At 44.4% G+C, this 70,318-nt stretch overlaps 5 protein-coding genes and 1 long non-coding RNA gene across 9 annotated transcripts; 4 read left to right on the forward strand and 2 right to left on the reverse strand.

The window, feature by feature from the left end:
• Positions 1-28,617: 28,617 nt before the first annotated feature.
• On the forward strand, positions 28,618-33,950 carry LOC125509856 (uncharacterized). Of its 4 annotated transcripts, XR_015602397.1 has the most exons (5): positions 28,622-28,857; positions 30,584-30,890; positions 31,250-31,419; positions 33,065-33,358; positions 33,454-33,950. It is a non-coding gene; the product is annotated as an uncharacterized LOC125509856 (long non-coding RNA). The 4 variants fall into 4 exon arrangements; XR_015602394.1 differs by having other exon boundaries at positions 28,618-28,857; positions 30,584-31,456; XR_015602393.1 differs by having other exon boundaries at positions 28,619-28,857; positions 30,584-31,419.
• A 310-nt stretch (positions 33,951-34,260) lies between these two features.
• LOC125509855 (small ribosomal subunit protein bS16m/bS16c) lies at positions 34,261-36,168 on the forward strand. Its single transcript, XM_048674886.2, has 3 exons — positions 34,261-34,489; positions 34,692-34,737; positions 35,639-36,168. The coding sequence occupies exons 1-3, from the start codon at positions 34,357-34,359 to the stop codon at positions 35,877-35,879; spliced, it is 420 nt and encodes a 139-aa protein (XP_048530843.2). The 5' UTR covers positions 34,261-34,356; the 3' UTR covers positions 35,880-36,168.
• A 1,179-nt stretch (positions 36,169-37,347) lies between these two features.
• Positions 37,348-38,899, forward strand: LOC125509853 (pathogenesis-related thaumatin-like protein 3.5). Its single transcript, XM_048674884.2, has 3 exons — positions 37,348-38,049; positions 38,151-38,406; positions 38,499-38,899. Exons 1-3 carry the CDS (start codon positions 37,551-37,553, stop codon positions 38,809-38,811), a joined length of 1,068 nt encoding a protein of 355 aa, XP_048530841.2. The 5' UTR covers positions 37,348-37,550; the 3' UTR covers positions 38,812-38,899.
• Positions 38,900-43,020: 4,121 nt separating this feature from the next.
• Positions 43,021-47,413, forward strand: LOC125509854 (transcription factor IIIB). The gene is made up of 3 exons (XM_048674885.2): positions 43,021-43,390; positions 46,079-46,189; positions 46,579-47,413. The coding sequence occupies exons 1-3, from the start codon at positions 43,274-43,276 to the stop codon at positions 46,816-46,818; spliced, it is 468 nt and encodes a 155-aa protein (XP_048530842.1). The 5' UTR covers positions 43,021-43,273; the 3' UTR covers positions 46,819-47,413.
• Positions 47,414-48,654: 1,241 nt separating this feature from the next.
• On the reverse strand, positions 48,655-50,905 carry LOC125509857 (putative sarcosine oxidase). Its single transcript, XM_048674887.2, has 2 exons — positions 50,284-50,905; positions 48,655-49,531 (listed from the first exon to the last, which is right to left on the reverse strand). The coding sequence occupies exons 1-2, from the start codon at positions 50,825-50,827 to the stop codon at positions 48,837-48,839; spliced, it is 1,239 nt and encodes a 412-aa protein (XP_048530844.1). The 5' UTR covers positions 50,828-50,905; the 3' UTR covers positions 48,655-48,836.
• Positions 50,906-58,848: 7,943 nt separating this feature from the next.
• LOC125509858 (putative sarcosine oxidase) lies at positions 58,849-60,701 on the reverse strand. The gene is made up of 2 exons (XM_048674888.2): positions 60,044-60,701; positions 58,849-59,705 (listed from the first exon to the last, which is right to left on the reverse strand). Exons 1-2 carry the CDS (start codon positions 60,585-60,587, stop codon positions 59,017-59,019), a joined length of 1,233 nt encoding a protein of 410 aa, XP_048530845.1. The 5' UTR covers positions 60,588-60,701; the 3' UTR covers positions 58,849-59,016.
• Between the last annotated feature and the right edge of the window lie 9,617 nt (positions 60,702-70,318).

Here is a 70,318-nt window from a genome sequence, read left to right on the forward strand (position 1 = left end):
CCGGTTCGGTTGCTAAGTGTTAGTAACTCAAAATAAAAGCTACGGAATAAACGGAGACTAGCTAAAGGTGAGCTGACGATATGTGTTGGAAATGTTTCCAATGTGGATATGATCAAATATCGTACGCTCCCTCTACCATCGAGATTGGTGTTTGCGTTGAGCATAGACATGATTGAATTATGTCTGTCGCAATACGGTTATTCATTTAAGGAGAATAATGGTTACTCTGTTTATTTGAATAATACCTTCAATGGTCTTACACCTAAAATGAATTGTTTGTTGAATCTCGATCGTAGTGATACACATGTTCATGCCAAAAGATAGTAATGATAGTACCACCTACTTGTGGCACTGCCACGTAAGTCATATCGGTATAAAACGCATGAAGAAGCTCCATGTTGATGGATCTTTGGGCTCACTCGTTTTTGAAAAGTTTGAGACATGCGAACCATGTCTATTGGTGTATATGCATGAAGAAACTCCATGCAAATGGATCGTTTGGACTCACTTGGTTTTGAATCACTTGAGACATGCAAATCATACCACATGGGCAAGATGACTGAAAGCCTCGTTTTCAGTAAAATGGAACTAGAAAGCAACTTGTTGGAAGTAATACATTTTGATGTGTGCAGTCCAATGAGTGCTGAGGCGTGTAGTGGATATCGTTACGTTCTTACTTCACAGATGATGTGAGTAGATGTTGAGTATATTTACTTGATGAATCACGAGTCTGAATTATTGAAAGGTTCAAGTAATTTCAGGGTGAAGTTGAAAGATCGTCGTGACAAGAGGACAAAATATCTATGATATGATCATAGAGATGAATATCTGAATTACGAGTTTGGCACAGAATTAAGACATTGTGGAAATTGTTTCACAACTAATACAGCCTGGAACACCATAGTGTGATGGTGTGTCCGAACATCATAACTGCACCCTATTGGATATGATGCATACCATGATGTCTCTTATCGAATTACCACTATAGTTTATGGGTTAGGCATTAGAGACAACCACATTCACTTTAAATAGGGCACCACGTAATTCCAATGAGATGACATCGTATGAACTATGGTTTAAAGAAACCTAAGCTGTCATTTCTTAAAAGTTTGGGGCTGCGACGCTTATGTGAAAAAGGTTTCAGGCTGATAAGCTCGAACCCAAAGCGGATAAATGCATCTTCATAGTACACCCAAAACAGTTGGGTATACCTCCTGTCTCAGATCCGAAAGCAATAAGGGATTGTTTCTAGAATCGGGTCCTTTCTCGAGGAAAAGTTTCTCTCGAAAGAATTGAGTGGGAGGATGGTGGAGACTTGATAAGGTTATTGAACCGTCTCTTCAACTAGTGTGTGGCAGGGCACAAGAAGTTGTTCTTGTGGCACCTACACCAATTGAAGTGGAAGCTTATGATAGTGATCATGAAACTTCAGATCAAGTCACTACCAAACCTCGTGGGATGACAAGGATGCATACTACTTCAGAGTGGTACGTAATCCTGTCTTGGAAGTCATGTTGCTAGACAACAATGAACCTACGAGCTATGGAGAAGCGATGGTGGGCCCGGATTACGACGAATGGCTCGAGGCCATATAATCCGAGAGAGGATCCATATATGAAAACAAAGTGTAGACTTTGGAAGAACTACTTGATGGTCGTAAGGCTGTTAGGTACATATGGATTTTAAAAGGAAGACGGACAATGATGGTAAGTATCACCATTAAGAAAGCTCGACTTGTCGTTAAGATGTTTTCCGACAAGTTCAAGGAGTTGACTACGATGAGACTTTCTCACCCGTAGCGATTCTAAGAGTCTGTTGGAATTATGTTAGCGATTACTGCATTATTTATGAAATCTTGCAGATAGGATGTCAAAACATTGTTTCCTCGACGATTTTCTTGAGGAAAGGTTGTATGTGATACAACCGGAAGGTTTTGTCAATCCTGAAAGATGCTAATAAGTATGCAAAGCTCCAGCAATCCTTTTGAGGACTGGAGTAAGCATCTCGGAGTTGGAATGTATGCTTTGATGAGATGATCAAAGATTTTGGGTGTATACAAAGTTTATGAGAAACTTGTATTTCCAAAGAAGTGAGTGGGAGCACTATAGAATTTCTGATGAGTATATGTTGTTGACATATTGTTGATCAGAAATGATGTAGAATTTCTGGAAAGCATATAGGGTTATTTGAAAAGTATTTTTCAATGGAAAACCTGGATTAAGCTACTTGAGCATTGAGCATCAAGATCTATAAGGATAGATCAAAACGCTTAATGGTACTTTCAAATGAGCACATACCTTGACATGATCTTGAAGGTGTTCAAGATGGATCAGTCAAAGAAGGAGTTCTTGCCTGAGTTATAAGGTACGAAGTTAAGACTTAAAGCTCGACCACGGAAGAATAGAGGACGAAGGTCGTCCCCTATGGTTAAGACGTAGGCTCTACAGTATGCTATGCTGTGTACCGCACCTGAAGTGTGCCTTGCCATGAGTCAGTCAAGGGGTACAAGAGTGATCCAAGAATGGATCACAGGACAGCGGTCAAAGTTATCCTTAGTAACTAGTGGACTAAGGAATTTTCTCGATTATGGAGGTGGTAAAAGAGTTCGTCGTAAAGGGTTACGTCGATGCAAGCTTAACACCTATCCGGATAGCTCTAAGTAGAGATACCGGATACGTATAATGGAGCAACAATTTAGAATAGCTCCAAGTAGAACAGTTATTTGGAATAGCTCCAAATAGAACGTGGTAGCTACATCTAGGAGATGACATAGAGATTTGTAAAGCACACACGGATCTGAAAGTTTCAGACCCGTTGACTAAAACCTCTCTCACAAGCAACATGATCAAACCCAGAACTCATTGAGTGTTAATCACATAGTGATGTGAACTAGATTATTGACTCTAGTAAACTCTTTGGATGTTGGTCACATGGCGATGTGACCTATGAGTGTTAATCACATGGCGATGTGAACTAGATTATTGACTCTAGTGCAAGTGGGAGACTATTGGAAATATGCCCTAGAGGCAATAATAAATTGATTATTATTATATATTTCCTTGTTCATGATAATCGTTTATTATCCATGCTATAATTGTATTGATAGGAAACTCAGATACATGTGTGGATACATAGACCACACCATGTCCCTAGTAAGCCTCTAGTTGACTAGCTCGTTGATCAATAGATGGTTACGGTTTCCTAACCATGGACATTGGATGTCGTTGATAACGGGATCACATCATTAGGAGAATGATGTGATGGACAAGACCCAATCCTAAGCATAGCACTAGATCGTGTAGTTCGTATGCTAAAGCTTTTCTAATGTCAAGTATCATTTCCTTAGACCATGAGATTGTGCAACTCCCGGATACCGTTGGAGTGCTTTGGGTGTGCCAAACGTCACAACGTAACTGGGTGACTATAAAGGTGCACTACGGGTATCTCCGAAAGTGTCTGTTGGGTTGGCACGAATCGAGACTGGGATTTGTCACTCCGTGTGACGGAGAGGTATCTCCGGGCCCACTCGGTAGGACATCATCATAATGTGCACAATGTGATCAAGGAGTTGATCACGGGATGATGTGTTACGGAACGAGTAAAGAGACTTGCCGGTAACGAGATTGAACAAGGTATCGGGATACCGACGATCGAATCTCGGGCAAGTATCGTACCGATGGACAAAGGGAATTGTATACGGGATTGATTAAGTCCTTGACATCGTGGTTCATCCGATGAGATCATCGTGGAACATGTGGGAGCCAACATGGGTATCCAGATCCCGCTGTTGGTTATTGACCAAAGAGTCATCTCGGTCATGTCTGCATGTCTCCCGAACCCGTAGGGTCTACACACTTAAGGTTCGGTGACGCTAGGGTTATAGAGATATTAGTATGCGGTAACCCGAATGTTGTTCGGAGTCCCGGATGAGATCCCGGACGTCACGAGGAGTTCCGGAATGGTCCGAAGGTAAAGAATTATATATAGGAAGTGCTATTTCGGCCATCGGGACAAGTTTCGGGGTCACCGGTATTGTACCGGGACCACCGGAAGGGTCCCGAGGGTCCACCGGGTGGGGCCACCTGCCCCGGGGGGGCACATGGGCTGTAGGGGTGTGCGCCTTGGCCTATATGGGCCAAGGGCACCAGCCCCAAGAGGCCCATGCGCCAAGAGATAAGGAAAGGAAGAGTCCTAAAAGGGGGAGGCACCTCCTAGGTGCCTTGGGGAGGAGGGACTCCTCCCTAGCCGCACCCTTCCTTGGAGGAAGGGCCAAGGCTGCGCCCCCTCTCCCTTGGCCCTATATATAGTGGGGGAAAGGGAGGGCAGCCAAACCAATCCCTGGCGCCTCCCTCTCCCTCCCGTGACACATCTCCCTCCTCCCGCAGCGCTTGGCGAAGCCCTGTTGGAATCCCGCTACTTCCACCACCACGCCGTCGTGCTGCTGGATCTCCATCAACCTCTCCTCCCCCCTTGCTGGATCAAGAAGGAGGAGACGTCGCTGCTCCGTACGTGTGTTGAACGCGGAGGTGCCGTCCGTTCGGCGCTAGGATCATCGGTGATTTGGATCACGACGAGTACGACTCGATCAACCCCGTTCTCTTGAACGCTTCCGCGCGCGATCTACAAGGGTATGTAGATCCACTCCTCCCTCGTTGCTGGTTTCCCCATAGATAGATCTTGGTGATACGTAGGAAAATTTTGAATTTCTGCTACGTTCCCCAACAGTTGTAGGATATTGTCATGGAACAATCAAAAATTATAGATACGACGGAGACGTATCAGCATCGCCAAGCTTAATTCCTGCTCGTCCTTGAGTAGGTAAATGATAAAAAAGATAATTTTTGATGTGGAATGCTACCTAGCATAATCTTGATCATATGTCTAATCATGGCATGAATATTAAGACACGAGTGATTCAAAGAAATAGTCTATCATTTGACATAAAAACAATAATACTTCAAGCCTACTAATAAAATAATCATGTCTTTTCAAAATAACATGGCCAAAGAAAGTTATCCCTACAAAATCATATAGTCTGGCTATGCTCATCTTCACCACACAAAATATTCACATCATGCACAACCCCGATGACAAGCCAAGCAATTGTTTCATACTTTTGACGTTCTCAAACCTTTTCAATTTTCACGCAATACATGAGCGTGAGCCATGGACATAGCACTATAGGTGGAATAGAATATGATGATGGAGAAGACAAAAAGGAGAAGATAGTCTCACATCAACTAGGCGTATCAACGGGCTCTGGAGATGCCCATCAATAGATATCAATGTGAGTGAGTATGGATTGCCATGCAACGGATGCACTAGAGCTATAAGTGTATGAAAGCTCCAACTGAAACTAACTAGGTGTGCATCCAACTTGCTTGCTCATGAAGACCTCGGGCATTTGAGGAAGCCCATCATCGGAATATACAAGCCAAGTTCTATAATGAAAATTCCCACTAGTATATGAAAGTGATAACTCAAGAGACTCTCTATATGAAGAACATGGTGCTACTTTGAAGCACAAGTGTGGAAAAAGGATAGTAGCACTGCCCCTTCTCTCTTTTTCTCTCATTTTTTTTATTTTTTTGGTGGGCTTCTTTGGCCTCTTTTATTTTTGTAAAGTCCGGAGTCTCATCCCGACTTATGGGGGAATCATAGTCTCCATCATCCTTTCCTCACTGGGGCAATGCTCTAATAATGATGATCATCACACTTTTATTTACTTACAACTCAATATTACAACTCAATGTCTAGAACAAAGTATGACTCTATATGAATGCCTCCGGCGGTGTACCGGGATGTGCAATGATCTACCGTAGCAATGACATCAAAAAATGGACAAGCCATGAAAACATCATGCTAGCTATCTTACGATCATGCAAAGCAATACGACAATGAATGCTCAAGTCATGTATATGATGATGATGGAAGTTGCATGGCAATATATCTCGGAATGGCTATGGAAATGCCATGATAGGTAGGTATGGTGGCTGTTTTGAGGAAGGTATATGGTGGGTTTATGGTACCGGCGAAAGTTGCGCGGTACTAGAGAGGCTAGCAATGGTGGAAGGGTGAGAGTGCATATAATCCATGGACTCAACATTAGTCATAAAGAACTCACATACTTATTGCAAAAGTCTATTAGTTATCGAAACAAAGTACTACGTGCATGCTCCTAGGGGGGTAGATTGGTAGGAAAAGACCGTCGCTCGTCCCCGACCGCCACTCATAAGGAAGACAATCAATAAATAAATCATGCTCCGACTTCATCCCATAACGGTTCACCATACGTGCATGCTACGTGAATCACAAACTTCAACACAAGTATTTCTACAATCCACAACTACCCATTATCATGACTCTAATATCCCCATCTTTATATCGCAAAACTATTGCAAGGAATCAAACATATCATATTCAGCGATCTACAAGTTTATGTAGGATTTTATGACTAACCATGTGAATGACCAGTTCCTGTCATCTCTCTAAATAGATATAAGTGAAGCAAGAGAGTTCACTTCTTTCTACAAAAGATATGCCCACGCTCTAACAAATATAAGTGAAGCAAAAGAGCATTCTACAAATGGCGGTTGTCTATGTAAAGAGAAACAGGCAATCCAAACGTCAAATGATATAAGTGAAGCACATGAAGCATTCTATAAAGCCATACTCAAAAGATATAAGTGAAGTGCATAGAGCATTTTATAAATCAAGCAAGGGCTATCTCATACCAGCATGGTGCGTAAAATAAAAAAAAATGAAAACTAAATGCAAAAGACGCTCCAAGATTGCACATATCGCATGAACGAAACGAACCCGAAAACATACCGATACTTGTTGAAGAAAGAGGGGATACCTTCCCAGTGTTGGGTTTCGTACTAATTTCAAAAAATTTCCTACGCACACGCAAGATCATGGTGATGCACAGCAACGAGAGGGGAGAGTGTTGTCTACGTACCCATGCAGACCGACTGCGGAAGCGTTCACACAACGTAGAGGAAGTAGTCGTACGTCTTCCCGATCCGACCGATCCAAGCACCGTTACTCCGGCACCTCCGAGTTCTTAGCACACGTACAGCTCGATGACGATCCCCGGGCTCCGATCCAGCAAAGCGTCGGGGAGGAGTTCCGTCAGCACGACGGCGTGGTGACGATCTTGATGTTCTACCGTCACAGGGCTTCGCCTAAGCACCGCTACAATATGATCAAGGTGGAATATGGTGGCAGGGGGCACCGCACACGGCTAAGGAACGATCTCAAGGATCAACTTGTGTGTTCTAGGGTGCCCCCCTACCCCCGTATATAAAGGATCCAAGGGGGAGGGGGCGGCCGGCCAAGAGGAGGGCGCAGGAGGAGTCCTACTCCTACCGGGAGTAGGACTCCCCCTCCCCCAATCCTAGTTGGAATAGTATTCCTTGAGGGGGGAAAGAGAGAGAGGGGGCCGGCCACCTCTCCTTGTCCTAATAGGACTAGGGGAGGGAGGAGGCGCGCAGCCCACCTTGGGCTGCCCCTTTCTCCTTTCCACTAAAGCCCACTAAGGCCCATATAGCTCCTGGGGGGGTTTCGGTAACCTCCCGGTACTCCGGTAAAATCCCGATTTCACCCGGAACACTTCCGATATCCAAACATAGGCTTCCAATATATCAATCTTTATGTCTCGAACATTTCGAGACTCCTCGTCATGTCCGTGATCACATCCGGGACTCCGAACTAACTTCGGTACATCAAAATGCATAAACTCATAATAACTATCATCGTAACGTTAAGCGTGCGGACCCTACGGTTCGAGAACAATGTAGACATGACCGAGACACGTATCCGGTCAATAACCAATAGCGGGACCTGGATGCCCATATTGGCTCCTACATATTCTACGAAGATCTTTATCGGTCAGACCGCATAACAACATACGTTGTTCCCTTTGTCATCGGTATGTTACTTGCCCGAGATTCGATCGTCGGTATCCAATACCTAGTTCAATCTCGTTACCGGCAAGTCTCTTTACTCGTTCTGTAATACATCATCCCGCAACTAACTCATTAGTTTCAATGCTTGCAAGGCTTATGTGATGTGCATTACCGAGAGGGCCCAGAGATACCTCTCCGACAATCGGAGTGACAAATCCTAATCTCGAAATACGCCAACCCAACATCTACCATTGGAGACACCTGTAGAGCTCCTTTATAATCACCCAGTTACGTTGTGACGTTTGGTAGCACACAAAGTGTTCCTCCGGCAAACGGGAGTTGCATAATCTCATAGTCATAGGAACATGTATAAGTCATGAAGAAAGCAATAGCAACATACTAAACGATCGGGTGCTAAGCTAATGGAATGGGTCATGTCAATCAGATCATTCACCTAATGATCTGATCCCGTTAATCAAATAACAACTCTTTTGTTCATGGTTAGGAAACATAACCATCTTTGATTAACGAGCTAGTCAAGTAGAGGCATACTAGTGACACTCTGTTTGTCTATGTATTCACACATGTATTATGTTTCCGGTTAATACAATTCTAGCATGAATAATAAACATTTATCATGATATAAGGAAATAAATAATAACTTTATTATTGCCTCTAGGGCATATTTCCTTCAGTCTCCCACTTGCACTAGAGTCAATAATCTAGTTCACATCGCTATGTGATTAACACCAATAGTTCACATCTTTATGTGATTGGTTCACATCTCCATGTGATTAATACCCAAAGGGTTTACTAGATTCAATAATCTAGTTCACATCACTATGTGATTAACACCCAAAGAGTGATCATGTTTTGCTTGTGAGAGAAATTTAGTCAATGGGTCTGCCACATTCAGATTCGCATGTATTTTGCAAATTTCTATGTCTACAATGCTCTGCACGGAGCTACTCTAGCTAATTGCTCCCACTTTCAATATGTATCCAGATTGAGACTTAGAATCATCTGGATCAGTGTCAAAAACTTGCATCGACGTAACCTTTTACGACGAACCTTTTTGTTACGTCCATAATCGAGAAATATATCCTTATTTCACTAAGGATAATTTTGACCGCTGTCCAGTGATCTACTCCTAGATCACTATTGTACTCCCTTGCCAAATCAGTGCAGGGTATACAATAGATCTGGTATACAGCATGACATACTTTATAGAACCTATGGCCAAGGCACAGGGAATGACTTTCATTCTCTTTCTATCTTCTGCTGTGGTCGTGCTTTGAGTCTTACTCAACTTCACACCTTGTAATACAAGCAAGAACTCTTTCTTTGACTGCTCCATTTTGAACTACTTCAAAATCTTGTCAAGGTATGTACTCATTGAAAAAAACTTATAAAGCGTATTGATCTATCTCTATAGATCTTGGAGCTCAATATGTAAGCAGCTTCACCGAAGTCTTTCTTTGAAAAAACTCCTTTCAAATACTCCTTTATGCTTTACAGAATAATTCTACATTATTTCCGATCAACAATATGTCATTCACATATACTTATCAGAAATGTTGTAGTGCTCCCACTCACTTTCTTGTAAATACAGGCTTCACCGCAAGTCTGTATAAAACTATATGCTTTGATCAACTCATCAAAGTGTATATTCCAACTCTGAGATGCTTGCACCAGTCCACAGATGGATCACTGGAGTTTGCACATTTTGTTAGCACCTTTCAGATTGACAAAACCTTCTGGTTGCATCATATACAACTCTTCTTTAATAAATCCATTAAGGAATGCAGTTTTGTTTATCCATTTGCCAGATTTCATAAAATGCGGCAATTACTAACATGATTCGGACAGACTCAAGCATAGATACGAGTGAGAAACTCTCATCGTAGTCAACACCTTGAACTTGTCGAAAACCTTTTTGCGACAATTCTAGCTTTGTAGATAGTAACACTACTATCATCGTCCGTCTTCCTCTTGAAGATCCATTTATTCTCAATTGCTCGCCGATCATCGGACAGGTCAACCAAAGTCCATACTTTGTTCTCATACATGGATCATATCTCAGGTTTCATGGCCTCGAGCCATTTATCGGAATCTGGGCTCATCATCGCTTCCTCATAGTTCGTAGGTTCGTCATGGTCAAGTAACATGACCTCCAGAATAGGATTACCGTACCACTCTGGTGTGGATCTCACTCTGGTTTACCTACGAGATTCGGTAGTAACTTGATCTGAAGTTACATGATCATCATCATTAGCTTCCTCACTAATTGGTGTAGTAGTCACAAGAACAGATTTCTGTGATGAACTACTTTCCAATAAGGGAGAAGGTACAATTACCTTATCAAGTTTTCTACTTTCCTCCCACTCACTTCTTTCGAGAGAAACTCCTTCTCTAGAAAGGATCCATTCCCAGCAACGAATAGCTTGCCTTCGGATCTGTGATAGAAGGTGTACCCAATATTTTTCTTTTTGGGTATCCTATGAAGACGCACTTCTCCGATTTGGGTTTGAGCTTATCAAGTTGAAACTTTTTCATATAAGCATTGCAACCCAAACTTTAAGAAACGACAACTTTGGTTTCTTGCCAAACCACAGTTCAGATTATGTCGTCTCAACGGACTTAGATGGTGCCCTTTTTAACGTGAATGCAGCTGTCTTTAATGCATAATCCCAAAATGATATTGGTAAATCGGTAAGAAACATCATAGATTGTACTATATCCAATAAAGTACGGTTATGACGTTCGGACACACCATTATCTTGTGGTGTTCCAGGTGGCGTGAGTAGTGAAACTATTTCACATTGTTTTTAACTGAAGACCAAACTCGTAACTCAAATACTCTTCTCTACGTTCAGATCGTAGAAACTTTATTTTCTTGTTACGATGATTTTTCACTTCACTCTGAAATTCTTTGAACTTTTCAAATGTTTCAGAATTATGTTTCATCAAGTAGATATACTCATATCTGCTCAAATCATCTGTGAAGATCAGAAAATAATGATACTTGTCGCGAGCCTCAATATTCATCGGACCACATACATCAGTATGTATGATTTCCAACAAATCTGTTGCTCGCTCCATTGTTCCGAAGAACAGAGTCTTAGTCATCTTGCCCATGAGGCATGGTTCGCAAGCATCAACTGATTCATAATCAAGTGATTCCAAAAGCCCATCAGCATGGAGTTTCTTCATGCGCTTTACACCAATATGACCTAAACGGCAGTGCTACAAATAAGTTGCACTATCATTATTAACTTTGCATCTTTTGGTTTCAATATTATGATTATGTGTATCACTACGATCGAGATCCAACGAACTATTTTCATTGGGTGTGTAACCATATAAGGTTTTATTCATATAAACAGAACAACAATTTATTCTTTTACTTAAATGAATAACCGTATTACAATAAACATGATCAAATCATATTCATGCTCAACGCAAACACCAAATAACACTTATTTAGGTTCAACACTAATCCCGAAAGTATAGGGAGTGTCCGATGATGATCATATCAATCTCGGAACCACTTCCAACACACATCATCACTTCACCCTTAACTAGTCTCTGTTCACTCTGCAACTCCCGTTTCGAGTTACTAATCTTAGCAACTGAACTAGTACCAAATACTGAGGGGTTGCTATGAACACTAGTAAAGTACACATCAATAAGATGTATATCAAATATACATATGTTCACTTTGCCATCCTTCTTATCCGCCAATCACTTGGGGTAGTTCCGCTTCTAGTGACCAGTCCCTTTGCAGTAGAAGCACTTAGTCTCAGGCTTAGGACCAGACTTGGGCTTCTTCACTTGAGCAGCAACTTTCTTGCCGTTCTTCTTGAAGTTCCCCTCCTTCCCTTTGCCCTTTTCTTGAAACTAGTGGTCTTGTCAACCATCAACACTTGATGTTTTTCTTGAATTATACCTTCGTTGATTTCAGCATCATGAAGAGCTTGGGAGTTGTTTCTGTTATCCCTTGCATATTATAGTTCATCACGAAGTTCTACTAACTTGGTGATGGTGACTAGAGAATTCTGTCAATCACTATCTTATCTGGAAGATAAACTCCCATTTGATTCAAGCGATTGTAGTACCCAGACAATCTGAGCACATGCTCACTAGTTGAGCGATTCTCCTCCATCTTTTAGCTATAGAACTTGTTGGAGACTTCATATCTCTCAACTCGGGTATTTGCTTGAAATATTAACTTCAACTCCTGGAACATCTCATATGGTCCATGACGTTCAAAACGTCTTTGAAGTCCCGATTCTAAGCCATTAAGCATGGTGCACTAAACTATCAAGTAGTCATCATATTGAGCTAGCCAAACGTTCGTAACGTCTGTATCTGCTCCTGCAATAGGTTCGTCACCTAGCGGTGCATCAAGGACACAATTCTTCTGTGCAGCAATGAGGATAAACCTCAGATCACGGATCCAATCCGCATCATTGCTACTAACATCTTTCAACACAATTTTCTCTAGGAACATATCAAACTAAACATATGAAAGCAACAACGCGAGCTATTGATCTACAACATAGATATGCTAATACTACCAGGACTAAGTTCATGATAAATTAAAGTTCAATTAATCATATTACTTAAGAACTCCCACTTAGATAGACATCCCTCTAATCCTCTAAGTGATCACGTGATCCAAATCAACTAAACCATGTCCGATCATCGCGTGAGATGGTGTAGTTTCATTGGTGAACATCACTATGTTGATCATATCTACTATATGATTCACGCTCGACCTTTCGGTCTCCGTGTTCCGAGGCCATATCTGCATATGCTAGGCTCGTCAAGTATAACCTGAGTATTCCGCGTGTGCAACTGTTTGGCACCCGTTGTATTTGAACGTAGAACCTATCACACCCGATCATCACGTGGTGTCTCAACACGAAGAACTTTGGCAACGGTGCATACTCAGGGAGAACACTTCTTGATAATTTAGTGAGAGATCATCTTATAATGCTACCGTCAATCAAAGCAAGATAAGATGCATAAAAGATAAACATCACATGCAATCAATATAAGTGATATGATATGGCCATTATCATCTTGTGCTTGTGATCTCCATCTCCGAAGCACCGTCGTGATCACCATCGTCACCGGCGCGACACCTTGATCTCCATCGTAGCATCGTTGTCGTCTCGCCAATCTTATGCTTCCACGACTATCGCTACCGCTTAGTGATAAAGTAAAGCATTACATCGCGATTGCATTGCATACAATAAAGCGACAACCATATGGCTCCTGCCAGTTGCCGATAACTCGGTTACAAAACATGATCATCTCATACAATAAAATTCAGCATCATGCCTTGACCATATCACATCACAACATGCCCTGCAAAAACAAGTTAGACGTCCTCTACTTTGTTGTTGCAAGTTTTACGTGGCTGCTACGGGCTTAAGCAAGAACCAATCTCACCTACGCATCAAAACCACAACGATAGTTTGTCAAATAGACTCCGTTTTAACCTTCGCAAGGACCGGGCGTAGCCACACTCGGTTCAACTAAAGTTGGAGAGACAGTCGCCCGCAAGCCACCTATGTGCAAAGCACGTCGGGAGAACCGGTCTCGCGTAAGCGTACGCGTAATGTTGGTCCGGGTCGTCTCGTCCAACAATACCGCCGAACCAAAGTATGACATGCTGGTAGGCAGTATGACTTATATCGCCCACAACTCACTTGTGTTCTACTCGTGCATATAACATCAAACCATAAAACCTAGGCTCGGATGCCACTGTTGGGTTTCGTAGTAATTTCAAAAAATTTCCTACGCACACGCAAGATCATGGTGATGCACAGCAACGAGAGGGGAGAGTGTTGTCTACGTACCCACGCAGACCGACTGCGGAAGCGTTCACACAACGTAGAGGAAGTAGTCGTACGTCTTCCCGATCCGACCGATCCAAGCACCGTTACTCCGGCACCTGCGAGTTCTTAGCACACGTACAGCTCGATGACGATCCCCGGGCTCCGATCAAGCAAAGTGTCGGGGAGGAGTTCCGTCAACACGACGGCGTGGTGACGATCTTGATGTTATACCGTCGCAGGGCTTCGCCTAAGCACCGCTACAATATGATCGAGGTGGAATATGGTGGCAGGGGGCACCGCACACGGCTAAGGAACGATCTCAAGGATCAACTTGTGTGTTCTAGGGTGCCCCCTGCCCCCGTATATAAAGGATCCAAGGGGGAGGGGGCGGCCGGCCAAGAGGAGGGCGCAGGAGGAGTCCTACTCCTACCGGGAGTAGGACTCCCCCCCCAATCCTAGTTGGAATAGTATTCCTTGAGGGGGGAAAGAGAGAGAGGGGGCCGGCCACATCTCCTTGTCCTAATAGGACTAGGGGAGGGGGGAGGCGCGCAGCCCACCTTGGGCTGCCCCTTTCTCCTTTCCACTAAAGCCCACTAAGGCCCATATAGCTCCTGGGGGGGGTTCCGGTAACCTCCCGGTACTCCGGTAAAATCCCGATTTCACCCGGAACACTTCCGATATCCAAACATAGGCTTCCAATATATCAATCTTTATGTATCGAACATTTCGAGACTCCTCGTCATGTCCGTGATCACATCCGGGACTCCGAACTAACTTCGGTACATCAAAATGCATAAACTCATAATAACTGTCATCGTAACGTTAAGCGTGCGGACCCTACGGTTCGAGAACAATGTAGACATGACCGAGACACGTCTCCGGTCAATAACCAATAGCGGGACCTGGATGCCCATATTGGCTCCTACATATTCTACGAAGATCTTTATCGGTCAGACCGCATAACAACATACGTTGTTCCCTTTGTCATCGGTATGTTACTTGCCCGAGATTCGATCGTTGGTATCCAATACCTAGTTCAATCTCGTTACCGGCAAGTCTCTTTACTCGTTCTGTAATACATCATCCCGCAACTAACTCATTAGTTTCAATGCTTGCAAGGCCTATGTGATGTGCATTACCGAGAGGGCCCAGAGATACCTCTCCGACAATCGGAGTGACAAATCCTAATCTCGAAATACGCCAACCCAACATCTACCATTGGAGACACCTGTAGAGCTCCTTTATAATCACCCAGTTACGTTGTGACGTTTGGTAGCACACAAAGTGTTCCTCCGGCAAACGGGAGTTGCATAATCTCATAGTCATAGGAACATGTATAAGTCATGAAGAAAGCAATAGCAACATACTAAACGATCGGGTGCTAAGCTAATGGAATGGGTCATGTCAATCAGATCATTCACCTAATGATCTGATCCCGTTAATCAAATAACAACTCTTTTGTTCATGGTTAGGAAACATAACCATCTTTGATTAACGAGCTAGTCAAGTAGAGGCATACTAGTGACACTCTGTTTGTCTATGTATTCACACATGTATTATGTTTCCGGTTAATACAATTCTAGCATGAATAATAAACATTTATCATGATATAAGGAAATAAATAATAACTTTATTATTGCCTCTAGGGCATATTTCCTTCACCCAGCATCCCCAAGCTTAGACGCTTGAGTTTCTTTGAATATTTACTTGGGGTGCCTCGGGCATCCCCAAGCTTGAGCTCTTGCCTCTCTTCCTTCTTCTCACATCGAAACCTTCTGAATCATCGAACACTTCATCCACACAAAACTTCAACAGAAAACTCGGTAAGATCCATTAGTATAATAAAGCAAATCACTACTCTAAGTGCTGTTGCAAACCAATTCATATTTTGTTTTTGCATTGTGTCTACTGTAATATAACTTTTTCATGGCTTAATACACTAATATAAATTGATAGTTTCTTCAAAACAAGCAAACTATGCATCAAAAACAGAATCTGTCTAAAACAGAACAGTCTGTGATAATCTGAACATTAACCATACTTCTGATACTTGAAAAATTCTACCAAAATTGGGAAAAATGAAAAATCTGTATAGGAAGACAGTGCAAAAAGAATCAGATCCATTTGACGTTCCAGCTAAAAATGTAAAATCGCGCACTACAGCCAAAGTTTCTGTCCTGCACCGTACAAACCATCAAGCAAATGTAAACATCCTAAAGGCAAACCTAGGCACATTATTTTACAATGGAATTGTACAACGGGATAATTATTTTTGTTAAAAGGTTTCTGTAATTAAGATTCACAAAGTTCCCATGGGCATGAACAAAGTTCAAGGATGTCCCCCACTTTCACAATGCTCGTCTCTCTCACTTTCACTTTTCTTTTAGAAAAAGTTTTGGTTTCCACTCTTTATTTTTGTTGTTTTTAAACTATATGAAAGCACTCAACATAAATAAATGACTCTCTAAAACTTCCGGGTTGTCTCCCTGGCAGCGCTTTCTTTAAAGCCATTAAGCTAGGCATATAGTGCTCAAGTAGTGAATCCACCCGGATCCGAAGGTATATCAAAGCTAATTTGAATCAACAATGATTTGTAATTTAGTAGTGAGCACAAAGTAACATATATCATGTAACAACGAAGTCTAACTCTTTTCCTATGCATCGGCATGTCATAAAATAACAATTCATGCACACATAGTAAAGGCCAATGCATAGTATAACCAGTTTCTTGCAATTTTATCATATTGGAAACATAGAGAGGTGGAGATATAGTTCCTATCTCATAATAATTGCAAGTAGGAGCAGCAAGAACATGCATATTATATCTATTAAAATCATCATGTGTAGTGGTAAAAGGCAACCCATCAATATAATCCTTAATAAGGGCAAACTTCTCTGATATAGTGTAGTTTGGAGAATTCAAAAGGATAATAGGACTATCATGCGTGGGTGCAATAGCAACAATTTCATATTTAAAATAAGGAACTATAGCAAGTTCATCTCCATAAGCATAATTCATATTGGCATCTAGGCCACAAGCATCATCAAAAAGGGATATTTCAAAAGAATCCAAGGGATCATAACAGTCATCATAGCAATCCTCCTTCGGTAAGCACGAAGGGGAATTAAACAATGTATGAGTTGAAGAGTTACTATCATTAGAAGGTGGGCACGGGTGATCAATCCACTCTTCCTCCTTTTGTTCTTCGCTCTCCTCATCATCTTTTTCATCCAATGAGCTCAAAGTTTCATCAACTTCTTCTTCCATAGATTCCTGCAAAATATTAGTCCCTTCTTGGACAACAGAGACTTTCTCAATAAGCGCATTAATATAGAAATTATATTCATAATTATTATAGCAATATTTTAAGATAGCTAAATTTTCATGCCTATAAACATCATCATCATAAGCTTCATTCTTTTCAAACAAAGATTCAATTTCATAAGCACCCCTAAAAGCAACAAATTCTTCTATTTTTTCCACACCATAGTAATCATATATACCTCTAGCATAAGAAGCCAATGTTTCATTATCATTAAATTCACATGAAAAGGGAAGGTGTGGAGCCTTCATCCTAGAGCAACAAGTAATATCATAACTCAAGCATACTTGCCGAGCATACCACTTCAATATATGAATTTGATCCCATAATAGTTTCCCTTTTTGTGTCAAGCGGTAATCCCTAAAGTATTCACGTTGATCCAATGTTACTCCCATTACATAATTGAATGAGGTTTTCTCAGGATTATTAAAGTAGTACATAATATTTTTCACATAACCAACATCGAGGGTTTTAGGAGGTTCCCCATCTCCATGAGTAGCAAGTACACCTAATTTTTTTGGTATTTCGTGTTCCATATCCATAACTAAAGATAAAGAACAACTAAGAACAACAAATAAAAATTACTTAGTGATAAAGTAAACAAGCACACACGAGAATATTCACCCCACGCTATTGCTCCCCGGCAACGGCGCCAAAAAAAGGTCTTAATAACCCACAAGTATAGGGGATCAATTGTAGCCTCTTTCGATAAGTAAGAGTGTCGAACCCAATGAGGAGCTAAAGGCAGAACAAATATTCCCTCAAGTTCTATCGACCACCGATACAACTCTACGCACGCTTGATGTTCGCTTTACCTAGAACAAGTATGAAACTAGAAGTACTTTGTAGGTGTTGTTGGATAGGTATGTAGGATAATAAAGAGCAAGTAAATAAAAAGTAGGGGCTGTTTAGATAAAGACACAACTAAGTTAGGTTTAGTAGAGAGTTTGTTGTTACGAGAAAGTTATTTGTCCCTAGGCAATCGATAACTAGACCGGTAATCATTATTACAATTTTATTTGAGGGAGAGGCATAAGCTAACATACTTTCTCTACTTGGATCATATGCACTTATGATTGGAACTCTAGCAAGCATCCGCAACTACTAAAGATTCATTAAGGTAAAACCCAACCATAGCATTAAAGCATCAAGTCCTCTTTATCCCATACGCAACAACCCCCTTACTCGGGTTTGTGTTTCAGTCACTCACGCAACCCACTATAAGCGAATCATGAACGTATTGCAACACCCTATAGCGGGGATCCCTCACGCTTGCGCAACACGGAGAGCACCATAGGACAGCACCAATAATAAAACATGCAACTCAAACCAATCTTGATCATCAAATAGCCATTAGGACAAAACAGATCTACTCAAACATCATAAGATAGCCATACATCATAGGGAAATAATATATAGTGTTGAGCACCATGTTTAAGTAGAGACTACAGCGGGTAAGAGAGAGGTTACACCGCTGCATAGAGGGGGGAAGAGTTGGTGGTGAAGGCGGTGAAGTTGTTGGTGAAGATGACGGTGATGATGATGGCCCCCGGTGGCACTCCGGCGCCACCGGAAGCAAGGGGGGAGGGCCCCCTTCTTCTTCTTCTTCCGTGACCTCCTCCCTAGATGGGAGAAGGGTTTCCCCTCTGGTCCTTGGCTTCCATGGCGTGGGAGGGGCGAGAGCCCCTCCGAGACTGGATCTGTCTCTCTGTCTCTCTCTGTTTCTGCGTTCTCTCCTGGCTCTGTTTCACCGTTTCGTGTATATATGGAGATCCGTAACTCCGATTGGCCTGAAACCTTAGCCGTGATTTTTTCCGAAAATTAGCTTTCTTGCGGAAAAAGAAGAGCGTCAACCGCCTTACGGGTGGCTCACGAGGGTAGGGGGCGCGCCCCCCTGCCTCGTGGCCACCTCGGGCACCGTCTCGCGTGGATTTTTCTTCCGGAATTTTCCAAATATTCCAAAAAGTATCTCCGTCTGTTTGTATCCCGTTTGGACTCCGTTTGATATGGATATTCTGCGAAACCAAAAACATGCAACAGACAGGAACTGGCACTGGGCACTGGATCAATATGTTAGTCCCAAAAATAGTATAAAAAGATGCCAAAAGTATATGGAAGTTGTAGGATATTGGCATGGAACAATCAAAAATTATAGATACGACGGAGACGTATCAGCCCTCCTCCTCCTCCTCCCCTCCTTTATATACGGGGGAAGGGCACCCCATAGACACGCAAGTTGATTTCTTAGCCGTGTGCGGTGCCCCCCTCCACAGATTTCCACCTCAGTCATATTGTCATAGTGCTTAGGCGAAGCCCTGCGTCGGTAACTTCATCATCACCGTCACCACGCCGTCGTGCTGACGAAATTCTCCCTCGGCCTCAGCTGGATCTGGAGTTTGAGGGACGTCACCGAGCTAAACGTGTGCAGATCGCGGAGGTGCCGTGCGTTCGATACTTGATTGGTTGGATCGTGAAGACATTCGACTACATCAACCGCGTTAGTAAACGCTTCTGCTTTCGGTCTACAAGGTTGGATCGTGAAGAAATTCACATAGAGTCATATTTTGTTCTATGTATTGAGTTGTAATTTTTGAGTTGTAAGTAAATAAAAGTGTGATGATCATCATTTTTAGAGCATTGTCCCAAGTGAGGAAAGGATGATGGACACTATGATTCCCCCATAAGTCGGGATGAGACTCCGGACGAAAAAAAAGAGGCCATAAAAAGGGGAAAGACCCAAATAAAAAAATGAGAGAAAAAGAGAGAAGGGACAATACTACTATCCTTTTGATAACCGACAAGTATAGGGGATCAATTGTAGCCTCTTTTGGTAAGTAAGAGTGTCGAACCCAACGAGGAGCTAAAGGCAGAACAAATAGTCCCTCAAGTTCTATCGACCATCGATACAACTCTACGCACGCTTGATGTTCGCTTTACCTAAAACAAGTATGAAACTAGAAGTACTTTGTAGGTGTTGTTGGATAGGTTTGCAAGATAATAAAGAGCAAGTAATATAGGGGCTGTTTAGATAAAGACACAACTAAGTTAGGTTTAGTAGAGAGTTTGTTGTTACGAGAAAGTTATTTGTCCCTAGGCAATCGATAACTAGACCGGTAATCATTATTACAATTTTATTTGAGGGAGAGGCATAAGCTAACATACTTTCTCTACTCGGATCATATCACTTATGATTGGAACTCTAGCAAGCATCCGCAACTACTAAAGATCATTAAGGTAAAACCCAACCATAGCATTAAAGCATCAAGTCCTCTTTATCCCATATGCAAACAACCTACTCACTCGGGTTTGTGCTTCTTTTCACTCACGCCACCCACCATAAGCAAATCATAAACATATTGCAACACCCTACAGCGGGAATCCCTCACGCTTGCGCGATACGGAGAGCACCATAGGACAGCACCAATAATAAAACATGCAACTCAAACCAATCTTGATCATCAAATAGCCATTAGGACAAAACGAATCTACTCAAACATCATAGGATAGCCATACATCATAGGGAAATAATATATAGCGTTGAGCACCATGTTTAAGTAGAGATTACAGCGGGTAAGAGAGAGGTTACACCGCTGCATAGAGGGGGGAAGAGTTGGTGGTGAAGGCGGTGAAGTTGTTGGTGAAGATGACGGTGATGATGATGGCCCCGGTGGCACTCCGGCGCCACCGGAAGCAAGGGGGAGAGGGCCCCCCTTCTTCTTCTTCTTGCTCGAACTCCTCCCTAGATGGGAGAAGGGTTTCCCCTCTGGTCCTTGGCCTCCATGGCATGGGAGGGGCGAGAGCCCCTCCGAGATTGGATCTGTCTCTCTGTCCCTCTCTGTTTCTGCGTTCTCAGATTCTTCCCTTTCATCGTTTCTTATATTCCCAGAGATCCGTAACTCCGATTGGGCTAAAATTTTAACACGATCTCTATCCGGAAATTAGCTTTCTTGCGGCGAAAGAAGGGGACCAACCGCCTTACGGGGTGGCCACGAGGGTCAGGGGCGTGCCTGCCTCCCCAGGGCGCGCCCCCTACGTCATGGGCCCCTCGAGCATCGTCTCGCGTGGATTCTTCTTCTCAAAAATCTTATATATTCCAAAAAAATGTCCCTCAGTTTTTATTCCGTTTGGACTCCGTTTGATATGGATATTCTGTGAAACAAAAAACATGCAACAAACAGGAACTGACACTGGGCACTGGATCAATATGTTAGTCCCAAAAATAGTATAAAAAATTGCCAAAAGTATATGAAAGTTGAATAATATTGGCATGGAACAATAAAAAATTATAGATACAATGGAGGCGTATCACCTTTTACCACACTTGTGCTTCAAAGTAGCACCATGATCTTCATAATAGAGAGTCTCCTATATTATCACTTTCATATACTAGTGGGAATTTTTTATTATAGAACTTGGCTTGTATATTCCAATGATGGGCTTCCTCAAAATGCCCTAGGTCTTCATGAGCAAGCGAGTTGGATGCATACCCACTTAGTTCCTTTTGTTGAGCTTTCATATACTTATAGCTCTAGTGCATCCGTTGCATGGCAATCCCTACTCACTCACATTGATATCTATTGATGTGCATCTCCATAGCCCATTGATACGCCTAGTTGATGTGAGACTACCTTCCCCCTTTTTTGTCTCCTCCACAACCACCATTCTATTCCACCTAAAGTGCTATGTCCATGGCTCACGCTGATGTATTGCGTGAAGATTGAAAAAGTTTGAGAACACCAAAAGTATGAAACAATTGATTGGCTTGTCATCGGGGTTGTGCATGATTTAAATACTTTGTGTGGTGAAGATAGAGCATAGCCAGACTATATGATTTTGTAGGGATAACTTTCTTTGGCCATGTTATTTTGAAGAGACATAATTGCTTAGTTAGTATGCTTGAAGTATTATTATTTCTATGTCAATATTGAACTTTTGTCTTGAATTTATCGGATCTGAATATTCATACCACAATTAAGAAGAATTACATTGAAGTTATGCCAAGTAGCATTCCACATCAAAAATTCTGTTTTTATCATTTACCTACTCGAGGACGAGCAGGAATTAAGCTTGGGGATGCTTGATACGTCTCCAACATATCTATAATTTTTGATTGTTCCATGCTATATTATATTCTGTTTTGGACATTACTGGGATTTATTATACACTTTTATATTATTTTTGGGACTAACCTATTAACCGAAGGCCCAGCCGAGAATTGCTGTTTTTTTGCCTATTTTAGGGTTTCGCAGAAAAAGAATATCAAACGGAGTCCAAACGGAATGAAACCTTCGGGAACGTGATTTTCGGAACGAACATGGTCCAGAGGACTTGGACCCTACGTCAAGCAATCAACGAGGAGGGCACGAGGTAGGGGGCGCGCCTACCCCCTGGGCACGCCCTCCACCCTCGTGGGCCCTCTGTTGCTCCACCGACGTACTCCTTCCTCCTATATATACCTACGTACCCCCAAACTACCAGATACGGAGCCAAAACCCTAATTCCACCGCCGTAACTTTCTGTATCCATGAGATCCCATCTTGGGGCCTTTTTCGGAGCTCTACCGAAGGGGGCATCGATCACGGAGGGCTTCTACATCAGCACCATAGCCTCTCCGATGAAGTGTGAGTAGTTTACCTTAGACCTTCGGGTCCATAGTTATTAGCTAGATGGCTTCTTCTCTCTTTTTGGATCTCAATACAAAGTTCTCCCCCTCTCTTGTGGAGATCTATTCGATGTAATCTTCTTTTGCGGTGTGTTTGTTGAGATCGATGAATTGTGGGTTTATGATCAAGTTATCTATGAACAATATTTGAATCTTCTCTAAATTCTTTTATGTATGATTGGTTATCTTTGCAAGTCTCTTCGAATTATCAGTTTGGTTTGGCCTACTAGATTGATCTTTCTTGTAACGGGAGAAGTGCTTAGCTTTGGGTTCAATCTTGTGGTGTCCTTTCCCAATGACAGTAGGGGCAGCAAGGCACATATTGTATTGTTGCCATCGAGGATAACAAGATGGGGTTTATATCATATTGCATGAGTTTATCCCTCTACACCATGTCATCTTGCTTAAAGCGTTACTCTGTTCTCTTGAACTTAATACTCTAGATGCATGCTGGATAGCGGTCGATGTGTGGAGTAATAGTAGTAGATGCAGGCAGGAGTCGGTCTACTTGTCTCGGACGTGATGCCTATATACATGATCATACCTAGATATTCTCATAACTATGCTCAGTTCTGTCAATGCTCAACAGTAATTTGTTTACCCACCGTGAAATACTTATGCTCTTGAGAGAAGCCACTAGTGAAACCTATGGCCCCCGGGTCTATCTTCCATCATATTAATCTTCCAATACTTAGTTATTTCCTTTGCCATTTATTTTACTTTGCATCTTTTATTTCTCTTTATCATAAAAATACCAAAAATATTATCTTATCATATCTATCAGATCTCACTCTCGTAAGTGACCGTGTAGGGATTGACAACCCCTTATCGCGATGGTTGCGAGGATTTATTTGTTTGTGTAGGTGCGAGGGACTCGTGCGTGGCCTCCTACTAGATTGATACCTTGGTTCTCAAAAACTGAGGGAAATACTTACGCTGCTTTGCTGCATCACCCTTTCCTCTTCAAGGGAAAACCAACGCAAGTGCTCAAGAGGTAGCAAACCCCTATGCATAGATTACCCCAATATCACCGCGGGAATCCGCGAGTTGAATGCCAAAACACATATCAAGTGAATCAATATGATACCCCATAGTCACCACGAGTATTCATATGCAAGACATATACCAAGTGCTCTCAAATCCATAAAAGTATTCAATCCGATAACAACGAAATCTCAAAGGGAAAAACTCAATTCATCGCAACAAGATAGAGAGGGGAAAACACCATATGATCCAACTATATTAACAAAGCCCACGATACATCAAGATCGTGACATCTCAAGAACATGAGAGAGAGAGAGAGAGATTAAACACATAGCTACTGGTACAAACCCTCAGCCCCGAGGGTCGACTACTCCCTCCTCATCGTAGTGGCCGCCGGGATGATGAAGATGGCCACCGGTGATGATTTCCCCCTCTGGCAGAGTGCCGGAACGGGGTCTAGATTGGTTTTCGGTGGCTACAGAGCCTTGCGGCGGCGGAACTTCTGATGGTTTCTCTATTTATACGATTTTTTGGCGTCGGTTTCACGCGAAGATGGACCTTGAGGTGAGCACAACCCACCGGGGCGAGCCTGGCCCACCAGGCATGCCCTGGTGGGTTGTGCTCTCCTTGTGGCTCTTCTGGCCCTCCCACGAAGCTTCAGGGGTCTCTTTTGTTCCAAAAAAAACATCAAAAAGTTTCAGCTCATTTGGAGAACTTTCATTTCTGCACAAAAAACAACACCACGGTAGTTCTGCTGAAAACAACGTCAGTCTGGGTTAGTTCCATGCAAATCATACCAAAACCATATAAAATTGTTGTAAACATGCCATGAATACTTCATAAATTATCGATACGTTGGAGACGTATCATTATGTACGGCTTGGATCTGCTTAAACAAGGTGTTATCGAGTGGTTGATGGAACTAACATTAATGTTTGGAGAGATAATTGGATGCCCAGGAAGTCTGGCCTTAAAGTTTTGAAAAGGAAGAGCGGAACAAGGATTAATTGGGTGTCTGACTTATTCTTGAGCAGTTCGAGAAATTGGGATGAGAATTTGATAAAACAGTTATTCTATACACGAGGAGATCTTAAAGATGTGTATTCGATCTTCAAGGGATGGTGATTTTGTTGCATGGCACTTTGAAAAGAATGGGTTGTTTTCTGTTAGAAGCGTGTATAAATTGGCGTTGAATCTCAAGGACCGCAAGGAAGATTTGGGCCAAACCAGTGGTGATGTGAATGGGGAGAGAAGGCTTTGGGATATTATTTGGAAGACGAATGTCCCACAAAAGATCAGGATTTTTGCATGGCGAGCGGCTTCAAATAGTTTGGCGGTTCAGGTCAATAGAGATTCTCGCCACCAAATTGGCTGTGCTATTTGCCCTATTTATGGCGTTGAAGACGAAAATATTTATCATGCACTTGTGATGTGTCCTAAGGTTCGTGCTTTTCGTTACGCTATGAGGGATGTGTGGAATATTTCGAAAAAAAGATCTTTAATTTTTCAGGTCCAGACTGGCTCCTTGTTCTTGCGGATCAATTGAATTCTCATGTTCGTGAGCAAGTTTTATTTATTTTGTGGAGAGCTTGGCACTTAAGGAATGATCTAATTTTTCATAAAGGGGAGGAATCTGTCTCTTTTGCGGCTTTGTTTAAAATATGCCTTACATTCAACATGAAGTGACACTAGTTTCTCTTTTGTTGTGGTACGCTTTTGATATTTATTTTTGCAAAATTAAAAAATTGACATGTAGTATCAAGAAGGACATCCATGGTTTCTTTCAAAAATTTGCAAAATGAAAAAAAAGTATATTTTTGTCCCTCAAGTTTACAACAAGTAGACATTTGTCTAGTCATCTTTTCTCGGTTTCATTTTGTCCTTCATGTTTCGATGAATGTTTCGTCCAAAATCAGAGATAAATGGTAAGCCACTGATGCGTTATTAGTTTTTTGGTAAACCATAGGGACCAGTTCACAAATAACAAATAAACTAAGGACTAAGATGAAAAAATGACCAAAAGAAAGATCCCTTGCCTCTCCCACGTGATTTCTGGTGAAAATTTGTAACCACCGCCACTGCTGGCCTTGCTGCATTCGCACCGCTACCTCAGGCAACCGTGCCAATGGGACCGCGCCGCGCCCAGGGGACGGGATCAGCCGATGATTGTGGTGGCACACTAGAGAGTGCCTCCTCCACCACACCCGTGATGAGGGCCATGGCTTTGCCATTGCAGGCGGAGCTCCGCATGCAGTTGCTGCTAAGGTCAGGGCCATTTGTGCTCAAGTCTTTGATGGACCCTCGCCATGTTGTGCAAGCTCAAAGGCATGGTCATGAGGGCTATTGGGGCAGTGAGCTTGTCGCATCCCTCGATGCAACTGACACCTTGCTCCCCGTCTTGGTCGCGTCCGTGACATCCGCTCTAGAGAATGTCCTCGCGGTGCTCGATGTCTGCTACTTCTTGAGCTTGCGTTGGTTTTTCCCTTGAAGAGGAAAGGGTGATGCAGCAAAGTAGAGATAAGTATTTCCCTCAGTTTGAGAACCAAGGTATCAATCCAGTAGGAGACAACGCACAAGTTACCGAATACCCGCACAAACAAACAATAACTTGCACCCAATGCGATAAAGGGTTGTTAATCCCTTCACGGTTTACTTGCAAAAGTGAGATCTGATAGAGATAGATAAACAGTAAAATAAATATTTTTGGTATTTTTGGTTTTATAGATCGGAAAGCAAAAGATTGCAAAAGGAGCAAATTGGAAACTAAAATTATAGATCGGAAACTCATATGATGGAAAATAGACCCGGGGCCATAGGTTTCACTAGAGGCTTCTCTTAAGATAGCAAATAATACGGTGGGTGAACAAATTACTGCCGAGCAATTGATAGAAAAGCGCAAAGTTACGAAGATATCTAAGGCAATGATCATGAATATAGGCATCACGTCCGTGTCAAGTAGACCGAAACGATTCTGCATCTACTACTATTACTCCACACATCGACCGCTATCCAGCATGCATCTAGAGTATTAAGTTCATAAAGAATGGAGTAACGCATTAAGCAAGATGACATGATGTAGAGGAATTAACTCAAGCAATATGTTGAAAAACCCATATTTTTATCCTCGATGACAATAATACAATATGTGCCTTGCTGCCCCTACTGTCACTGGGAAAGGACATCGTAAGATTGAACCCAAAGCTAAGCACTTCTCCAATTGCAAGGAAAACCAATTTAGTTGGCCAAACCAAACCGATAGTTCGAAGAGAATTACAAATATATCAAATCATGCATAAAAAGAATTCAGAAGAGATTCAAATAATATTCATAGATAAGCTGATCATAAATCCACAATTCATCGGATCTCGGCAAACACACCGCAAAAGCGTATTACATCGAATAGATCTTCAAGAACATCGAGATGAACATGATATTGAGAATCAAAGAGAGAGAAGAAGCCATCTAGCTACTAGCTATGGACCCGTAGGTCTGAGGTAAACTATTCACACTTCATCAGAAGGGCAATAGAGTTGATGTAGAAGCTCTCCGTGATCGAATCCCCCTCCGGCAGGATGCCGGAAAAGGCCCCTAGATGGGATCTCACGGGTATAGAAGGTTGCGGCGACGGAAAAGTGTTTTCGTGGATGCCTCTGTTGGTTTGGGGATATATGGGAATATATAGGCGCAAGAATTAGGTCAGGGAGTGCACGAGGGGCCCACAAGGGTGAGGGCGTGCCCTCCGTCCTCGTGACTGCCTCGTGGCTCTTCTGACTTCATCTCCAAGTCTCCTAGTTGTCTTCTGGTCCAAGAAAAATCATCGCAAATGTTTTATTCCGTTTGGACTCTGTTTGGTATTCCTTTTTTGTGAAACTCAAAAACATGGAATTCCGTTTGGACTCCGTTTGGTATTCCTTTTTTGCGAAACTCAAAAACAGGGAAAAACAGGAACTGACACTGGGCTCTAGGTTAATAGGTTAGTCCCAATAATAATATAAAATATCATATTAATGCATATAAAACATTCAAAACAGATAATATAATAACATGGAACAATCAAAAATTATAGATATGTTGGAGACGTATCAATGTCGTCTCCTAGCTTTGGCTCCCGGAGTGTTGCCTTTCGCGCGTCATCGACATAGATGGTGTGTCACTCATCGGCGTCCTCGTGTCCACACCATACTGATGCTCCAACGCTCGTGTCCATGCTGCAGTGGCGCTTCGACTATATAAGAGGCCAAAGGGGGTGGGCACGACACAGAAGCGGATCAGAGCTGTGGATAGTCTTTGTGCTCTGGGAATGCTGTGCGGGGCGTGCCATCTCAACCCGCTTAATTTATGGTTTTGAATGAAACATGTGTGATATTGACACCTAGGGACAAAATGTAAACGAAAAAAGTCGAGGGGCCAATTATCTACTTGTTGTAAAATTAAAGGACCAGATAACAATTTTCTCTTGCAAAACTTGAAGTAGACTCTCTTGGGTGCAAATCTGGTGATATGAGTCGGACTGGCCCTTGTCGACCCTTCTATAAAGGGGTTGTGTCAGCCCGAAGTCCTAGCCATGAGGAGGATTGGCTTGGCACGCCAGATAAAAAGGTCGTCACAGGCTGCGTTTCCGTCTACAAAATTCCTTTTTTAAAAGAAAAAACAAAAAATCTAAAAATATTGAAAATCTAAAAAAATATTTAAAAAATACAAAAGGTCGTGCCGTGCCTGGCATTAAGGCCTCGTTTCGGGGATCGGCCTTTTTGCGTGGCGGGTCAAAGACTGGCCCGGCCCTTTTATTCGTGTGCCGCGCCTGGCCCGGGCCCGGCCGAAAAATCCATGCCCACGGGCTGGCCCGTAAGGGACGGCTCCATTGTACCGCTCGTGCAGGCAGCTTTCGCGCTTTTCCTCTTTCTGGTCCGTCTCACCCGAACTCGGTCTGGTTGGACCAACTCGCGCTCCATCTCGAAAAGCCCGTACATCGACACGGCGCGGCGGAGCTACGGGCTCTCGCGGGGCTCGCGGCGGCGGCGGCGGCGAGTGGAGCAGCTCGACGGCGAGCGCGCCCGCGCACCACCCGCAGGAGGGGGAGGCCACACGACGGCGGGATCCGCCGCGCCGTCAAGAGAGACTGCGGAAAGGTGCGTGGTTGTTACCGCTGCTGTCGTTCCTACTTCCTAGTGGTCAGATTGCGCACAGTAGCTTTTAATTTTCCCGGAACGAGGGGCGGGGGGAGGGTTGCGCCTTCGACACGACTGATGATTTGCTACCCGGCGTGTCACATGAAGATTCGTAGAACAGCGATAGGAAAAAGGCATGTGCAGTGACCCTGTCTGCATTGCAGGATTCAGGGAAATTGACAGTTGTATGCAAAGGTTAATTTGTTAACAAATTGGAGTGTGAGTCTGGTTAAGAAATCTTTTTTGAAACAACATCCCGTGACCGCGATGCTATTTCTAACGCGGTTGTCGTTAGCGAAAGTTCGTATGTGTCAAACCAACCATTTGACATTAGCAGGGTTGGCTTCAGGTGAGGTGAATCGTCCATTAACTTGTGAAGCACTTCGCCTTGCTGGACGAAAGCACGCGGAAGCTTTCTACCGGCCTCGATGGCTCGTTCTTCCCGCTGCCAAGATCTGCATCATTCAGTGTGTGGATGGGATAACATTCTTTTAAACCGCCGCTTACCTAAAAGGGTGCCGAGACGTAACGTTTAAGTTGACTGCTTTGCATTACAGGAATGCTTGCGAAGCTCGCCCAAACTTGAACATATCAACAGCTTGGTAGTATTAAATGACTGACTAATGAATTTCTCAGCGTTTCATTTAGATTTAAGATTATCTCAATCTCGTTTAGCATCGTGTGCATGTGTGTATTGTCACCAAGCCATTTAAAACTTCTAGAATGCTGGAGGTTATTTACTGTACCTTCTCGTTTGCCCGATCATGGGAAGTTGGTGATGGTTGTGTACAAGAAAAGAAGTTTAACTAACACAGGGAAGATGCAGTGGTATCAGTATGGAACCATTATTTGTTGCTAGTGATGAGACATACTAATGACCGCTGAAAGGTAGCTTCTATCTTCCGCATCTAGTTTATATTTATCAGAAGACTGCTAGCAGGTTGCATACTTAGAAGATATGTTCACATTGCCGTATCCATACTGATCCGCGCTGTGTTTCTGGAGTTACCTGATGAACAACGACACTGAAATATATTATAGCTGGAAGCTTCATATATAATACTTTTACTTAATCCAACGTGATGCTGTCATGAAGAAGGAAATTTTCATTTGTGGAGGGCAAATATGGAATATCATGATAGGCAAGTGAACAAGTGATCATAATGTTTCTTATTTTGGTCTTATCTACAACAGATTATCCAGCAGTCGGTGTTGTAAAGGTGTACATCGTATGTACCAATGCATATCACTGCTATATAGTATAATCTTCAATGCTTCCAGCCTCCTACAGCATTTGCAAATTATCCCGCTGATCACAATTTTCTGTTATTTCATACAGCAAAGATAATAGAATAATGGTTTTATTTTTTAACAAGTCTGGGCATGTTGAGCTAAGTCCTGCAAATCGATGGATGTATCCTTTGTGTAAACAAGAAAAAAGTCCTCCCTCAACTGATAAAGAACAAAATTTATGGTTTTGCATGCTAATTAGTATTACAATCCCTGATCGATCATAGTCTCTATGAACACACATATACATAACCTCATATTGACTGCCGCTGTGTCTGGGAGAGGCTGCTGTATTGACATGTTGAATATTGTTGAAATCTTTAGATACTGTTCCAGTAATTTGTTCGTTGTGCGTTGGCGCTCATGATTTTTCTTCTTCTTGAAATATCTGTGGCAGATCCTCAATAGTGTGCAGTTTACTGATTTCGAACAAGGAAAAAACATATCGTACCAAAGCAGACTCTCCTCTTGAGGGTGATACTTGCCATGCCCTTGATACCAGTGGTTGTCGTACTCCTTTTGAGTTTGTTCACGTTGGTGGCCTAATAATTGATTGGCCAACTAAATCACTATTATATCTTCAGCTTCATGGTTACTGTCCACTAACACGTTATGAACGGGTTGGTTTTCCAAAGGAGTAGTCTGGCTTGTCTAGAGAGTGAGGCACAGGCTTACAACAGCATTCACATTCATTTCCTAATGAGGTAAGCCTATCAATGTTCTCTGTTGGTTGGATTCGTTTGTTTTATGCACCATTGATCAATTCGAATGTCAAAGAAGCAACAACCATGTTCTTTCCGTGACAACTTAATGCTCATCTTAGTTTAACTGTGTACTACAAGAAAGCAGTAAGGTTAACAAGGGTTGGTGGAGAGTAGAGGTTCTTCATCTAGGTTCTACATGCCAGTATTTAGCTGGTCACGTTTTTTATCATGTACAATTTTTATGTGATTCTAGCACCAAGATAGAAAATTGTGTTGTTGGATTATGCTCCAAAATCCCAGTTTCAGATAAGAAATGCTCATCATGTGATAATTCACCCACATTCTTGGATTTTTGTCAGATTCATTCTAGCCAGGGCTCAGTAAAATGATGTTGGTTTGACGGGATACAACGGCCTACAAACCTTCTCAAAAAGCAATGTGATTAATGCCTTTTGTGTCATGTGCGCGTTTGTTGATTGTTGTATTGCAAATGAAGTCAAGCCTTCCTTTGCGCTGTACTTCTCCCAAGGTTCACATCATTAATCAACTTTGTACTTCTAGTAAAGGTTTGCCTTTTGTTATGCTCGTCGGTTTGCTGCAATAATGCATGGGATTAATTATGTTTATTGTGAAATGGCTTTATCTGATGGAAATGAAGTCTAATTATGAAACACTTAATGTTTGAAATTACATGGCAGTCATGTTTGTAACTACATCATTATGAATCTGATTGTGTGAGAAACTGATACAGTGAAAATAGATAGGAAAGTTCTTTTGTTGTCAGTGACGAGCTTGTACCAAAATGTGGATTGATTCATAAGTAGAAAATAATGATACTAAACTCTGCCCCTGTTGATGTGCTCTTTGAAGTTGAAGAGATCAATCCTACGTCATGGATGCGTGAGAGAGATTGACCCGCAACTACTCTCTGTGACCAATTGATAGAATCACGTCAATGCCAAACAGAGTCTCACTGATAAAGTTATCAAATTATTCAACGTCATCACCCAAACAACGACTAAATTAAAGTAGCCGTTTACATCAAAGTTGTTTGTAAGAAACTTGGGCACGCAATCGCTTGTTGTCGGCATGCTTGCCCCACTGCCAAGATTTGTTAGCTAAGCATTCATCTACTCACAGTAGACCTAACAGAGATATATAATTGCATAATTCCTCTTGGCTGCACACTGGGAGGTTTGAAATACAAGTACCTGGATTTCTTGTAGATAAGAGCATTCCACAAGAGTAGCTTTCATGGTCATAGAAAATAGATACTGAACTTCCATCCTACCCGTATGCACTGTGCATTGTTTATGTCCTTTCACTTTCATTTTAATCATTCAAGGAAAACATGAAATCTTTTTTTTCGACATCTGCAAGGTTGATATTGCTTACTCAATATGGATATTTATAGCAGCATAACTGGATAAGTGATGTATATGCCTTGTGTGGCACTCGTAGCAATATGCAGTCCAGTAATGCTGGGGGCATAAATCAATTTATATTTTGTTATTCAATGGTACATCAACCTACGGACATCAATGGATATTTTGTGGCATACATAAACCTACGGACAATAATGGATGTGTTTGTGGAATTATAGGTGGTAGATATCTTTGTTGACTTGGAGATTAGACGGGAAGGAAGAGAAGACTAAAGAAAATACTTAGATTTATGCCTTGGGTATCTCTCATTTAAAGCTGTAGACAGAAACGGAATGTTATGTCTTCAGAACCTAAATGTTTGGATCTTATCTGCTGCTACTAAGTGTCTTTTTCAGCTCTTGTGTTATCTAATAAGCATGGAGCCTTTTTATTAGACTGAATTAGCTTGCATGCTAGTTATGGATAAGCAGATCCTTTGGCATAGAGTCATGAATCGAATCTATAAACGATAATATTTTTTATTTCACTTAGAATATGCTATCTTTTACTATGTTCATTTGATCAAAAGCGTCATCTTGTACAATTCAACTTTTATCCCAAAAGCATCGTGCAACATTTCTTTTGTCAAAGTTGGAGAAAAGTTGGGCATCCATCAGCATTTTCTTGATTCTCGCGAACATTTTTTCTTATTCACTACATAAGTTATGAGATTAAGAGTTGATTGGCTCACTGCTTTGTTTGAAATTATAATTGACTGCATTTTTGGATGACTTGTTATTTTTCCAACAGGGAACAGTTCGATCCAAAAGTTTTCACAGATGCAAATTCCTTGATGCCATAGACATTGGATGCAGATCAGCATTCTATCTCTCTCAGTCTTGACATAGATTCTGCAGTTGTAGCAAGAAATCTCTGTTTGCTTGCTGGTTGGTCCACTTTTTAGGTGTTCTTAGGTAGGAAAAACAAGCCACAGTATGGATTTGTGATATTTTTTAGACAACAGGTCAACAGCAACAATAGCGTCGTCGCTGTCTGTTAAGGAACAATCCCAAGAGGCGCACTGCAAACAAGGATACAGTTCAGGTCTCTTGTTCTTTCTTTTCCCCCACTCCATCCCCGCTGCATTCATTCCTAGACAAAGCTTAACCCTTCATGTGTTCCTTTCATCTTTTGGGCAGGAAAAACATCTCTGCACCAACCAGGAGAATATCAGTGGGAGCAGTGTCCAGAAAGGCGGCCGCTTATGGCTCGGCGGCATATAGGCTCCAGACGACGCGCTCTCATCTCGCTCACTGGTCGCTGGTCGATTTATCCTGTATAATCGGTGATTTGGCGCTTGTCTGTGGTGTCACAACTGTCGAGCGCCTTACTGAACACTGAGTGCAGTGAGCGAGAAGTTATGTTCTCAAATGTCTGGTGCAGAGACCAGAGTGTCTCCATCTACGGGCTTGCATTTCTTCCATGTGCCAGAGATTCCTTGTGTACTTGGCACATTTTTGTTAGTGTTCTAGTGTGTTCTGTCACCTGTTTTACCTCTGTCAGATATATAAATTGTATCTATGCAGAAATGTGAATTGATCAAATGAAGCTTTATTTTTCGAGAGAGGAAATGATAAATGGAGCTTAAATTTACTTTGTAGTGTAGTCAATCAAGCTTAAATTTACTCCTTTTTTTTACAATCAAGCTTAAATTTACTCTTTTTTTTACAACCAAGCTTAAATTTACTTTTTAGGGGTATTTACATTTTTTTTAGGAAAGGGGTACTTACTAGGTGTTTTTAGAAAGGGGGTATTTACTACTTTTTTTAGAAAGGGGGTATTTACTACTAGGATCGATCAGCGAACTTTTTTTTAGTAGACGATCAGCGATCTAATTCTGGCATATCAATTGGCCCAATCTTAGCCTGCTAAGAAGAAATGCCTCGTTGCGGGCCCAACGATCGCGCAACAGATGGATAGGCCCAGCCCAGAAGGAGAAAGCACACGCACTAATCCCCAACCCAAAACCCTTCTTCCCCCACGACCCCTCACCCGGAGAACCGCAGGCCGGCGGCGAGGAAGACCAAGACGAAAGCATCACCATGGTGGTCCGGATCCGGCTCGCGCGGTTCGGCTGCCGCAACCGGCCCTTCTACAGGGTGATGGCCGCCGACAGCCGCTCCCCGCGCGACGGCAAGCACCTCGAGGTCCTCGGCTACTACAACCCGCTCCCCGGTGAGGCAGCCCACCTTTCGATCTGTACATGTATCCCCGGCGCCCCACCTCCAACTCCCACCCGGGTCAGCCCCGCTTGGCCGGGCTTGTCTGGGTCAGGATTTGTGGTGCGATTCTGCGCGTGGGCGTGGGGAGCTCTGGTGCTGCTAACTGAAGAATTGCTGATGAGGAAATGTGTCCCTTTTTCTGTTGCTGTCTGCAGGGAAGGATGGTGGCAAGAGGATGGGGCTCAAGTTCGACCGGGTCAAGTGAGTTCTGCCTGCTCCTGATTTTCATTTTAGAGAGTATTGTTCAGCTATACTCCTTTTTGGAGAAAAATCTGCTCATTGCAGCTTTTGCTGCACCTACTCTAGAAGTAACATAGAGTAGTAACCGTGTTTGTTCATCCCAGTAGCCTTAATCTTTGATGGCCGGTTGGGCATTTTAGAGGATAAACCTGATTAAATAAGTTATGCCTTTTCTTTGAAACCTAAATAAATCGAGTCTTGTCATTCACATGCCTTGTGGTGGTAGATTGTATCATTGGGGATGTTGAGTAGGTAAAGCAGAAGAAAGACAAGCTAAACTATCTGGTGCTGCGCTATCCTAGTTGATTATAGTGCCAATTGGCAAGCATCATTCACTTCTACGCTTGCTGCCTCCCTCCACCGGAGAAGAAAATTATCGATTTAGTGAATAAGGATATATATAGTGCTTATTCATCCCAGTAGCCTTATTCTTTGATGGGCGATTGGACATTTTAGAGGTTAAAGCTAAATAGATTATGCCTTCTCTGTGGAACGTAAACAATTCGCGCCTGGCCGTTCTAATGCTCTGTGGCGGTGCATTGTATCATTGGGTATGTTGAGTAGGTAAAGCAGAGGAAAGACAAGCAAAACTATGTGGTGCTGGACTATGCTAGTTGACTGGATGCTAATTTCACAAGCATCATTCAGTTATACAGTCGCTACCTCCATCCATTGGAGAAGGGAATTATTGATTTGCTGAATAGGGGTTCAGGTTTTTCAAGTACATCATTGATTGGATCCATAGCAGACTTAGTGAGAGTATTTGCTACAAATATGCCATGCTGTTTTTTGCGCCTGCCCTGCAAGACCACATGATATCATACAGCTATAGTGACACCATATAACTATACTTCTGTTGTAGGTACTGGCTATCTGTTGGAGCACAGCCATCAGATCCCATGCAGCGTATCCTCTTCCGTGCCGGTGTTCTGCCGCCGCCTCCGTTGCTAGCTATGGGCCGGAAGGGTGGACATCGTGACAGGAACCCCATTCATCCGATGACTGGCCGTCCCTTGGATCTTGAGGGTGTCACGATTGTCGATGATCCCAATGCTGCTGAAGGTGATGCTGAAGCACCTACAGAACCTTCGTTGGAGGCGTGATAGATTCTGTTTTGGCATATTGAGTGGTGCTGCAAGACAAAAGAATTTGTTTGTTGTGCTTCTGATAAGATTATGAGCACGTAGTGTATGATCTTCAACAATTTCGTCATGTAACTCTGCTTTGTTAGCCTTTGCTGCACCATGGGTTAGCCAGCCGTCTCCAGTCTACTATGCCGTGTCCTAATATGATTCCTTTTGAATGGATTATGCAATTTCTGCATTCCTTTTGGATGCTCAAGTTGACAAATAATAATTCAAGTAAAGTGTTGAACTGGGTGCCCCATGATCATCTGCGGAGAACCAACATATGCTTGATATCTATGTATGATTATTCCTGCTGTGTGATCCAATCGATGCTTTATCTGATGTGGTTGCAAAGGTGACATATATTGCTTGATTGTGCAACTTAAAAAGGTGCATCTTGTCTTGCGGCATCCTTGTGGATACCTGTGATGTTTGTTTGTGTTGATGTTTTCTTGTGTGATTCCTTCCTTGTATTGGTCAGTTGTCTCACTGCCATGACATGCATGTTGCCTCCTGAAAGCATCTTCAAAATAATTATGTCATAAGCTTCCCAAAATTCTAGACTTATTTAGCTGAAGGGCATGTTGTCATTATGTGGAACATTGTACTGTTTCTCGCTGCTCGTTTGTAAAGGGCTTGTACTTTGATTCCGATAATCGAAATTAAACTGAATAAAACATACTACTCCTTCAACCTTAGTTCAAAACTGGACCACTTTTGGAGGAAGTAGTAGATATATAATTTGAACAAATAGCTGCTCCTTAGGGGTCCTGAAAAACCTGTTTGGTATTCATTCAGTAAAAGAAAGAGCCAATTTACGTCACTGAATTGGCAGCCAAATAAAAAACCACAGGATTTTCATGCTCTTATCCTGAATGACACTTGTGATTGCTAAAGATAATATCTTCGTTTCTGCATTGGACTGTGAGAGATGTGTCCTGTCCTGCCTGCCCACCCACCAGCTGAAACCTGAGCTCTGCCCAATTTGGTGCCATAGTTTGCATGAACAGGTTCAGACTGTACACCTCATCAAAGATATCAAGCCGAGTAAGCCTTGAGAGTCACAGAACATGACTCACTTGATAAATCACCCAATGGTCAATTGGTCAGGGAGCTCAAGAACTACATGATGCAGAGGGAGTTTAAACCTGTGAAGATCCTGAGATCACAGAACATGGTCTCATATTGTCTTGCCAATTATGCCCGAACGGCTCGTAGCACTGCTTGTTGGTTGCAACGGCCACCCCCTTCATTCATAATCTTGTATTAGCGGACTGTAAGCCTGTTACTTTGGAATAAAACTTCCTTTAAACCCGCAAAAAAAAAGCCTTGAGAGTCACAGGAGAAGAGAATGTTTGACCAGGAATCAAGGTATATTTTTCCTTTGGGTCTATCTAACTGCATGCCTATTTCTTCTTCCCTAGGCCACCCCCATCATGCCAAACCAACCTCACCAAGAAAAGCAAAGCTTTCCCTGCATGGTTGATGCCTTGATGGCAGCACTTGCCCTCACTCTCTTCCTCTTCTTTAAAATCTTGTAAGCATCCTCGCAATGTCTTCTTCCTTCCTTCCGATCGTGACCCCATTTTCCCTTCTCCCATCGACGACGACGTCGGCTGCCGGGTTTTTCCATACACAAGTCACACCATGGGAGAGCCAAGGCATCACTGCAAGCTATGTCTCCTCGTGGCATTGGCGCTGTGTCTGCACGCACCGACGGGCGCGACGACGACGTTCACCATAGCGAACTACTGCGCCTACACGATATGGCCGGGCACGCTGGCCGGTTCCGGCACGCCGCAGCTGTCCACGACGGGGTTCGAGCTCGGGCCGGGGCAGGCGGTGCGGCTGGCGGCGCCGGCGGGGTGGTCGGGGCGGATGTGGGCGCGGACCGGGTGCGTGTTCGACGCGGCCGGCGCCGGCGTCTGCCAGACGGGCGACTGCGGCGGGCGCGTGGAGTGCCGCGGCGCCGGCGCCACGCCGCCGGCCACGCTCTTCGAGGTCACGCTGGGGAAGGGCGGCGGCGAGGACTTCTACGACGTGAGCCTCGTCGACGGGTACAACCTCCCCGTCGTCGCCATCCCGCGCGCGCTAAGCGGGCCCGGCGCGTGCAACGCCACCGGCTGCTTGGCCGACCTCAACCGATGTAAGTACTCCAGTCTACATCTCCTGCATGCTAGCCTTGCCGTTGCGCGCCATTGCCGGCTCTGACGATCTGGGTGGATGGATCATGGATGGATGGAGCAGCGTGCCCGACGGAGCTGCAGGTAGTCTACGGCGGCGGCGCGATCGCGTGCCGGAGTGCGTGCGAGGCGTTCGGGCAGGACAGGTACTGCTGCAGCGGCGCCTACGGCACCCCGGCGGCGTGCCGGCCGACGTCGTACTCGTCCGTCTTCAAGATGGCGTGCCCGCGCGCCTACAGCTACGCCTACGACGACAGCACCAGCACCTTCACCTGCAGCGCCGACGACTACACCGTCGCCTTCTGCCTCCCCACCTCCGGGTCAGCTCATCAACAACCGTAGCAAACGTACATACACGACACGCGTGTAGCCGTGCGTAGCTAACAGCTTTGTGATCGGCTTTCCGGTGCAGGATAAAGGAGTCGGACGCCGTGTTCCTGGGCGCGCAGATCGTCGGCGGCCGCGGCACCGGTGCTGCCGAAGCCAACGATATCGTGCCGCCGGCGTACGGCAACGGTGGCGCGGGCGCTTATGCACCGCCGACCTACGACAGCCGCAGCGGTGGTGGAGCCGGAGGTCCTTACCTGCCGCCAGTTTACAACTACGGGCCTGGCGGCGACCGCATACCGCCGGCGATGAGGATCTCGTCGGCTTGCACGACGACGGCGGCGACGTACATCCGGCCGTGGCTTCCGCTGCTGCTGCTGCTCCTCTGCTTTGACTGACCGTGTTGGTGTTCCGTTGCCCGCTGCGCAGGAGCTGGCGACAGTTTAAGCTCACTCTGAGTTTAAGGGCATCTCCAGCCGTTGCCCCCCTCCCCCCCTCCCTCCCCCGGACGCATAAAAATCGCCTCTTGAAGGCGAGTCGGTGATACACTCGGCGCTGGGACGGTTTTGTGCTTAGTTGTCGCCCCCAGCTCGCCCTCAGGCGCCGAAATTGGCCCACTTTGCAGCCCAATTTCGGCAAATAAAGGGCCATATAGGCGAGAATAGGCTCATATTCGGCGTAGTGTCGCCGTGTCTCGGCGTTCAATTATCAACACAATTATTTCTTATCACATATTTCATCACAGAAAAATCAAATACTTCAACAAAATAGTACGACAACAAATAGTTCAATACAAATTATATAGTTCAACAAATAAAAACTCGTATTTCATCACACGGCGTCCCCCTTGAGCCTTCATAGGTGCTCAATCAGATCTTTCTGCAGTTGATGATGCATCTATGGGTCTCGGATCTCCTGACACATACTGAGATAGGCAGTCCAAATTGTCGGTAGCTGGTGATCAACTTCGGCTAGAGGACCCTGCTTGTAGTATGGTTCAGTGTCAAACACTGGGTCTTCTTGCTCGCTCTCGATGATCATGTTGTGCAAGATGATACAGCAAGTCATAATCTCCCACATTTGATCTTTGGACCAGGTCTGAGCGGGGTACCGAACAACAACAAATCGAGATTGGAGCACACCAAATGCCCGCTCGACATCCTTCCTGTAAGCCTCCTGAAGCTTCGCAAACCAGGCGTTCTTGCCTCCCGCCACAGGGTTTGAGATCATCTTCACAAATGTCGACCATCTCGGATAGATGCCGTCAGCTAGATAGTACCCCTTGTTGTATTGGTGCCCATTAATCTCGAAGTTCACCGGAGGAGAATGGCCCTCAACGAGCTTGGCAAAAACAGGAGAGCACTGCAGCACGTTGATGTCACTGTGAGTTCCTGGCATACCAAAGAAGGAGTGCCAAATCCAGAGGTCCTGTGTGGCTACCGCCTCAAGCACCACACTGCAACCGCCTTTGGCGCCTTTGTACATCCCCTGCCAACCAAATGGGCAGTTCTTCCATTTTCAATGCATGCAGTCGATGCTTCCAAGCATCTCAGGAAATCCTCTTGCTGCATTCTGGGCTAGGATCCGAGCAGTGTCTTCCGCATTGGGTGTTCTCAAATATTGTGGCCCAAACACTGTCACCACTGCCCGACAGAACTTGTAGAAACACTCTATGCTGGTGGACTCGGCCATGCGCCCATAATCGTCGAGTGAATCACTGGGAGCTCCATATGCAAGCATCCTCATCGCTGTCGTGCACTTCTGGATGGAGGTGAATCCAAGAGCGCCAGTGCAATCCATCTTGCACTTGAAGTAGTTGTCGAACTCCCGGATGGAATTCACAATCCTGAGGAAGAGCTTTCGGCTCATCCGATAACGGCGCCGAAATGTTCTCTCGCCATGAAGTGGAGCATCAGCGAAGTAGTCGGAGTAGAGCATGCAGTAGCCTTGGAGACAATGCCGGTTCTTTGCTTTCACCCGCCCCGGCGCCGAGCCACCTCGCCGCGGCTTTTCATTGCTCGCCGGCAGCTGGGCGAGGGCGGCGAGCACCATGAGATGCTCTTCTTCCTGGACGTCGGCCGCGGCTTCCTCCTCCAGCAGCGCGGCGAGCTCTTCCTCCTCATCCGAGTCCATCGCCGAGACAGGCAAAACGCCGAACACCTTGCGCTTGGTGGGCGTGTACCCGCCGTTAAACCGCGCCTCCGCGGCCGGAAACGGCGGCCGGAAACGCCGAGCTGCTGTGGGAGGGGCTGCCGCGGCGAAGCGCTGCTATTTTCCGGCGGGGAATGGCTATCTACCGGAGTAGGGCGGCGGCCGTCGCCAGGATATAGCTAGTGGTGGCCGAGGGTGCGGGGGGTGCGAGGCGAGTCGGGGGAAGAAAACCTTGACGTTTCCCCTATCGGTGTGGGCCAGGCGTGCTTTTCCCTAGCGCCGGAGCCCCCAACTGCTCCCCAGCGCGCCGGGTTCGGTCTGTGACCGCCGGGCGGAAAAAAGGTCCGAACCGGCGATTTTCGGCGTCCTGGGGGCGCGACTGGGCCCTTTTTTCGGCGCCGGCGCCGAAAAAGTGGCCTGGGGGGGCCTGTTGGGGGCGCGGCTGGAGATGCCCTAACGCAGCCTAGAATAGACGAACGGACAGATCGAGAAGGGCTTTTCATTCATGCCTTGGATGTTTGCACGATCCAAACTTGTTATCCTTCGTGGACATGTTTGCAGATCTCCAACTTACCATACCATTTAGACCTTATTCGGTTTGGAGGATTTTTATAGGAAAAACATGGGAACAAGGATTCCAGAGGAAAATTTCCTATATATGCATTCGATTTGTAGGAAATCCGTAAAGGAATTTCGTAGGAATACTATTCATTTCCTATGTTTTTGAAGGAAACTACACATCTACTTAAAGCTCATTTTGCGCGTAGGAACGAGGCAAGTCAATTCTTTAGGATGGCAAGTGCCATCCTATCAAATTCCTATACTACTTCAAATTCCTACGTTTAGATTTCCTCCAAACCGAATGAGCCCTTAGTTAATTAGTTACAGCAGATGCTAGGTCACTAATAGTAAAGATCGGATCCGTCTTACTGTGATTGTTGAACTCCTGAGATCGCTTACAAGTTAGTACAATAGTTGGCACCTATACCTCCCGTGGATTACCTCTCGACAGGACGTGTGTTCATTTTTTTTCATTATAATATATGTTTCATTCATATCATAAAAAACAAAATACAAGTCACGTAAAGACCGACGTGACAAAACTAAAAAGATAGAATAACATCTCCGAATTTAACATCAATGTTCATCACCTGCCTCCGGCACCACCACAGCAGCCATCGAAGAAAATAATGATAGACCACCTCCTCACCCGAGCTCGACGCGGCTCCATCGCTGATATGCAGCTTTACGAACCTCCAAGGTGGCTCACCAAAAGTGAAGCCATTATCGTTGAATGAATCAGACTGAGGCAACACCCCAGACACGCCATCAAACTCCAGATCTGACACACCAACATGACTAAGACCCCGAAGAAGAAAACCATACCTACCATCCACGAATCACGAAGCCGGCACACGTTCTGTCTTTCAGATGTCGTCGATGCAAACCACAATCTGCATCCGCTCCCGGACAACATCCCAAGCTCCACGCCGACACTGGAGCAAACGCCGTCGCAACGGCGGAGCCCGAGGATATAGGTCCACCATGAGGATGCCGCTGCCACGCGACTCCCCTCACCACCAACGACCGAGGTCGCCGGTGAAGGGGAGCCGCCAGAGGACGGCGCTGAAAGATGGCCTCTCCTGACGGCGGCTAAGGTTGAAGGGACAAGAGAAAAACGATCTAATCTGTGCGAGTTGGTACGTGTGTGCAGTATACACACTCATTTGTCGAAAACCTGGGATGAATCCTGTGTAAAGTACGATACATTCTTTTCTTTTTTTCGCGATGAAAAAGAACGATACATGCAGTTCAGGATCACTGAACTTATCCTTCTGACGCGATCGGAAACTGCACAAATACAGTCACACAATTACCCCCTTCGTAAACTAAGAGAGTATATTTTTTGTGATTTAAACATTCTTATATTAGTTTGGAGAGGTAGTACTAAACACAAATATATCCGATACAGACATACGGTCACCAGTTCGCGTGAAAATAGACAAAAATACCCTTATCTGAAACTTCAATACAAAATGGTCTTAATCTGAAAATATTTCATAAAATGGCCCCTTTTGCATGACGCCCGGAGCTAGGGCGTCATGCTAGATAGCATGACGACCCGAGGTAGGGCGTCATGCTATATGACATGGCGCCCTAGGCCGGGGCGTCATGCTACATGTCGCTACCATAGCGTCCTAGCCCGGGGTGTCATGCTCTCTAGCATGGCGTCCTAATCGCGGGCGTCATGCAAAAGAAGGCCATTTCGTGAAATATTTTCAGTTTGGGATCATTTTGTGTTGAAGTTTTAGATAAGGGCCAGTTTTGTTTATTTTCATCCAGTTCGCTCACTTTCATAATCCACAGTAGAACCTGTGGTCAATGCCCAGATGGTCAACATATCTAGGGGGCCCACTTGCCAGTGTACCGCCTGCCTGGCTAGGCAATTCCGCGAGCATCTCCAGGCCACTCCCAGGCAAACCGGCGAGGTCACAATCCAACTAGCCGCAAATCTGCCCAGACACTCGACCACCGCGCCCCGCCCGCCGGCCGCCGCCGCCTCGATCCCACGCCCCACCGCCTCGGGACAGCCCCGCCGCTCACGCGTCGCCGCCATCGCCGTCCCCGCTCTTCCTCGTCGGGACACCGCGTTCCCCGCCCGCAGTCTCTGGCCGCCTCTGCCGCGCGGATCGCTGGTCCACGGGCGGGATGGACAAGCTGGTGCAGTTCGGGAAGAAGGCGTGGTTCGTGGTGCGGGTCATGTCCGGCTACGAGGAGAGGAGGATCCGGTCCTACAGGCTGCAGCTGCAGCAGCGCCTCCAGCAGGTGAGAAAAAGGCTGGGTCCGCCATTTCTCTGATATGTACTCCTATCTATTCTTTCAATTTTAGGGAAACATCATTCACCGGCCTTCCAAGACTACAATGAATCTTCTAGGCTTCTAGTGGCTGTTTTGTTTTGGGGGATCTCTTGGAATTGGGATAGGGTTGGCCTCCCGGCGTGTGATTTGCGCTCTTAATTTCAGTAGGGCTGACATACACTTGGTGTTGAATTGGATTCGTGTTCTTCTCGTTAAGTTGTTTGACATGGCTGTAAATGAGAACTGCTTAGTATTAGAAAAAAAAAAAGGAGTGTTGTGCGAATAACTTTGCTCATTTAGTATGGAACTCACAATGAGTATCAGTTGTCCGGCTTGTTCTGTTGGTCATGTCTGGGGGAAAATGTCGCTGTTTCAACTAGCCATCTCCTTTAGTTAGTGTAATGCATCTTACCACAACTGTTTGTTCCCTGGACACTGAATTATCTTGCAAGTTACTTTGGGTTGTAATGGTTAGGAACCCTCTAGAAGCACACCACATATCTGATCAACTTTGTAACTGTTGTGGTCGTGGGTGCACAGGGCTGCAGGAGATATGCATATCCATGAAGGCATTGCGTATGCTATGTTAGACTGTTAGAGATAGGAAGTTTAGGAAAAGGGAAAATTTTGTTTTTGCCACTCTAGATTTTGCCAATTTTCCTTATACCATTCTAGATTTTGACATTTCACTTTTGCCACTCTTAGCTTTTGACAATTATCACAATTGCCACTCCGTGGCAAAAGCAAAATAATTTTATTTCATTTTTGCCACTCTTAGCTTTTGAAATGTATCACAATTACCACTCCGAAAATTTTGCTTTTGCCACCGGAATGGCAATTTAGATAATTGTCAAAAACTAAGAGTGGCAAAAGTGAAATGTCAAAATCTAGAGTGGCATAAGGAAAATTGGCAAAATCTAGAGTGGCAAAAACAAAATTTTCCCTTAGGAAAATGAGTTAATCCAGTAGTATTAAGTATCTTTGTTGGATACATTTGGGTCTATTAGTAAGAGTCTGGTTCTATTAGGAAGATTCCATTTGAACTAGGAAGATAGAGGTATGGTTTGTCTTGAGTTTGAATAGAGATCAGACTTGGGGATCAAGTTAGCTGTCCTATATAAAGGACTAGTGTGTAGCAGATTGAATCAGGTAACAAGAGAATAGTTTGCCAATCTGTTATCCTCCCAAAGCTATGTTCTGCTTCGCAATCCCCTATGCCATGCCATCCGGCCATTCTCATGGTAGTGCTTACCTAGTCTGTTCCAGCAACACTTTTTTGTTTCTGAGTTGATTTCCCTGTCCTAATTGTTGCAAAACATTTGATATTTTTAACTCTATGTTGATAATTTTTATCATTAAACAAAGATAGGAAGGCATTTGTCCTTATGACCTGTCTTACTGTGAGTTACTGCCACAATTCTTGTGTCATTCTTGTTGTTTGTGTATGCCGGGTGCACTGCACCCGTTTTTTCTCTTTGCACCCTTAACCAGTGGCGGTGTTAGACTTATGAACTTCAGAACTTGTCAGGTACTTAATTTTCTTTTAGCAATGATGTGGCGCTATCATGTAAAGAACACATTATATGTTCCAAATTATGTTTATAGTCAACTAGATTGCATTGATAAGGATACGCTGATCAGTATCGGAGTGATATGTAATTATGGTTACGTAAATACATCATTTCGGAAAAGCACCAATATGGGGATAAGTTTGACTATTTTTGAAAACAATATAGAAAATATGCTATCAATAAGCCTCAAGCCATTTAGCATATATTTAGTCACTGCAGTCCATTATCTTCTATCTTTTTATTCATTATTCCAACAAAAGCAAGAACCAACAGCCAACGGGTTCACCAAACATAAAAGTTCAGTTAGAGAGAAAGGGAGGAGAAATCAGCAGCCTTCCATTAGATAGAATTATACAGGATAGTGGGGGGAAGGGGAGTGGGAGCACCGAGAAAGGCGTCCACCACAGGCACTAGTAGAGCCTGAGAGGTATCGGGGACATATTGGGAAAGAATCAGTATCGGACACGGTATCTGATATGGGTACACTGGTTGCTGGAAGTATCAGTGTTTTCTTGATGGTCAAAATTTACATACAGTCACGCAAACTAATGTTGTAGCTTTGTAGGGCATATTTGGGTGTCGCTTAGCGCTAAAGTTATTTATTCTAATTTTAGCACTGAAATCTTGAAGTCCTCAATCGTCTGTATACTGTCTCTTGTACACCCTCCGGTCCTTTTTACTCTGCATATAAGAATTGTCTGAAGTCAAACTCATATTTATATGAAAAAATATTAACATATACAATGCTAAATTTATACAATATGAAAACTAAAGTCATGACGCATCTAATGTTACTGATTTCACATTCTGAATGTTTCCCTATAAACTTGGTCGAAGTTTACGAGCTTTGACTTCAGACAAATCTTATATGCAAACTAAAAAGGACCGGAGGGAGTATTGAACTATTGCTCACTAGAATATCTTAAACTAATATCAGGAAACTACTACACTAGCTTGCAGATAAGATCGTCCTTTCCAGGTAGTACGTATGGTTGATTATTCATGGTGACATCACCAATCATCTGTAAGGACCAATATTGTACTTAATTGCAATATCAGTTAAACTTCAGTACTGTTTATTCAGGCTCAGGCTAAGAAGAAGGAGATTGAGAAACAACCAGAGCAAGTTATTCTGTCAGAGGTTCGTCAAGTGGTTCAGCAGATGCAAGCTCTCAATCAGCACCTCGAAGAAGCTGTAAGGCATTGTACTGCAAATTTATAGTTAATTACCCAACACTTGCCCAGGAAATGTGTATTGCATTCTGAGAAATTATTTACTACTCCCTCCATTCCATAATTATTGTCATGGTTTTAGTTCAGAGGGTGTAGTTTATGTGCAATCTCACAACTAAAAAAGAGGCAGCGATCATGCTGTCGGCCTTTGGAGAACGAATGAACGATACAGTGGCTTGTTTCTGTTTGATGTGTGTGAAACATGCTTGTTCTGTAACTCCCAAAATAGACTTACTTTTTGGTTTATGTTTCCGATATAGGATCGCTGGCAGTAAACTGAAATGCCACTTGATTTTATACAAACAACTTGTGTAATGACTTGCAATTCGTTCTTTTTATCTTACTTTTCAGGAAACTGCCATAGATGAGTATTTCAAACCGATCGACAAGAATGCTCAGATCTTAACAGACATGCAATTGGAGAAAGAAGAGAAGCAAATGAAGGAGATGCTCCAAGTAATGCGAGGACAAATACAAATGCAAAGAGAAATCGAGACGAGGAAAGCCGAGGCCAGTGCCGTGGAGCCTGTCGACACCCAAGCGAGTGCAACAACAGCTGAGGTTCCTCCAAAGCAAGAAAACGCTAAATAGATGCTGTCTGCTGTTACATTTTCCATAAGCAAGTTATTATGTGCGCATGGATGGACTCTTTACATGGGCTCTTGCTGGGCTAGGTAATAAGTAGGGATCTACGGCAACACAACTGCCAGTTTTGTACCTCAGGGGGTATTTTTTTTCGCTGGGCAGGGTTCTCGTCTTCTTGGCCCATGTGGATGGACTCTTTACATGGGCTCTTGCTGGGCTAGGTAATAAGTAGGGATCTACGGCAACACAACTGCCAGTTTTGTACCTCAGGGGGTATTTTTTTTCGCTGGGCAGGGTTCTCGTCTTCTTGGCCCATGTGGATGGACTCTTTACATGGGCTCTTGCTGGGCTAGGTAATAAGTAGGGATCTACGGCAACACAACTGCCAGTTTTGTACCTCAGGGGGTATTTTTTTTCGCTGGGCAGGGTTCTCGTCTTCTTGGCCCATGTCGTTTCCCGTTCAAGAAGGTAAATCATGGAAGCTTTGTGCAATGTGATGTCGGCTGTGAGTTCTTGAAACTGCACCATGTGCGGAACCAAAATTTGAGTCCTGTCCCAACTCGGAAGCACAATTTTACTTTGGAAGCTTTATGTTTGTGTATTTCGCGGAGGTGCTGGTGTCATCCCCTTCGTTTATTGTCTTCGCTTGAGGTTATTATTTGAGCAGGCGGAGAATATGGGATTCTCGAAGCAAATATTCAACAATAAAGACTCAAACCAATGTTCCAAATTGCAAAGGCTCAGAGGAAATAATAAAGCTTCAGGTAATTCACAGCCTCATCATCATTTGGAAAAACACGAACTTATTATCCATGTGTGGTGAGCTATCTCTAGAACTAGAAGAATCCAGAATATCCTTAGGAGGACCTCTCTTCCTTTATCTTGAGAAGAAGAATAGGAATCTGATCTTGGAAATGCATGTGTTTGCTTCTAGAAGCAGTGACATGGACGGGCTTGGGATTGAATACGTTCTAGACTTCCAGGTCAAGTGAACGGTACGGTGGCCATGTGCCTGTTCTAGTCCAGGTCAAGTGAGTGAACGGTGTCCATACGTACGTCTAGTGTGGTGTGGACGTAGAAAACGACATGACCATCAGCATCCGTGACTAGGAGTAGTACGTGTCTTGGCATGCACTTGCGAGTGGTGCGGACGCAGAGACAGGTCACTCGCCCCAGATCGGTCGATACCTCTCAATCTCATGAGATATTTCTGTACTACCTCCTAATCCTAATGATAAGGACGAGGAAGGGTTCCACGTACGAACCACGGTCGATGGAGATATGGGCGGGGAGCAGATCGACCAGCTGTGACCCCCTACCTAGCTAGCTGCGCCTCATAAGACAAGCAGCAGCGCGTGAGTGATCAATAATTCGCGCTAATTTGCATGTGGGCTTATTAGAGATGTACGTACAGTACATACATAGGCCTGACGATGATTGGCGTGGCGCATCGTGCACATCAATCATTATCATTAGAGAGAGGATCACATGTGATTGTATGTGTTAATGTGTAGTACTGACCACTGACTCGGCCATGAGTCATGAGCTGATCTTGCTAGCTAGCTCCATCGACCGTGGCACATCTGCACACATGTGTTTGTATGGTCCTCCCATGCATTGCATTGCATGGATAGGATCGATATATGGCCAGACCGTAGACGTGGCGTCAGAACCAACAAACTGGCTTGGAGCTGTGCGAAGATGCATATTCCTCAAGGTATCTCCGGCACACGCACAGTACGCCCAGACGGAGATCGACCGAGATGACCAGTATTTATTTCCCGCGTGCCAATATGGAAGGTAAAAATCTGCATCACAACGTACATACGTACGATAGGTCACTTCACTGTCCCAAAGCTCACAAAATAATTACTACTTCACTGTTCCAAAGGTGCACACGGTGCACAGCTTATTTGGCAAACATATAGAGTACCAATCGGCAAATCACGACAATTAACACGTCGACATAAGGACCATAATTACACACAACCACACTTGGCTCAAGCATCCATCCTTGGCTCGACTCAGAAACTCCTGGCGTTCCCCGTCGGGTTGCCGTCGAACCGCCGGATGCTGAAGTGCCGGAGCTCCACGCCGGCCTCCGCGGCCGTCCCCGACTCGCCGTCCAGCGCCATCTCCGCCAGGATCCTCCCCACCGCCGGGCCCATCTTGAACCCGTGGCCGGAGAACCCGGCGCCGACCACTACGTCCCTCCCGAACTCCTCGCCGCCCAGGAAGTCGATCACGAAGTCCTCGTCGGGCGTCATGGAGTACATGCACGCCTGCCGGACCACCGGCCCGCCCGCGGTCTCCACGCGGCCCGGCATCACCTCGTCGATCCACCGCGCCACGGGCTCCACCAGCCCGTCCTCCCCCGGGCCGATGGCCCAGTCCCGGCCGTCCGGGTCGCACGGCGGCCCGCCGTGCATGGCGATCTTGATCAGCCCCGGGTACTCCATCGACGGCGTGCTATAGATGTAGGGGACGCCGTAGCTCGCGAACGTCGGGAAGCCGGCCTCTGTCGTGAGCTCGCGCTCGTGCCCGGGCTTCACCTTCCAGTAGCAGATGAGGGTGTGCAGCGGCTGCACGGGCAGGTCGGCGCCGGTGACCGACTTGACCAGCTTGCTCGTCCACGCGCCGACGGTGATGATGCACTTGCCGCCGTGGAACTCCTCGCCGGTAGCTGTCTTCACCACGATCGTCGCCGTCGTTCCTTCTCCTGCTCGAAAGATTTACTGCCACTTAATATGGGTTGCACTTCGTGTGTATTTCACTTACCAATTTGCACGTATTATGGAGGTATGAGTGCAAGAATCTTTTTGGTGCATCATCAATGATTGAAATCACTTCTTTTAATTATTTAGAAAACTATTTTTCACGATAAGAATCTTTTTGAAGCACTTGACGGCGCCAGCTGTGCTCGCGGTCTTAAACAATTAGTTGATTCTTTAGAGAAAACCTGCTGCAATATTTTTAGCCACCACTACTCCGTTGGCCTGTAGTATGTGCACCAACCGAAGTGTAATGAAGCAAACTACATGTGATGTGACGTGACAAGTGGAGATACTACTTTCGTTTAAGAAATGACAAATGGGATTATAAAGCAAGAGATTCTTGCTCATTATTTTGGACACGGGAAGGTACGACGATTCCGACTAAAACAGCAATCATTGTACACTACTCAAAGTGCTCCCCCTTGCATGTAAGGAAGTGGAAATTATTGATATGGCGCGACAGTTCATAGGTGCGGACAAATTTGCTCTGTGAAGATGGCCAGATCAGGACATGATCTGTATAAGATGCCAGACCAGGGATGGTCTATGAAAATGCTGACTCAGCCGCTCGGCACGGCAACCGGCTCACATGCAGGAGCCGGTGGATCGAATGCTTCCAAGGAAATTGGTTGGAGGTGAGACGAAGAATGAAGACGTGCGAGCGTGCGACACGGCCGCGCTCTGTCGGTTTACTCACCTTTCCTGGCGACGTCGACGACCTCCGTCCTGTCCCTCACGACGGCGCCCATCTTGGCGGCCAGCGCCTGGAACATGGCCACCGCCTTGGTCGCCTTCATCACCCCGCCCAGCTCGCTGCTCGCCGCCGCCCACCCGTCGGGCACCCTGAACGCATCCGCCCACGATGGGCGTGGCGCGTCCGCCGCCGAGGCGAGGAAGGTGGCGCCGCCGTTGGCGACGGAGGCGACGAACGCCGGGTCGTCCCGCGGGCCCAGGTCGAGGTGCGGGGTGGGCGTGAGCACGGCGTACCCGGAGTCGCGCTGCGCGTCGTCCCAGAGGCGGCGCGAGAGGCGGACCATGGGCGGGTAGCGCGGCTGCGGGTAGGTGGCGCGGATGGTGCGGGACTCGCCGTGCGACGACCCGCGCTGGTGCAGCAGGTCGAACTGCTCGAGCAGGAGCACGCGCGCGCCCCGGGACGCCGCCGCGTGCGCCGCGCAGCTGCCCATGATGCCCGCGCCCACCACGATCACGTCGAACGACCGCTCGGCCGGCTGCGCAGCCATGGTTGCTGTTCCTGTGCCTGTGGTACGTGCGTGCTCTCGAAGTGAAGGGTGTGCGAGGCAGGAACCGGGAGGGAGGCAGGCTTGTGTGTATTTAAAGACCGGTTTTGCTGTCAGGCACAACCGACGACCGTCCGTCCAGTTTGGCCGCTACTTGTGCAGATGTGCTGGCTTGGTATTGAAGGGCTAGCTTCTTCTTCTACTTATTTTGTTATTCGTCAACACGTCAATATTTCCGTCCATCTACATGCAAAGCATGCCTGCACAATAGAGGTGACAAGAGTGTTGAATGGACTCCCCTTCTAGCTTTTTGGTCACTAGCCTTATGGCTGATAGTGCCGGAGCCCCTTTGATTGAATGATAAAAGCTCTCAATTCCTTGCAAAAAAGAAAAGAAAGTTGTGCTGCCTTGGGTTGGCTTGAATTAGACTGGCCTTTTCTTTTTTCTTTTGAGCCCGACTGACCCTTCTTTTGCTTGCAACCGATTTCGTCTTTCTTTTTTCAAACCTTGCAACCGATTTCGTTTGTTGCTGGGCCACAGTTTGGACACATGTTATAGCATCAAGGATTCCTTAAATGCCCCATATATATCTAGGCGGAGTGACCGATCATAATTATGACCCAGCCAAACTTTTTAAACTGGCCCTATATGTTTGGACTGACCGGCACCTGCATATCCAGCTCAAATCTTCGACGGATATGAGGAGGCACAGACGTGCCTGACGCGCGGCCGCCACATCAGATCCAACATACATGACCCCCCTCCCCCCACAAATTTCACCAAATCTCCCTGACTTTGCCGAACCAGCCCTTTTCTCTCATTTCTTCTTCCTCGTTCGCGCCGAGCCTACCTTAGCTCCTCCTCTATCCCAACCCCTCAACACCACCACCGCCGCTGCACAACTCTTCCCGCCAGTCTCGCTGCTTCGGAATCTGTCGCTGCCCCAGATGTCGTTGTGGTATGTCTGGCTATTCTCGGACCGCACCTTGCCCTCTTTGTGTTCGACAAATTGTCCAAGCATTTTTTTTGCTTCTTTCATAGGCAAAACAATGGATCCGGAAGGTTCGTCGGATGAAGGGTATAAAAACAAGGATCTTGATGAATTCATACAAGAGGAGTTCTTCGATTCGTCGGATTCAGATCAATGCGCCGAGATGGTGATGACCATGAGCATCCTATGGACAGGGAGGTGGAGCACATTGTGAACTTCAAGGGTTCGATCAAAGGGAGAAGAGTTTTTATTCGAGATATGGTCGTTGGAGGACGGCTGCTCTACACAGACTACTTTAAGCAGAAATGCACCGCTGGTCTGTACTTCAAGCTCACCAGGGATTATTGCAGACAATTCTCGTTCTGTGCTAAGCAGGAATGCACTGTTGGCATGAGGATGCTGGCACTAGGTACCGTCGTCGATGCCATTGGTGAGATGGTCTGTATGGAGAGAGCACATGCCTAAAGACCGTTGTGAGATTTGCCCACACATTGGTGTAGGTGTTTGGAGCAAAGTATCTGAGGGAACCGGATGTGCAAGATATAGAAAGGTTGATGGCTATTGGAGCAGCGAGAGGCTTTCCATGTATGCTTGATTCATTTGATTGCATGCGTTGATAACGGAAAACCTGCCCCAAAGGCCAAGGCCAAAAGGCCACCATCATACTAGAAAGTGGCATCAAGAGACTTGTGGATTTGGTATGCCTGGTTCTCACAACGACATTAATGTGCTCTAACGATCTCTATTATTCAGGAGACTTTGTAATGGGAAAGTGACCATGTGCTACTACACCGTAATGGGCACAATTACAACATGGGGTACTACCTTGCTGATGGTATATATCCTCTATGGGTGGCATTTGTAAAGACCATATTCGATCCCTATTGCATCAAAAAAGCCACTTTGTAGCAATGCAACAAGCGACAAGGAACAATGTGGAGAGGGGCAATCGAAGTGGTCCAAACTCGTTTGGGTATTGTTCGTGGAGTTGCAATTATGTGAGAATCAAAGACTTTGTGGCAGCCGATGACATGTTGTGTCATTTTGCATAATATGATTGTTGAGGACGAGCATGAAGGGGTGGCCTGAACCATGATTTTGAGAAGTCTAAGGAACAAATCTAAATCCATGAAGTGCATATCATATTCTGAATTTTTTTGGAGGTGTATCATCGTCTTCGAGATCATCAGGTGCACGAGTGCAAGTGCTCAATAATCTTGTGGAGCATACACGGATCCACAATAGGAACCAAAAAGTTTAATGTTTGAATTGTGCATTTGAAATCAATTTTACGTTTGAACTATGTATTTTCGATATGAACAAATGTTATTTTACGTGTGATATACATGTGTATGATCGACATGCATGGATTTTTCATGTACTTGAGGGTTGTTATATGAGGAGTGTGGTGTGGTTAAAAAATCTTGGTTTCAAAAAATCTTCACACATTTTTTTTCATGATTTTAAAACAAATCTTGAATTTATAAAAAGTTTGCGAATTTTTAAAAATGTATTATTTGAATCTTTTTGCAAAAGTAAAATAGAAATAAAAAAACAGAAAAGGAATGAAAACAGACAGACTGAAAAGCGGCCCAGCACATTCCGGCGGGAGGGGGTGCGCGTTTGGTCGTTATCCAGGTCGGGGATTGAGACGAGCTAGCCCAGTAGAACTTATCTGAACCGGTTTGGAGAAGCTTTTATGGACCAGGTTTAGAAGTTTTGGCGTGGGCTTTTCTTCTTCTTTTGTTTTTATGTGTTTACTATATCAGTTCTCTTTAGTTTTATAGCTTTTTTTTATTTTAAAATATATGTTGTATATTTTCTGGGTACACTTGATTTTTAATACACGTTGAAAATTTTCCAATTATAAGATGAACATTTTTCTAAATACATGTTTGAATTTTTTTTAAATCCATGTTAAACATTTTCAGGATACACGTTGAATATTTTTTGAACTCACGTGAAAAATTTTTCAGATACACCTTGCACATTTTCTAGTGCACACTGAACATTTTGTGAATGCATGGTAATTTATTTTCATAAATGCCATGAATATTCACAAATGCTATATTTTTTTAAAAAATTAGAACTTAGAACAAAATTTTTAAATGTCATGGACACATTTTTTCTAAATGTCGCGAGCTTATTTTTGAAACCCCCGGATTGTTTTAATATGCCATGATTTTTTTTTGAATGATGTGAAACAGTTTTGAAAAAACGCAAATATATTTTTTAATTATAAAAATAGTTTGAAAAAAATTGATGAACACAGCGTGTGGTCTTTTTTTAATGTCCTGAGCACATTTTTGTGGTACAATTTTTATAATAAAATTCACATTGCATGAATATTTTTGAATGCGTTATGATTTTAAAAAATTGAAGTAAATATTTCTTAATACATGTTTGAAAAATATTTTGAAATATAAAAAGGAAAAAATAACAAACAAGTGGACAAAGAAGAAGAAACTAGGTCGGTCTGCTACAATGACACCACATGTGAGAGGTCCTTCTATCTCGGTACAAGCGAGACAAAGACACTCTCCCCCTATCGGTTCCTCTCCACTTCTATGTCTTCCTTGTTTTTTGTTCTTTCCCCCGTTGCTTCGCTCCCTATGCAAGGGTTTGTTCTTTTGTCTTTGCCCGGTAGATTCATCACTATAGGTGAGCATTGCTGTTTGACTAGAGATGATACCTGATACGACTTCAATGTATCTATAATTGTTGATTGTTCCATGCTATTATATTATCCATCTTGAATGTTTTATATGCATGATTATACTATTGTGTATCATTTTTTAGGACTAACCTATTAACCTAGTGCCCAATGTCAGTTGTTGTTTTTTCCTCATGTTTTTGTCTTTTATAGAAAAATCAATACCAAACGAAGCAAAACTTTTTGACAATTTTTTTTGGACAAGAAGACACATAGGAAGCTTCGGGAGGAGGCCAAAAGGGCCACTGATGGCAACAAGCCTGGAGGTCGCGCCCTGGGGGGGGGGGGGTGTGGCTCCAGAGCTTATGCCCCCCTGGCTCCTCCAACCCTAATCTCAGCTCTATAAATACCAAATATTCCCCGTATATCAGAGGGCACACCAAAAATACTTTTCCGCCGCCGCAAGTTTCTGTCCTCTTGAGATCCCATCTTGAGATTTTTTTTAGTACTCTGCCGGAGGGGGATTAGATCACAGAGGGTCTCTACATCATCCTTGCCGCCCTTCCGATGATGTGTAAGTAGTTTACTACAGACCTACGGGTCCATAACTAGTAGCTAGATGCCTTCTTCTTTATCTTTGATCTTCAATACAATGTCTCCTCGATGTAATCTTCTTTTGCGGTGCGTTTGTTGAGATCCAATGAATTGTGGATTTATGATCAGATTATCTATGAATATTATTTGAGTCTTCTCTGAACTCTTTTGTGCATGATTAAAATAGCTTTGTATTTCTCTCCGATTTATTGATTTGGTTTGGCCAACTAGATTGATTTTTCTTGCAATGGGAGAGGTGCTTTGTAATGGGTTCAATCTTGCGGTGTCCTCACCCAGTGATAGAATGGGTAGCGAGGCACATATTTGTATTGTTACCATTAAGGATAAAACGATGGGGTTTATTTCATATTGATTGGATATACCCCTCTATATAATGTCATCTTGCTTAAGGCGTTACTCTGTTCTTGTTAACTTAATACACTAGATGCATGCTGGATAGCGGTCGATTTGTGGGGTAATAGTAGTAGATGCAGGCAGGAATCGGTCTACTTGTCACGGACGTGATGCCTATATTCATGATCATTGCCTTAGATATCGTTATAACTTTGCGCTTTTCTATCAGTTGCTCAAAGTAATTTTCTTTACCCACCGTATGCGTTCTTTCAGGAGAGAAGCCTCTAGTGAAAACTATGGCCCCCGGGTCTATCTTTTATCATATTATTTTTATATCTATAAAACCAAAAACCCAAAAATACCTTGTTGAAATTTATTTATCTTTACATTATTTTGCACCTTTATTTATCTATCATACCTATCTCTATCAGATCTCATCCTTGCAAGTGATCGTGAAGGAATTGACAACCCCTTTATCGCGATGGGTGTAAGTATTTATTTGTTTGTGCAGGTGCTACCACTGGAGACTTGTGTGTTCCTCCTACTAGATTGATACCTTGATTCTTAACTGAGGAAAATACTTATCTCTACTTTATCGCATCACCCTTTTCTCTTGAAGGGAAAAACCAACGCAAGCTCAAGAAGTAGCAATACCCCAAGCGTTATTGTGTAAGTTGTTTGAAACATTATTATTTGTTTTAACAATATGATAATGTGAACTAAAATATATATTATCTATTGTATTTGATTATTATATAACTACATGATATTTATTAAATATGTGTAGCGTGCATGGTGCATGTTGATGTAAGCCTTTTCCATGCATGCTGGCCTGCATGATGCATGTTAAAGCTGACATTTGAGAAAATTAGATTAGAGTGAATGTGAATCAACTAAGTGGGTATATAGGATTTAGTCCTCGTTATTTATAGCATGTCGGTTAAATCCTTGATTGTGGCGACTAAGTGGGTGGTGGGTTGGACAAAAAATTCCACACCTCTGGATCTAAATCCGATCTGATCATGGGTCGAATTTGCCCGTCCGAGATCCTAAGATCTCGGATCTGGTCCAACATCTTGTTGAAAGCATGAAGGTCGGTTTCGCCCATCTTTTGACAGCGGGCGGTGCCGTGCTGGACTCTAGTCAAGGTGCTGCAAAATGTCACCTTGGAGCTTTTATAGGATAGGCTCGACGCCAGTGCCGATGAGAGAATACTCGGACCCAAGCTCAAGGCCGGACATCGAAGACATATCTCATCAGGGCCCTGCGCCGGGATCGAGTACGAAGTGTGGGGGAGGGTGTTCTCGGGCCGATCTGACATCTGGCCCTAAGAGGTGAGCTCGATACGTGATTCCACGGTGTTTTTCGTACTGCCGAGTCAAGCGGTTTGGTCTAGAGGTGAATCCTCTACCTGGCTGAGATGGCCAGCTAAATCACCACATAACACGATGCTGTCGAATATGAGGAGTTGACCGGGGACAAAGATGTCCTCATGACCGGTGTCGTTGTCTGTCTGAAGATGAACCATCGAACTCATGTGATCACCTGGCGAGACCTGTATGGGCCACAAATGTTGATGCTGAAACCGGCAAATCTCGATAGGGGGTCCTAAGCTTGATGATCGGAGTTAGATGGTAACAAGGAGAGTAGGGACACGATGTTTTACACAGGTTTGGTCCCTCTTGATGAGGTAAAACCCCATGTCCGGCTTCTTATATATTGATTGTGATGGGGTACAAAGTACAGATTGATCTACATCGAGATCGTATGGGTATTGTCTAAGCTTTAAAACCATGCGAATGTATCTTCGAGCCTCTACAGACTAAACCCCATAGCTTATATAGGCACCGGGGGTATTTAGGGTTTACAAATGGATGGTTACAATCTTAGAGATAAGCATCCCGGTTAAAATACACTTGAAGTGTACACAAAGTCTTCAGGAGATCTTCATCTTGATTCCGCCGAGGTCCAGGGTTAATATGGCCATGCCATCAATCTTCATTAGGTCCTCGGCCAACCCAGTACCGGTGGGCCGACGTGGCAAGTACCCCCTAATTCAGGATACCAACAAGGATCTACCCATATCTAACGCTGAAACGCCGGCTGTAGCTCCTTGAGCAAATCCGTGAAAGGCATGATGCCCGGATCGCCGCGGGGCTACCTCCGGACGCAGTGGATTTGGAGGACTTGGAGGTTGAGGAGGAGGAGGTTGAGGAGGGGGAGAAGGAGGAGAAGGAGCCGGAGGAGCCGAAGGAGGATGTGCAGGACGCTGGGGACGCAGATCTGCAGGCATTATAGAAGGCGATCCTTGATTTCTCCAGTCGGAATCAGAGGCGGCGGCCAGACACCGTCGTCAGCAAGAGGTGGAGGCGGAGCACGCCGAGGAAGTCAACGAGATTCTCTCGTATATGGATGGGGAGGAGGAGAAGGAGGAGCCGGAGCCCTCCTACGCGCCCATCCACCCGACACCCGGCACCGACGTTGTGCACATCTCCGACGATGAAGCGTAGTGGCTAGGGTAGCGACTAGAGTAGTATGTTGGTTTATTTTGCATGGTTTGTATGGATTTAGGGGACGGAATATGAGAGACTCAAATGCATAGCATTAAGTTTGATGCGTGACCAATCACTGTTCGCGGGCGTTTGAGGGGGTCAAATTTTTCCAAATCCGACTATAGATGCTCTGAGCACATCCACCTCCAGCTTCGTGCGACACCATGTTGTGCACCCTGGCACACGAACCACTAGGACCGATGATTACCATCAGTAGTCCACCTCTTCGCCTTGGCTCTGTGCACGCAATTTACCAGGGAATCTAGATGCCCCTTCCGGCTGCTGCAGGAGCACGACACACCACCATCTTGGCAATCGTCGGGCGGTAGTGACCGCAGGAGGAGCAGGGGAGGAGCCGTAGGCGCGTCGAGGGATGTGAAGCCTCCCGGGTCGCCCAGGAGGACGACACGACAGTCGCTCGGGTTGGCACGCAATTCTCGGTTCGCACTCCAACCCGGTCTTGGTGGCATTAGCACATTTGGAATAGATCGAAAAGTTGTGTATGTCAATCGATTTAGAGGCGTATAGAAGGTCTTCTCTTTCTCTATGTTGAAAAAGTGTGTTTGCCTATAGAAGCAATGAGATAAGCAGATTTGGACTTCGCTTGGGATTTGAACACATTCATGGGCAAGTGAGTGGTGTCCACCCATCACTGCCTGCCGTGCACAAGTCCATCTACTCGAAAACGACTCACCATCGGCATCCATGGCTACGACCTACGAGTGGTGCAAATGCACGGGACAGGTGACTCACTCCACATCGATCGGTAGCTCTCATCAGTAACGACAAGAAAGGGACCGCTCGTTGTCGATGGGGATATCATATCATGCATGCATCTACCATGCTACTCCAGTCCAGCTAACTAACGGACAGACATCACTGTGCGAAAGCTCACATAAAAATATTTCTTCTAGTGGGGAGAAAAATGAACATATTAAAGTTGCACACAGTGCAGCAGATTATTGGCAATCACAGACCAACTGGACGGCAATCGCGGTGGTCACACACAGCCACGGTGAAGTGAACGACGTCGACGGCAATTTTCACCTCAGTGACTCGTGGCGTTCCCCATCGGGTTGCCCTCGAACCGTCCGATCAGGTAGTGCTCGAGCTCCAAGCCGGCCTCCGCCGCTGTGCCCGACTCGCCGTCCAGCGCCAGCTCGGCGAGGATCGTCCCGACGGCCGGGCCCATCTTGAACCCGTGACCGGAAAACCCGGCGCCGACCACCACGTCCTTCCCGAACTCCTCCCCGCCCAGGAAGTCGATCACGAAGTCCTCGTCGGGCGTCATGCAGCACATGCACGGCTGCCGGAGCACCGGCCCGCCGGCGGTGTCCACGACGCCCGGCATAAACTCGTCGATCCACCGCGCCACGACCTCCGCGATCCCGCCCGCGCCGGTCCCGGTGGCCCAGTCCCGGCCGTCCGGGTCGCACGGCGGCCCGCCGTTCCTGCAGACCTTGATCAGGCCCGGGTACTCCATCGACGGCGTGCCGTAGAAGCCGGGCTCGCCGTAGGTCGCGAACGTCGGGAAGCCGGCCTCCGTCGTCAGCTCCTCCTCGTGCCCGGGCTTGACCCTCCAGTAGCACACGAGGGTGTGCACCGGCTGCACGGGCAGGTCGGCGCCGGTGACGGACTTCACCAGCTTGCTCGCCCACGCACCCACCGTGATGATGCACTTGCCGCCGTGGAACTCATCGCCGGTGGATGTCTTCACCACGATCGTGTTTCCTTCTCCTGACCAAAAGATTCTTTAGTGAAACCGATTGCAATAATTGAGAGCTACTCCGTTGGCTTGTTGCCTGCTTCCATCATGTAGGGCAAGCAAAATAATGAAGTACGGAGTGCACTACGCTACACCTACATGTGACGATGCAACAGTTCATATATATGCACGGGAAAAAATTCATCCATCAAATGTAAAATAAACACGCATTTGCTCTCTAAACGTAGCAAGATCAGGACATAATCTGTAAAACGTCAGAGCAGAATGTTTTTGCACGATACCAAGCTACGAATGGTGCATGAAAAAGTTGACGCAGCCACTGGGAATGCTCCGTCTGTCACTCACTCACCTTGCCTGGCGACGTCGACCACCTCGGTTCTGTCCCTCACGACGGCGCCCATCTTGGCGGCGAGCGTTTGGAACATGGCCATGGCCTTGGTCGCCTTTATCACACCGGCCGGCCCGCTGGTCGCAGCGGCCCACCCCTCGGGCACCCTGAACGCCTCCGCCCACGCCGGCCGCGAAGCGTCCCCCGCCGGGGCGAGCTCAGTGGCGCCGCCGTTGGCGATGGCGGCGACGAAGGCCGGCGAGTCCCGGGGGCCCAGGTCGAGGTGCGGGGTGGGCGTGAGCACGGTGTACCCGGCGTCGCGCTCGGCGTCGTGCCAGAGGCGGTGCGCGAGCCGGACCATGGGAGGGTACTGCGGCCGCGTGTAGGTGGGGCGGGTGGTGCGGGACTCGCCGTGCGACGAGCCGCGCTGGTGCAGCAGGTCGAAGCGCTCGAGCAGGAGCACGCTCGCGCCCCGGGCCGCCGCCGCGTGCGCCGCACAGCTGCCGATGATGCCCGCGCCCACCACGATGACGTCGAACGAGCGCTCGGCCGGCGGCGCAGCCATGGTTGACGTTCCTGTGGCTGCACCGGCGTGCGTGCTCGGCGCGAGCTTGCTCTGGAGATTGGAGAGTGAGGCAGAGGGGGATAGGAACCAGGCGATAGAGAGCGAACTTGTGTAGGACGGGCTACTTGTAGGCCGTGGCCGTCATTTCAAAAGATTGACAATGATAATTCCAAGTTAAAAAAAATCCTGTAAAAACTTATACTGGGTGGCAGATCTGTAATTTTTTCTTAAAAAATACTATGATTTGCAAGTTAAAAAAGAAAACAAAATCCCTGCCCACCAAAAAAAATGTTGGCCCATTTTCATGTATGTATATTTCTTTTTTGTATAAGCTACGCATCAAAGTATATTGTACTAATGAAAATTTTCTCAAATGTCTTATATATGTATTTACATTTTTATATTTCTTTTGCACTGTAAAAATGGTATTTTAAAAAGGGCTACATATAACCTGTCCTACGTTGGCAGCCAGGAGATAGGCCTATTTAAAGACCGCGACTACCAGGGTGAAAATCAAGAGCCTCAAGACTTGTAAATTGTTAGACTTATGGTCTGCCAAACTGCTCGACACCCTTAATGGATGTGACTATCTCATATATATGAAAGGGTACACAAAAGTGTATAATACAATATATGAGGCATATACAAAAGTCATATGTAAACACAGCCCAACAACCTCCCTTAATCTTAACTATATCCTAAGGTACAAATCATGTTAAGATTGCGCCTACAACCTATAAACTGAGGCTGCGTTAGAGGCTTCGTGAAGATGTTAGCAAGTTGATTTTTAAAGGAGGTGAACTTGATATGAAGTAGTTTCTGTGCAACATGTTCTGTCACAAAGTGATAGTCAACTTCAATGTGCTTCGTTCGAGCATGAAATACTGAATTAGATGACAGGTATGTACCACCAATGTTGTCACACCAAAGGACAGGCGGCTGAGTTTGAGAGACTCCCAACTCTCTCTCAACAAGGACTGTACCCATATGATGTAAATTGTAGCATTAGCAACCGTCTTGTACTCAGCTTCAGTGTTACTCCGAGACACTGTGGCTTGTTTGCAAGCATTTCAGACGATCAAATTAGGACCAAAGAAGAATTGATATTCCCCCCGTAGATCGCCTGTCATCAGGACTCTCAGCCCAATCTGCATCAGAGAACGTTGAGAGGCCTGCTGCTGCCGCCGGTTATTTTTCATGCAATCTATAAAAAGACTTATATTTAAAAACAAAGAGAGTATATATGAATTTTTAGTTTGGTAACCACATGTCCCATGCGGTCACGTTGATCGCGTACCTAGTACTCCATCACTTGATGCACACTATTTTTTTACACAGTACAGAGGCAAACATTCATACATACGTATATACACTCATCTCTATAAACACACGCACATAGTGGCATAGTCAGGCCCCAGGCTATTTGGACCGTGTGGCCTGGGGCGTGGAGCGGAAAACCTTTGGTGAATGTAGCTACAGTCTTGTACTGTAACTACAGTAAATGTTGTAGCAATAACAATGGCCCTGGACGTGCAGATATTCTAGCTACACCACTGCATGCAGGCACACACTATCCTTATGAGCATCTCCGAGAGACTAAACCGGCACATCATATTGAGATGGACAAAGTTGACACAGATGACTTCGCAGTCAATAGGAATGTCTTCTTTCACTGAACGCACATCGCCGAAAGACATGAACTAAATTCAGAAAAATGCGAGCACAAGTGTCAAGTCTATGACTTGAACCCCCGTGCCTTGGGGATACCACTTTCCTCCTAACCATCCAATCCAACCTTCCAACCACAGGGTGGTTTGCGCACTCTACATTTTTCATGTGCCATGAATAGATCCATACTTTGTGATGTACTCTACATTTTCCTTATTTTCTTTAAGTTGTTTTCTATATTTTATTTTTTTCTTTTCGGTAATATCAATGCAATTAATTAAATCTTATTTAGAAAATTAATTTGTTTATTGATGTTTATTTAATTTTTTGTCATCATGTTCTTTATATTTTTCTTCATTTTCCTTTTTATTTTAGGTGATACCGGTGCCCTCAATTCATTCTACCTTAAAATAATATTGCTATTTATTTATTTTTTCTTCTCTTTTTACATATGTTATTCAGTTTTGCTGTTGGAAATGCAGCGGATATTTTTTTCAGTTCAGTCACATTTTTTCATTTTCATGTGTGTTTGTTTTTATTTTTCATTTATATTTTGAGTTGTATTTTCTTTTGGTGGATGTCGTGTACTTTGTAGGTATACATGTAACAATGTGTGTGTAAATTGTACTAGAGTACATAAATTATACTATAATAATTTTATTCTTGCATATTATAAAAAAGTGCAATTCTGTGTAAATATTGTGCAACTTTTTGCAATTATTTGTTTTAAGTATTTTAATCTTCTATCTTCTTTAAGGGTAATACCAATGCCTCCAATTCATTTTTTCTTGCAAAACTTCACTTTTCGATCGTTTGCACTGTTATATGCTTATTATAAAAAGAAATGTTATTTGTGTACATGTTTTGTCATCTTTTTTTATTTTATTAATTCTTCTTTAAGAGTAATACCAATTTCACTAATTTATACTTTCCTAGAAACATTTCTTTTTATGTTTTCTTTTTTTAGTATATAGAAGGATGGTGGAAGATGAAGGCAGCTAGGCCTTTTGATCTCGATCTGGCAGTAAAGAGTGATTTGATTTTAGTTGTTTTCCTTCTAGAGTAATACCAATGCTCTTAATTCATTTTATTATAACATATATTTCTTTTCATTTTAGTTTATGATTTTTTAGTATATTTCTTTGTTCATTAATAAGAATAAAGTGACAACCACGAAAAATTGTTTTCTTTTTCTCGCTTGTGCTAATGTTTCGGGCTCCTTTTTATTATTGTTTGATCATGTGATTTCATTGTCGTTCAATTCTCTCCTATATTTTTACGCCTGATAGTGGTTTGATGAGGCAATTAGTGACACTACTTAATTTATGTTAACAACTTAAATGAAAATCATAACTATTATTTTGCACCAGTTTATATTTGTTCTTACACAATATGGAAGAGTGGAAATATTTTTGTATCATTTTCTTACACAATATGGATGAGGCAATTTGTTCTTACACAATATGGAAGAGTGGAAATATTTCCGGCTACTTATTTCTTTCTTAGAAAACTTTATTTTTATGATTTGTTGAACTTTTATATTTATAAAAAGAAATTACATCTTTGTGCAAAATGTGTGCAAATATTTTTCATCTTCTTTTTAGTTTCATTCTCATTCTTCTTTAAGGGTAACACAAATGCCATTAATTCATTCTTTCGCATAAACAGTCATTTTTGTGTTTTTTTAGTATATAGAAGCCTGGGGGAAGAAGAAGGTAATGAAGGAAATATGCCCTTAGAGGCAATAATAAAGTTATTATTTATTTCCTTATTTCGTGATAAATGTTTATTATTCATGCTAGAATTGTATTAACCGGAAACATAATACATGTGTGAATACATAGACAAACAGAGTGTCACTAATATGCCTCTACTTGACTAGCTCGTTGATCAAAGATGGTTAAGTTTCCTAACCATAGACATGAGTTCTCATTTGATTAACGGGATCACATCATTAGGAGAATGATGTGACTGACTTGACCCATTCCGTTAGCTTAGCAATTGATCGTTTAGTTTGTTGCTATTGCTTTCTTCATGACTTATACATGTTCTTATGACTATGAGATTATGCAACTCCCGTTTACCGGAGGAACACTTTGTGTGCCACCAAACGTCACAACGTAACTGGGTGATTATAAAGGTGCTCTACAGGTGTCTCCAAAGGTACTTGTTGGGTTGGCGTATTTCGAGATTAGGATTTGTCACTCCGATTGTCGGAGAGGTATCTCTGGACCCACTCGGTAATGCACATCACTATAAGCCTTGCAAGCATTGCAACTAATGAGTTAGTTGCGGGATGATGTATTATGGAACGAGTAAAGAGACTTGCCGGTAACGAGATTGAACTAGGTATTGAGATACCGACGATCGAATCTCGGGCAAGTAACATACCGATGACAAAGGGAACAACGTATGTTGTTATGCGGTCTGACCGATAAAGATCTTCATAGAATATGTAGGAGCCAATATGGGCATCCAGGTCCCGCTATTGGTTATTGACCAGAGAGGTGTCTCGGTCATGTCTACATAGTTCTCGAACCCGTAGGGTCCGCACGCTTAACGTTCGTTGACGATATAGTACTATATGAGTTATGTATGTTGGTGACCGAATGTTGTTCGGAGTCCGGGATGAGATCACGAACATGACGAGGAACTCCGGAATGGTCCGGAGATAAAGTTTGATATATGGGATAATAGTGTTTGGTCACCGGAAGGGTTCCGGAATTCACCGGAAGGGGTTCCGGATGTTTCCCGAAATGTTTGGGTACGAGAACACTTTATTTGGGCCAAAGGGGAAAGCCCACAAGGTTTTTGGAAAGCGCAAAAGGAAGTTTTGCGGAGTCCAGGGGCCAGACGCCAGGGTCCCTAGCGTCTGGGTCCAGACGCCGGGAACCCTGGCGTCTGGCCCTGGAGTCCGAGAAGGACTCTTGCCTTTCTGGTGAAACCGACTTTGTGGAGGCTTTTACTCCAAGTTTCGACCCCAAGGCTCAACATATAAATAGAGGGGTAGGGCTAGCACCGAAGACACATAAAGAAACACCAAGCCGTGTGTCGGCAACCCCGTCCCCTCTAGTTTATCCTCCGTCCTAGTTTTCGTAGTGCTTAGGCGAAGCCCTGCGGAGATTGTTCTTCAGCAACACCGTCACCATGCCATCGTGCTACTGGAACTCATCTACTACTTTGCCCCTCTTGCTGGATCGAGAAGGCGAGGACGTCACCGAGCCAAACATGTGCAGAACATGGAGGTGTCGTGCTTTCGGTACTTGGATCGGTCGGATCATGAAGACGTACGACTACATCAAACGCGTTGATATAACGCTTCCGCGAACGGTCTATGAGGGTACGTAGACAACACTCTCCCCTCGTTGCTATGCATCACCATGATCTTGCGTGTGCGTAGGAAATTTTTGAAATTACTACGTTCCCCAACAGTGGCATCCGAGCCAGGTTTTATGCATAGATGTCATATGCATGAGTAGAACACAAGTGAATTGTGGGTGATATAAGTCATACTGCTTACCAGCATGTCATACTTTGGCTCGGCGGTATTGTTGGATGAAGCGGCTCGGACCGACATTACGTGTACGCTTACGCGAGACTGGTTCTACCGACGTGCTTTGCACACAGGTGGCTGGCGGATGTCAGTTTCTCCAACTTTAGTTGAACCGAGTGTGGCTACGCCCGGTCCTTGCGAAGGTTAAAACATCACCAACTTGACAAACTATCATTGTGGTTTTGATGCGTAGGTCATAACGGTTCTTTCTAAGCCCGTAGAAGCCACGTAAAATTTGTAACAACAAAGTAGAGGACGTCTAACTTGTTTTTGCAGGGCATGTTGTGATGTGATATGGTCAAGACATGATGCTAAATTTTATTGTATGAGATGATCATGTTTTGTAACCGAGTTATCGGCAACTGGCAGGAGCCATATGGTTGTCGCTTTATTGTATGCAATGCAATCGCCGTGTAATGCTTTACTTTATCACTAAGCGGTAGTGATAGTCGTGGAAGCATAAGATTGGCGAGACAACAACGATGCTACGATGGAGATCAATGTGTCGCGCCGGTGACGATGGTGATCATGAAGGTGGTTCGGAGATGGAGATCACAAGCACAAGATGATGATGGCCATATCATATCACTTATATTGATTGCATGTGATGTTTATCTTTTATGCATCTTATCTTGCTTTGATTGACGGTAGCATTATAAGATGATCCCTCACTAAATTATCAAAGTTTAAGTGTTCTCCCTGAGTATGCACCGTTGAGAAAGTTTTTCGCGCTGAGACACCACGTGATGATCGGGTGTGATAGGCTCTACGTTCAAATACAACGGGTGCAAAACAGTTGCACACGCGGAATACTCAGGTTAAACTTGACGAGCCTAGCATATAACAGATGTGGCCTCGGAACACGGAGACCGAAAGGTCGAGCGTGAATCATATAGTAGATATGATCAACATAGTGATGTTCACTGTTGATACTACTCCATCTCACGTGATGATCGGACATGGTTTAGTTGATATGGATCACGTGATCACTTAGAGGATTAGAGGGATATCTATCTAAGTGGGAGTTCTTAAATAATATGATTAAATTGAACTTAAATTTATCATGAACTTAGTACCTGATAGTATCTTGCTTGTCTATGTTGATTGTAGATAGATGGCCCGTGTTGTTGTTCCGTTGAATTTTAATGCGTTCCTTGAGAAAGCAAAGTTGAAAGATGATGGCAGCAATTACACAGACTGGGTCCGTAACTTGAGGATTATCCTCATTGCTGCACAGAAGAATTACGTCCTGGAAGCACCGCTAAGTGCCAAGCCTGCTGCAGGAGCAACACCAGATGTTATGAACGTCTGGCAGAGCAAAGCTGATGACTACTCGATAGTTCAGTGTGCCATGCTTTACGGCTTAGAACCGGGTCTTCAACGACGTTTTGAGCGTCATGGAGCATATGAGATGTTCCAGGAGTTGAAGTTAATATTTCAAGAAAATGCCCGGATTGAGAGATATGAAGTCTCCAATAAGTTCTATAGCTGCAAGATGGAGGAGAATAGTTCTGTCAGTGAACATATACTCAAAATGTCTGGGTATCATAATCTCTTGACTCAACTGGGAGTTAATCTTCCTGTTGATAGTGTCATTGACAGATTTCTTCAATCACTGCCACCAAGCTACAAAAGCTTCGTGATGGACTATAATATGCAAGGGATGCATAAGACTATTCCCGAGCTCTTCGCGATGCTAAAGGCCGCGGAGGTAGAAATCAAGAAGGAGCATCAAGTGTTGATGGTCAATAAGACCACCAGTTTCAAGAAAAAAGGGCAAAGGGAAGAAGAAGGGGAACTTCAAGAAGAACAACAAACAAGTTGCTGCTCAGGAGAAGAAACCCAAGTCTAGACCTAAACCTGAGACTGAGTGGTTCCACTACAAACAGACTGGTCATTGGAAGCGGAACCGCCCCAAGTATTTGGCGGATAAGAAGGATGGCAAAGTGAACAAAGGTATATGTGATATACATGTTATTGATGTGTACCTTACTAATGCTCGCAGTAGCACCTGGCTATTTGATACTGGTTATGTTGCTAACATTTACAACTCGAAACAGGGGCTACGGATTAAGCGAAGATTGGCTAAGGACGAGGTGACGATGCACGTAGGAAATGGTTCCAAAGTCGATGTGATCGCGGTCGGCACGCTACCTCTACATCTACCTTCGGGATTAGTATTAGACCTAAATAATTGTTATTTGGTGCCAGCGTTGAGCATGAACATTATATCTGGATCTTGTTTGATGCGAGACGGTTATTCATTTAAATCAGAGAATAATTGTTGTTCTATTTATATGAGTAATATCTTTTATTGTCATGCACCCTTGAAGAGTGGTCTATTTTGCTAAATCTCGATAGTGGTGATACACATATTCATAATATTGAAGCCAAAAGATGCAGAGTTGATAATGATAGTGCAAATTATTTGTGGCACTGCCGTTTAGGTCATATTGGAGTAACGCGCATGAAGAAACTCCATACTGATAGACTTTTGGAACCACTTGATTATGAATCACTTGGTACTTGCGAACTGTGCCTCATGGGCAAGATGACTAAAACGCCGTTCTCCGGAACTATGGAGAGAGCAACAGATTTGTTGGAGATCATACATACAGATGTATGTGGTCCAATGAATGTTGAGGCTCATGGAGGATATCGTTATTTTCTCACCTCCACAGATGATTTAAGCAGATATGGGTACATCTACTTAATGAAACATAAGTCTGAAACATTTGAGAAGTTCAAAGAATTTCAGAGTGAAGTTGAAAATCATCGTAACAAGAAAATAAAGTATCTACGATCTGATCGTGGAGGAGAATATTTGAGTTATGAGTTTGGTCTTCATTTGAAACAATGCGGAGTAGTTTCGCAACTCACGCCACCCGGAACACCATAGTGTAATGGTGTGTCCGAACGTCGTAATCGTACTTTACTAGATATGGTGCGATCTATGATGTCTCTTACTGATTTACCGCTATCGTTTTGGGGATATGCTTTAGAGACGGCCGCATTCACCTTAAATAGGGCACCATCGAAATCCGTTGAGACGACGCCTTATGAACTATGGTTTGGTAAGAAACCAAAGTTGTCGTTTCTGAAAGTTTGGGGCTGCGATGCTTATGTGAAAAAGCTTCAACCTGATAAGCTCGAACCCAAATCAGAGAAATGTGTCTTCATGGGATACCCAAAGGAGACTGTTGGGTACACCTTCTATCACAGATCCGAAGGCAAGACTTTTGTTGCTAAATTCGGAGTTTTTCTAGAGAAGGAGTTTCTCTCGAAAGAAGTGAGTGGGAGGAAAGTAGAACTTGATGAGGTAACTGTACCTGCTCCCTTATTGGAAAGTAGTTCATCACAGAAAATGGTTTCTACGACACCTACACCAATTAGTGAGGAAGTTAATGATGATGATCATGAAACTTTAGATCAAGTTGTTACTGAACCTCGTAGGTCAAGCAGAGTAAGATCCGCACCAGAGTGGTACGGTAATCCTGTTCTGGAAGTTATGTTACTAGACCATGATGAACCTACGAACTACGAAGAAGCGATGGTGAGCCCAGATTCCACAAAATGGCTTAAGGCCATGAAATCTGAGATGGGATCCATGTATGAGAACAAAGTGTGGACTTTGGTTGACTTGCCCGTTGATCGGCAAGCAATTGAGAATAAATGGATCTTCAAGAAGAAGACCGACGCTGACGGTAATGTTACTGTCTATAAAGCTGGACTTGTTGCAAAAGGTTTTTGACAAGTTCAAGGGATTGACTACGATGAGACCTTCTCACCCGTAGCGATGCTTAAGTCTGTCCGAATCATGTTAGCAATTGCCGCATTTTATGATTATGAAATTTGGCAAATGGATATCAAAACTGCATTCCTGAATGGATTTCTGGAAGAAGAGTTGTATATGATGGAACCAGAAGGTTTTGTTGATCCAAAGGGAGCTAACAAAGTGTGAAAGCTCCAGCGATCCATTTATGGACTGGTGCAAGCCTCTCGGAGTTGGAATAAACGCTTTGATAGTGTGATCAAAGCATTTGGTTTTATACAGACTTTTGGAGAAGCCTGTATATACAAGAAAGTGAGTGGGAGCTCTGTGTCATTTCCGATATTATATGTGGATGACATATTGCTGATTGGAAATGATATAGAATTTCTGGATAGCATAAAGGGATACTTGAATAAAAGTTTTTCTATGAAAGACCTTGGTGAAGCTGCTTACATATTGGGCATCAAGATCTATAGAGATAGATCAAGACGCTTAATTGGACTTTCACAAAGCACATACCTTGACAAAGTTTTGAAAAAGTTCAAAATGGATCAAGCAAAGAAAGGGTTCTTGCCTATGTTACAAGGTGTGAAGTTGAGTAAGACTCAATGCCCGACCACTGCAGAAGATAGAGAGAAGATGAAAGATGTTCCCTATGCTTCAGCCATAGGCTCTATCATGTATGCAATGTTGTGTACCAGACCTGATGTGTGCCTTGCTATAAGTCTAGCAGGGAGG

The sequence above is a fragment of the Triticum urartu genome, chromosome 5A, assembly GCF_056163025.1.
Source record: "Triticum urartu cultivar PI428250 chromosome 5A, HENAU_Tu73, whole genome shotgun sequence".
NCBI classification, from domain to species: domain Eukaryota; kingdom Viridiplantae; phylum Streptophyta; class Magnoliopsida; order Poales; family Poaceae; genus Triticum; species Triticum urartu.

What these genes read in the sequence shown, in the direction of transcription:
- LOC125509855 (XM_048674886.2), top strand. Translation starts at nt 34,357, where the DNA reads ATGGTGGTCCGGATCCGGCTCGCGCGGTTCGGCTGCCGCAACCGGCCC. An exon ending in CTACTACAACCCGCTCCCCG is followed by an intron (nt 34,490 to 34,691) that starts GTGAGGCAGCCC and finishes TGCTGTCTGCAG; the next exon opens with GGAAGGATGGTGGCAAGAGG. An exon ending in CTCAAGTTCGACCGGGTCAA is followed by an intron (nt 34,738 to 35,638) that starts GTGAGTTCTGCC and finishes CTTCTGTTGTAG; the next exon opens with GTACTGGCTATCTGTTGGAG.
- LOC125509853 (XM_048674884.2), top strand. Translation starts at nt 37,551, where the DNA reads ATGGGAGAGCCAAGGCATCACTGCAAGCTATGTCTCCTCGTGGCATTG. An exon ending in CTTGGCCGACCTCAACCGAT is followed by an intron (nt 38,050 to 38,150) that starts GTAAGTACTCCA and finishes TGGATGGAGCAG; the next exon opens with CGTGCCCGACGGAGCTGCAG. An exon ending in TTCTGCCTCCCCACCTCCGG is followed by an intron (nt 38,407 to 38,498) that starts GTCAGCTCATCA and finishes TTTCCGGTGCAG; the next exon opens with GATAAAGGAGTCGGACGCCG.
- LOC125509854 (XM_048674885.2), top strand. Translation starts at nt 43,274, where the DNA reads ATGGACAAGCTGGTGCAGTTCGGGAAGAAGGCGTGGTTCGTGGTGCGG. An exon ending in TGCAGCAGCGCCTCCAGCAG is followed by an intron (nt 43,391 to 46,078) that starts GTGAGAAAAAGG and finishes CTGTTTATTCAG; the next exon opens with GCTCAGGCTAAGAAGAAGGA. An exon ending in ATCAGCACCTCGAAGAAGCT is followed by an intron (nt 46,190 to 46,578) that starts GTAAGGCATTGT and finishes CTTACTTTTCAG; the next exon opens with GAAACTGCCATAGATGAGTA.
- LOC125509857 (XM_048674887.2), bottom strand. Translation starts at nt 50,827, where the DNA reads ATGGCTGCGCAGCCGGCCGAGCGGTCGTTCGACGTGATCGTGGTGGGC. An exon ending in CGTCGACGTCGCCAGGAAAG is followed by an intron (nt 49,532 to 50,283) that starts GTGAGTAAACCG and finishes TCTTTCGAGCAG; the next exon opens with GAGAAGGAACGACGGCGACG.
- LOC125509858 (XM_048674888.2), bottom strand. Translation starts at nt 60,587, where the DNA reads ATGGCTGCGCCGCCGGCCGAGCGCTCGTTCGACGTCATCGTGGTGGGC. An exon ending in GGTCGACGTCGCCAGGCAAG is followed by an intron (nt 59,706 to 60,043) that starts GTGAGTGAGTGA and finishes TCTTTTGGTCAG; the next exon opens with GAGAAGGAAACACGATCGTG.